General features: G+C 39.4%; 2 protein-coding genes across 2 annotated transcripts; both read left to right on the forward strand.

The window, feature by feature from the left end:
- Nucleotides 1-29222: 29222 nt before the first annotated feature.
- LOC130015814 (olfactory receptor 5A1-like) lies at nucleotides 29223-30185 on the forward strand. Its single transcript, XM_056106603.1, has one exon. The coding sequence runs from the start codon at nucleotides 29223-29225 to the stop codon at nucleotides 30183-30185; it is 963 nt and encodes a 320-aa protein (XP_055962578.1).
- Nucleotides 30186-55106: 24921 nt separating this feature from the next.
- On the forward strand, nucleotides 55107-56069 carry LOC130041506 (olfactory receptor 5A1-like). The gene has a single exon (XM_056133724.1). The coding sequence runs from the start codon at nucleotides 55107-55109 to the stop codon at nucleotides 56067-56069; it is 963 nt and encodes a 320-aa protein (XP_055989699.1).
- The last annotated feature ends 16020 nt before the right edge of the window (nucleotides 56070-72089 follow it).

Below are 72089 nucleotides of genomic sequence, written 5' to 3' on the forward strand. Positions count from 1 at the left end.
CAGAGAAAGAATTTGACAAGATATAGCACCCATTTATGATGAAAACTCTCACCAAAATGTGTTTTGAAGGAACTTTCCTCAAGATAGTCAAATCCATCTACAACAAACCCATGGCAAGCATTATCCTCAATGGGGAAAAATTAAGAGCCTTTACTCTAAGATCTGGGACAAGACAAGGATTCACACTATCATCTATTCTGTTTAAAATAGTACTGAAAGTACTGGCAATAGCTATTAGACAAGAAAAAGACATTAAAGACATCCAGATAGGAAAGGAAGAAATCAAGCTCTCACTATTTGCAGATGATATGATACTATATCTTGAGAACTCCAAATACTCTACCAAGAAACTCCTAGAAACAATAGACTTGTACAGTAAAGTTGCAGGATATAAAATTAATGCCTCCAAATCCATGGCCTTCCTATACGCAAATAATCAGAGAGAGGAAAGTAAAAACATAAAAAAAAAATCCCGTTCACAATCGTGCCCCAGAAAATAAAATGCCTCAGAATCAGCCTAACTAAAGAGGTAAAGGACCTCTACAATGAAAACTACAAAATGCTACTCCATGAAATAAAAGAGGACACGAGGAAATAGAAACATATCCCCTGCTCATGGATAGGAAGAATTAACATTGTCAAAATGGCAATACTCCCCAATGCACTACACCGATTCAACGTGATCCCTATAAGAATACCTATGAAATTCTTCAAAGAAATAGATCAAGCACTCCTGAAATTCCTATGGAAAAACAAATGCCCACGAATAGCTAAAGCAATTCTTGGGCAAAAGACGTGGGGAGGCATTACCCTCCCCAACCTCAAACTCTACTACAAATTGATAATAATTAAAACAGCATGGTACTGGAACAAAGGCAGGTCCATAAACCAATGGAACAAGGTAGAATATTCTTACACACAACCCCAAAATATGAACATTTAATTTTTGATAAAGGAGCAAGAAATGTGAAGTGAAGCAAGGAAACCCTCTTCAACAAATGGTGCTGGCATAACTGGACAACCACATGCAAAAAAAAAATGGGCTTTGAGCTCGACCTAACACCATACACAAAGGCAGATAAAAATGGATAAAGATCTCAACATTAGGCCAAAATTCATAAGATTCATCGAAGTAAAGTTTGGAAAAACCCTCCACGATATTGAGACTAACGGTATCTTCAAAGATGACACTCCACTGACCAACCAAGTGGAAACAGAGATAAACAAATGGGACTATCTTCAATTAAGAAGCATCTGCACCTCAAAAGATATAGTGACCAGAATACAAAGATAATCTACAGAATGGGAAATAATGTTTACCCAATACCCATCTGATAAGGGGTTGATATCAAGGATATACAAAGCACTGGTTGAACTCCACAAGAAGAAAACATCCAATCCCATCAAAAAATAGCATTATGAAATGAACAGAAACTTGCTCAAAGAAGAAATCCAAATGGATAAAAGGCACATGAGAAGATGCTCTACATCAATAATCATCAGGGAGATGCAAATCAAAACAGCAATGAGATATCATCTCACACCACAGAGACTGAACCACATACATAAGAACAAAAGCAACCGGTATTGGTGCAGATCTGGCGAGAAAGGGACTCACCTTCACTGCTGGTGGGAATGCCAACTGGTCCAGCCCTTTTGCAAAACAGTATGGACCATTTTCAAAAAATTAGAAGTTGAGCTCCCATTTGCCCCAGCAATATCACTCCTGGGAATATATCCTGGAGAGGCAAAAAAGTATAGTTGAAGTGACATCTGCACTGCTATGTTCATTGCTGCACTTTTTACAATAGCTAGAATATGGAACAAACCTGAGTGCCCGAGAACAGATGACTGGTTAAAGAAACTTTGGTACATCTATACAACGAAGTACTATGCAGCTGTTAGAAAAAATGAAGTCATGAAATTTACATACAAATGGTACTACATAGAAAGTATCATGCTAAGTGAAATAAGTCAGAAAGAGAGGCACAGACGTAGAAAGATTGAATTCATCTGGGAAATATAAAGTAACAAAATAGGAGACTAACATCTTAGAATAGTCGAGATAAGCTACAGGAGGTTTACTTCATGGCTTGAAGACAAGCCGCACATGCTACGGGAAAGGGCTGCTCTAACAGAGAAGGGAACACCAGGTAAAGGGTGTTCGAAGGATTCTCCCAGGATGGGAGATGCATGCTGAAAGTAGACTATGGACAGAACTTGTTTGCCACTCAATGCCTCTTTTGCAAACCTTGGCAACCTAAAGGAGAGAGAGAACAAAATGGAATGCCCTGCCACAGAGGTGGGATGGGATGAGGGTATGGGAGGGTTGGGAGGGTTACTGGGATCATTGGTGGTTGGAGAATGGGCACTGGTGGAGGGATGGATACTCAATCATTGTATGACTGAAACCCAAATACAAAAACTTGTAAGGTCAACAACTGTACCACATGATGTTTCACTAATAAAAATTAAAAAAAATCATAATGCTGAAAGGGAAAGAGACTGAGAGAGATCGAGGGGAGGAGAGAGAGAGTCTGTGTGTGTTTGTGTGAGAGAGTGAGGAATAGAGACGAGCATGTTACAGAGACAGGTGGAAGGTGGAGGTGGAGAGGGAGGGAAACTGGGGACATTGGTCGTGGGAAATGTACATGGTGAATTGGTGAAGGGATGGGAGTTGTTACACTATTTAAGTGAAACCCAATCATGAAAAATCTTGTAATTGCATATCTACCTAATTTTCTGAGGTACCAAAATGGCCAGAAAAGAAAATGAAAACCAATATCTCTAATGATTGAAGATGTGAAAATTCTTAACAGAGTGCTATTAACGGAATATAATCAGCACATGAAATGAATCTTACACCAAGATTAAGTATGGTTTTCTTGGAGTGAAGTAGAAACTAGAGTACAAAAATAAATAATGTGATACATCACATTGACAGAATAATATAAAACCTATAGATTTTTCTGTAATGGTAACACAAAAAGCATTTAACAATATTTATCATTCTTTCATGTAAAGGTTCAACAAATTATGTGTCAAAGAAATGTATTTTAACACAATAAAGGCTGTGTATAATGTCTAGAGATAACTCTTTTTTTTGCTTTTTGGGTCACACTTGGCGATACACAGGGGTTAGTCCTATCTCATGCATTCAGGAATTATTCCTGGCAGTGCTCAGAGGACCATATGGGATGCTGGGAATCGAACCTGGGTCGGCTGATGCAAGGTAAACGCACTACCTGCTGTACTATCACTCCAACTCTGATAACTCATTATTAATGATGGAGACAGAAAACTTTTAACTTAAAATGAGGAACAAGATAAAGATGAATACTTTCCCTTACATTAAAAAGAATGAAAAGACTTTTTCAATGTAAACAACATTAGACAAAAATACCTTATTACAAAGAAGGTAAGGGAAATGTCTCCCTTGTAGATGACATGATCTTATATGGATCACATCTTAAAGATTCCACAAAAAGACTGTTGGTTCTATCGAAAAATTTTATAAATGTTTAGAATACAAAATTTACATATAAAAATCAGTGACATTTCTATACTTATATGAAAAGTTTGAAAATAAAAATCGTTTTGGGTTAACATCACTCACAAGAAGTTACTTAAGAATAGATTTACCAAAGGAAGTGAAAGACCTTTACAATAAATAATCTAAGTCATTGACAGTGAAACTGATAGACACAAGCAATGAAAATATAGTTCACGTTCATAGATGAAGTAGCAAAGATTGTAAAATTGTTAGATTTAGTGGAACCCAATAAGGCTAATAACATTTTTCATAGAAATACAACAAATGATCTTAAAATTTTTGTGTAACATATAAGACCCTGAATAAATACAGAAATCCTGTGAAAGAAGAACAAAGCTGGATTAACTTTGCATCCTATTTTCACACTATATCACAAATCAGGTAGGGATCTCATACCCTGCACAACAGTGAACATACAATCAAAAGGACTAGGCTTAAACTTTGGGCTGGAGCAATAGCCCAGTGGTAGGGTGTTTACCTTGCACGCAGCCAGCCCGGCCGATCCGGGTTCGATTCCTCCGCCCCTCTAGGAGAGCCCAGCAAGCTGCTGAGAGTATCTCACCCACAAGGCAAAGCCTGGAAAGCTACCTGTGATGTATTCAATATGCCAAAAACAGTAGCAACAAGTCTCACGTAAATATGGCAACTCGAGCTTGATCCCAGTCACTCCATATTGTCACCAGAGCATGCCAGAAATAGCCCTTGAGCCCAAAGCCCAGAGTATCCCCTGACCTCTGCTGGGTATGGTCTCACCCTCCCCCCAAACCTCTAAAGAAATGGAAAGAAGTTATTTAAAATGTGATCTTAACTTTTATATATCACAATGAGATTTTAAAAATGTAATCTCATTGTGACAAATTTTTAAAAATTAAAATATAATTGTTATATACTGTAAGTTTATTCATAATTATAAGTAAATTATATATCAATCAAATTTTAAAAGATAATTTTAGTTTTGATATTATCTTACACTATGAATGTTGTAAATGCACCAGGTATGATTTACTCTTAAAAAGTGGAAACAAGATTCCTTGCAAGCAGATATCTATTAGGCTTATGGAAGGTTACATAGAAAATTCCTGCAAATGTTTCATTCACAATTCTAGACACAGTAATGACATATCAAAAGAATTAATATAAATCTAAGAAATAAATTTAAAATTGCTAAGAATGAATGAAAAAATTGGTATTTTAAATCAAAAAAGAAAGGATGAACTCTACCATAAATGGTCTTTGACCCCTGATTGACTAAGCTCAGGCACTAGTGAAAAATGTAGCTGTGGTAGGAGAAGATTCCTGAAAATTACAACCATCTAACTACAAACTACAAGGAGAAAAAGTATGAAACATAAATTTAAATATTGTTCTGGATAAAATATTCCCTATTTTGTTTGATGTCTAATAACGTATTTGATATCTTTGTTGTTAGAACAAATGACCTTTCTTTTTTCTGATTAAAAGTATTTCCTTTCAATTCTGTACTGCAACTGATTTTTGTTCACTTAATTATTGAGTTTTATGTCTTTTCTAATATATTTTTTAGAAAGATGCTAAAATTGCTAACTTTTAACCTATATTTCCCAGAATTGCAAATATTTCTATATGGGATCAATTCTAAGAAATAAAAATCAGAGCAGAAAGAGAAATTTTGCTGCCTTACATTTGCATTGTTAAACTGCTTGTTCGTGTAAATTGATGCCACCTAGAACTTTTGAAGCCAACTTGCAGGGCTGAAGCGATAATACAGTGAGTGGGGAGCTTGCCTTGCATGGAACTTACCCTGAGTTCAAACACCAATACCCTAATTGCTTCTCTGTGCTCTGCCTCCGTACAGAGTCAGTGGTAAGTTCGGCTAGCTTTGGCTCTCCATCCCTCCAAAATGTCATATATGAAAACCCTCTTAAAGAATATTATGAATAAATAGTATTGAATATTGACAAACCCTTCGTGTTGGATTGCAGCACTTATATTACTAAGCAAGGCAGATGGAGTGTAATCTCAGGATGCCAGTATTTTATTTTGCCACTATCACTAACAGAATTGGTGACATTAAATGTACACAGGAACTAAGGAGATGTTTTAGTACTTAATAGTAATCATCAATAATTTTAATGTTTGTGTAAGGCAACAAAATATGTTGAATATGTTAACGAGTTCTTTTGGACACGAAAATAAAATATCTTAATGTTATTTTATTGAAACATAGTTGTAGAAACTTTGGAATCTTTGTTTACTTTTAGAGAGCTATCACTGTTGTTTGCCAGATATTTTATGCAATATGAGTTAAATTCAAGAAAATGTTTTTAAAACATAAGGCTCTTACACAACATCCTAAAAATATATTATTCACCAATAGAGCTAACAAATTCAGTGTAAAGGAATCAAATATGCTTAAATACTTACAGTAAAATTCATCACTCATTATATTGCTAAATAAAGAAGTCTATTAAAATAAAACTCAAATTCTAAAAAATTAAGTGTTATGTATTTTTGTTTAGCTCAAATTTGTCCTAAAATGTACATTGTAAAGATCTGAAAGAGTAGTAAGAACATTTGAATATACTCACTCTTTTTGATTAAATTTTTTTCATATTCACTGTCTCCCAGGAGAAGAAAAGGTGATTGACAAAAATATTGGTTAGAAATTTTAACAACAGGGATCTAGCTAGTGAAGCCTTTTCCAAATCTGATCTGTTAAGGGTATAGTTATTTGCAAGTTTGTGTGAACTCAAAGTCAGTTTTAGAAAGTCAGGGATGCTACTAAGTACACAATATAAGAATATTAAAAGTGACACACTGACCAGAAACAATTTTGTTCAGAGCAGAGCATTTCTGATATCATCCACACTAGGGTCTTCAGAAATCTACTGTCTCTAAAGATAACAAGGGAGAGCTACCTGAAATCTGTCAAAGTACTAATGAAATTGTCTTCTTTTTACAGATGGATCAATTTATCTTTATCGTCTCAAAAATTTTGTAGCAAGGATTATAAAGCTAATCGTTATATAAAATAAAGCCCACAGGAGAAAAAATTTTTTAAAAAGGGATCTTTGACACGGAAAAAGTGGGTAAGAGACAAACATGTTTTCATTTTAGTTAATTCCCCTGAATTTGAAAACGAGCTTTATCTACATTGTCTAACTAGATTTTAGGTGACCTTACTTTTCTTATGTTACAGGAGAAAACACTAGGGTGTAACAGAGTTCAAAGTTAAATTCTTAACACATTGCAGTACGTGGCATATCCTCTCACCACAAAGCACTAAAATTTTTAGCTGGGTTTCACTGAAAGTTGAGAAGTGGGTAAGGAAAGAATCACAGGGAGATCCCTAATGTAGGGTATAGAAAAGAAATCAAAGAAGAGTAGAAGAATGGGAGAGAAGAGAAGTATAAACCTTGTGCCATACAGGTCCTTCTATTCCAGTTGAATGGCTACAGAGATAACAGAGTCATTGATATCTCTAAGTCTTGCCTTCTTATTTTGATCCAAATTCCCCAAAGAGATGGAGCTTCCAGCCAAAGTCAAGTTGGAGACTTTGAAGGGATTTTCCAGACAGGCCCTATTGTACTACAATATGGTTCTTTTTAGTCATAAAATTGGCTGTCAGCCACAACAAGAAAGATGCCAACATTGAGAGTCCTTTAAGTATGATATTAAGAGAAGAGGTGAAAGTGGAAAAAACAGGAGAGAACTCTCCAGATACTTTTTCGCTGTAGTCACAGTTGTCATAGAAATTTTGGCTAATTTCCCCATCTTCTCCATGTCCCTTCTGATTCAATTCCCAACTTCCCCATGGTCCTATCTAAACTTTTAATTGTGTTTTTTTATTTTAATGAACTTGGTGTCATCAGAGGTGGCAGATCTAGATCATGTGAACTTATAGGCTAATTTTCCACTTGTTGTCAGTACAGCCAAGATATTGCTCAACATTACACAGTAGTTCATAAAATTATTACAATATTTAGATTCCAGAGTTGAAAACATATACATGTATATAAGAATAGTTTTTTAAAATCTTGTTTCAAATGATTTAATTTTCTTATTACATCATTGAAAGTCATATATTAATCACTAACTGACCCTTAGTGATTTATTTTCTGATCATTCTATTTGCTAGTTCTTAAAGTTTTGTTGGAATAATCAATATAAAGTAAATTTATTATGTGCCAAAGGGGGCAGGTTGGGATTGGAAGGGAAATTAAAGCTACTGATGAATGGAAGATCATGCTGCTTGTGCTGGATCAATAAATGCTTGAAGCTATTGTAACAATGAACAACGTTTTAATCAGTGTTTTTAATAAAAGTCAATAATGAAAAATAATTACAATAGATTTTATATATGAATACTTCCCCGTTTACAAAGTGCTATCACATGTACATATGTATATTGACTAAAGTCCATTATCTTAAAAATGATCATAGCTGCCCTCTGAGGTATACATATATTATGTCCTCTTCAGAGGCAAGTAATTTAAGGATATAAGAAATCAGGAGGGGGAGAATACTAAGTACAGCAGCTATTTTTCTTGTCTTGTATGCGGTGAACCTAGGTTGATCCCTGGATTCCTATATCATCTTCTGAGCACTCCCAGATTGGTCCCTGAGCACAGAGCCAGGAGTATGCTCTGAATGCTGCTGGATTGGCTCCAAAACGAGAAAAAAAATGATAGAAACACTAAAGATACATGCACGATTTATCTTGGTTTCAAATACAGGTATTAGTATTTACTAATTTGGCTTGAACTCTGATTTTCCACTTGGCATAAAGATAATTTTTGCAAATGATATTTACAAATATCTATAGTATCATCTACAAAATAGGTATGTTAGTATTAGGTAAATTTAAAATAATTCCACATAGAATCAATTAGATTATAATCTTTTCTATTAATAGTATGCATCATTTTTGTTTTCTGGTTTCGAGTTATTTCCTTTAAAAAATATATTTCCTTCTTCTTTTCTGTTTATGTCGGGTCATACCTAGTGATGCTCAGGAGGTACTCCTGGCTATACATGCAGGAATACTCCTTATGGTGCTTTGGGATCATACAGGATTCAGGGGATCGAACCTAGGTTGGCAGCATGCAAGGCAAGTACCCTACTCACTGTACTTTTGCTAGGACCAGAGAATTTTTCTATTACAACATTCTTTTATTTATATTACAACATTCTTTATTACTATTTTTTAAATTTAAAAATATTCACTTAAGAGAAATCTGAGACACAGTGCAGCACCGGTGTTGGGGGCCTGGCTTGTTCTTCAAGATTGCCATTTTGCCCAGCAGGTCGGGATTATTCCTCTGTAAAGTTAAAAAGTAGCGGAAGTCTGCTAACCACTCCAGGTTTGCTAAACCCAGCCTCAGTCTCACATAGAGGCACAGTGCAGCAGTGATGGCCATGTTTTTTTTTTTTTTTTATCTCTTCATAACTCACTGTGAGTATACAAAGATAACCCGACTAGGTAACTAGCCACACAAAACCATAGCAGAAACAACTGCAGACTGCAAAAGTTGCAATTGGAAAGCAACGCAAACCTCACCAGGCTTAGTGAGTGAAGATGAAAACCTGTAAGACCCAACAAATGTTAATGAGTTATTAATCTCTCTGATAAGGGATTTAGAGAGGAATTGTTGAGCATGTTGTAGGAGGTCAAAGAAACAATGGATTGGACTACCAATAAAACACAAAAGGGTATAGGAACAGAAATGAGAAAACTACAAACAGAAATGACAGAACTAAAACATTTGGTAGGTGAAATGGAAAACTCACTGGAAGACTTCAGCATCAGAGTGACAGTTGTTGAAGACAAAATCAGTGAACTCTCCAATGAGATGCCGAAATTCTCAGACAGCAGCAGAAGGTGGGAAAATGCCTCAGAAATAATGAACAGATAACAAGAGAACTCTGAATTAAATTCAATAGGAACAACTTAAGAATCTTGAGGGTTCCAGAAGGGCAGGAAGGCAACCTTGATGAAGAAATAATGATCAAAGTCATCACTTCTGAGAAGTTCCCAGAGCTGGAGAATGCATGACCCCAGATCCAGGAGGCTTGAAAAATATCAACTAAAAGATATACAAATAAAAATATTTCAAGTCATATCCTTATTAGAATGATGAAAACTGTAGATAGAGATAGAATACTGAAAACAGTGATATCAAAGAAGGAAATTATAAACAAAGGAGGATCCTTACAGTAGATTTATCAGATGAAACCCTCTGGGCCAAAAGGATAGTGTGGAGTATGGTGAAACTCCTCCCTGAGAGGAATGTCAGAAAGAATAGTTGACCCAGCTGGACTCTCATTCAAATTTGAAGGAAAAATACACAAGTTCACAGATAAACAACTCAGGAACATCGTATAGGGGCTGGAGGAAAACTGGGGACCTTGGTGGCGGGAAATGCATCCTGGAGAAGGGATGGGTATGAAGATGGCATAACTGGAAGTGAATCATGAGTAACTTTGTAACTGTGTATCTCATGATTCTGGAAGTCTTCAGCTGCCGGAGCCCTGGTTGGGGTGGGAAGGAAAATTCTACCCACTCGCCTTCAAGGGGCCTGGCGAGGACAGCCAGGCATGGGGGCAGGAGACTCTGCAATGTTCTCTTCTGAGAGCTGGGTTTTATAGTCTCTAAATCTTGGCAGTTGATGGGATTACATGGTGCCAGGGGGCCAGTTGGTGGATGTGACACTCGCCTACTGGATTTGGAGGATCTGGGTGGAGGATGCTCGGCCCAAATCCGAGTAGGCCTGGAGATCTCAGCCCTGGGACCCACGTGCCTTTGTTCCTCTGCTGGTACCTTCATGTGTGCGGAGAGTGGTCTCAGCATGGTGGTGGCTGGTTCTAGAGGGGCTGCCGGAGCCTTGGTCGGGACAAGGATGAAAACTCAACCCGCTCGCCTTCAAGAGGCCCGGCGAGGACAGCCAGGCATGGGGGCAGGAGACTCTGTGATGTTCTCTTCCGGGAGCTGGGTTTTGTAGTCTCTGAGTCTTGGCCGTTGATGGGATTACACGGCGCCAGGGGGCCAGTTGGTGGATGTGACCCCTACCTACTGGAATTTGAAGGATCTGGGTGGAGGATGCTCAGCCCCGATCCGAGTAGGCCTGGAGATCTCAGCTCCGGGACCCGCGTGCCTTTGTTCCTCTGCCGGTATCTTCATTTGTGTGGAGAGTGTTTTGTTGCTCTCGGCTATCACTGTGTTCCCTCACTGTGTGTCTTGAAATCTTACACCTTAGAGAGTTCATTCTGTATCTACACTTTCCTTACAACTTATTTCGTGGAGCATAATATGCTCAAGTTCCATTTATGCCAGACCAAATAGCATAGTTTTGTTCTTTTTTTACATATTAATAGTATTCTTAGTACATGTAGCACTGTGGTCCCGTTGTTCATCTATTTTGCTTGAGTGGGCACCAGTAACGTCTCCGTTGTGAGACTTCTTTTTTTTTTCTTAAATTTTTATTAGTGAAACACCATGAAGTACAGTTGTAGACTTACAAATTTTTGTGCTTGGGTTTCAGTTAATGATCGAATACCCATCCCTCAACCAGTGCCCATTCTCCACCACCACCAGTCCCAGTATCCCTCCCACCCCCTTCCCCCATCCCACCCTACCTCTGTGGCAGGGCATTCCCTTTTGTTCTCTCTCTCCTTTTGAGTGCTGTGGTTTTCAAAAGAGACATTGAGTGGCAATCTTGTTTGAACTATAGTCTACTCTCATCACGCAATTCCCATTCTGAGAGGAACCTCCCAACACCCTTTATTTGGTGCTCCCTTCTCTATCTGAGCTGCCCTTTCCCTGCGTGTGCAGCTGTCCCGTTGTGAGACTTCTTGTTATGGATTTTGGCATATTGAGTATTCCAGAGGGAGCTTGCCAGCCTCTTTCATGTGGGCGAGATACAATCGGTAACTTGAGAGGCTCTCAGAGAGGGACAGAGGAATAGAACCCGGGTTGGCAGTGTGCAAGGCAAAGGCTCTACCAAGACTCCCTCTCACTATGGCTAGGTTCCAGATGGAAAGTCCTGGACCATGGAAATTTTGGAAATGCAGCATGGTTCAACCCATATAAAACAGGATGGAGTGTTCTCAGTAAACTTAAAATTGAACTTCCATATGACCAATTATACTTTTGGGTATCTATGCCCAGGACAGAAAAACATTCAGTCAAACCGATGTATGCACACCACTACTAATTTCAGCACTCTGTAATACCTAAGATTTGGGATCTACATAGAGGTTGGACAACATGTCAGTGGATAATAAAGATGTGATTTTATATATATATATATATACATATATATACATATATATATAATGTAACTGCCAATACGAAGAAAGACAAAAATGATTGTCTGTACTTTTAATGCACTTATGCTAACATCAGATGCATCCATTCATCGAGTACCTAATGGTACAAGTGTGGAAGATCAAGTACGACATCATTGGACTGACAAAAAAAGAAGGCATCAATCACATCATGCCATTTTCGACACTGGAGAATAACTGTTCCTCGGAACATGCGACAAAGAGGTGTTGGAGGCATCGGTGTCCTTGTCGACATGAACTTGGCTTGAGCATTGATTCACTCTAATTCCTAACAACCTGAATTGGATGATTACACTTGAATAGATGTGGTTCACTGCTGGTAGTTTCTATCTTTGTCGTCTACACACCAACACCCAATTATGGTAAAGGTAAAGGCCCTCCCGTTGATCATAGATTTGCTCGAGCGGGCCCAGTAACGTCTCCATTGGAGACTTTGTTGTTACTGTGTTTGTCATATCGAATACGTCACGGGGAGCTTGCCAGGCTCTGCCGTGTGGGCGAGATACTCTCGGTAGCTTGCTGGGCTTTCCGAGAAGGGCGAAGGAATCGAACTCGGATCGGCCATGTTGGCTGCGTGCAAGGCAAATGCCCTACCGCTGTGCTATCGCTCCAACTCAATTATGATGAAGAAGAAATTGAAAAGTTCTACATGGAGATGTAGAAGTTCCATAAAAAAGACCACACCTTCCACAAGATCATTGTTGGTGATTTTAATGCCAAGATATGACCGAGAAGATCAGCCGAAAAACTCCACATCAAGACCAATGGTCTAGAATAGAATGAAGAGGGCGAGAGAATTTCTGAATTCATTATGTCGACCAAGACCATCCATGGTAACTCACAGTTCCAGAAGGCTGAATATAAACGTTGGACATGGGGGTCTCCCAGTGGACAGTTCCACAACGAAAAGACCATATCCTATTCAATTGACAATTTTGCCTGACCGATGTTGCTGTTGTTCCAAAATTCCAAACGGGATAGGACCAATGTCTCTGTCATGCAAAATTCTACTTCACAGAGCTGGGAGAAAGGGTTGCAAAGTTTAAGAAGAGAACTCCCAGAATGACCACCAACTGGGAACTTTTTGGCACTATTGCTGCAACATGGGAAGATGCCGTCGTTGACAACATTGACGAGGAATACAATCGACTAGTTCAGCACCTCCATGATTGTGCAAGGAATGCCAAGAGAGAGATAGCCACAAAAAATGCCTGTCTTCAAAAACTCTTGAGTGTGTTTGCCTACATGGTTTGGAACATGCCTCAAGCAACCACAAGCGAATGTCCAAGCTTGCAAAGCAGTGCAGAGATGCGATAAAAGAAGATCTCAAAGAGAGAAGAGCAGCAGTGCTAGTCGATCCGGCAGAAGCTGGGAAAAGCATTCGTAATGCCCGCCTGTCCTTTGCCAACTACAACTGACGGCCCTCTGACATCCTGATGGATCCCTCACATCTTCCAGAAGGGCAATGGAGAAGATTATCCATGACTTCTACTCATATCTCTTCGATAGCCACGTCCACCTGCCCACATACCAAGTTCCACAGGATGCATATGTCCTTCCCAACGTTCTCCCTTCCAAAATCTGACATGCCATTTCGTCGGTAAAGAAACGAATGGCACCCGGCCCAGACAAGGTCAGACCTGAACACCTGAAGAACCTGCCGTCAGTACTCATCAATACACTGGCTTGGCTCTTCACACGCTACCTGTCTGAATGCAAGGTTCCATCCCAGTGGAAAACCAGCATGACTGTACTACTGTACAAGAAGGGAGACATCTACAATATTGGCAACTATTGCCCGATCTTCCTATTGTGTGTCATCTACAAGCTGTTCACTCGAGTCATCCTAAATAGGATTGGCAGAACACTAGATGGACAACCATGCAAGCAAGCCGGGTTCCGCAAAAGATTCAGCACGATTGACCATACTCTTTGTGGTTTCTCGGAAGTTTAAGATGCCACTCTGTCTAATGTTAATTGATTTAAAGAAGGCCTTTGATTCTGCTGAGATGGAAGCAGTCCTAGCCAATCAGGGCATTCAAATTCAATACATCAGGATCCTCCGTGAACTGTATTACGAATTCACTACCAGGATCTCACCATTCTACAAAGAAGTGATCATCAATGTCAAGAGAGGGGTTCAGCAGGGTGATACCATTTCACCGAAACTCTTCAGTGCCACCCTTCAGAACATCATGCAACGACTGGAATGGGAAGGAATGGGAGTGAAGATAGACGGTCGGCAACTACACCACCTTTGCTTTGCTGATGGCCATTCTAATAACACCAAATATTAGCCACGCCGCACAAATGGTGGCCAACTTTCACTGTGAGTGTGAAATGGTCAGAATCCAGTGAATCTCATGAAGACAATGTTTATGAGAAACAGCCTCATTCCTAACGTTCCATTTGCTCTCAATGGATGACCATCTCTGAATGCATCAGTTATGTGTACCTAGGTCAAGAAGTCAACATGATGAATGACCTGGAACCTGAGTTGTGCAGGAGGAAGAGAGCAGCTTGGAATGTCTTCACGAGAGTTGAAGAAATAGCTAAGAGGATGAAGAACCTCTGGCTCTGGGCACATCTCTTTGACCCCACTGTTCTTCCTGCATTAACATACGCCTCAGAGACCTGGGTCTCTGAAAGCAAAATGAGAATGCTATTTGGGTCTCCCAAAGAGGAATCGAATGAGCTATGCTTGGAGTATCACGCTTCACTCAAATGAGAGAAAGCATCTGGAGCTCTGACCTCTGTCGACCGTCAAGAATCAGGGACGCTGTCTCATTTGTCAAAATGTCAAAAAAGAGATGGGCTGGACACGTAATAAAATTTGGAGATGACCACTGGAATAGAGCCTTTACCGACTGCATTCCACAGGACATCAAAAGATTGCATGGGTGCCCACCTATGAGATGGTCAGGCTTCTTTGTCAAGACCCTGAACTATCAGTTTGAGGCTCTTCATATTCCTAGAATGAGCAGATGCCATTGGGCTGCACTAGCATGCGGCAAGGTCAAATGGAGATGTTTCTGGTGCCTGCTCAAGCAAATGCATGAGTAATGGGATGTCAAGTGATTAAGTTAATTTCGAGTCATTAGAGGTGACCCTAGATCATGTAATGTTATTACTCTAATTTTCCACCTGAAGTCAGTGGACTCAATATTTCTGACCACGAATGGATTTCTTATATGGACATTTCTGTGTTTACAAAGTGTTATCATTTATACTTTGTATGCATATTACCTTATCTCATTAGCCTTAAAAATTGTCACATGATCTCATACATTGTGTCCTTTGTATAGGTAAGTAAATGAAAGCAATGAGGATATAGGAACACTAGTGACTAATATATTTGTTATCTTGATTTCAACCATGAGTAGTACTATTGGTCAATCTAAGTTGAATTCTGACTGTCCAGATGCTATTTGATGTTAAGGTAATTTCACTGTCACTGTCACTATTCTACCGTTGCTCATAGATTTTCTCAAGCGGGCCCAATAACGTCTTCATTGTGAGACTTTGTTGTTACTGTGTTTGGCACATAGAATACGTCACGGGGAACTTGCCAGGCTTTGCAGTGCAGGCAAAATACTCTCGGTAGCTTTCCGGGCTCTCCAAGAGGGGTGGAGGAATAAAACTCAGGTTGGCCATGTTGGCTACGTGCAAGGCAAACGCCCTACCTGCTGTGCTATCGCTCCAGCCATTACCCATAAAAATAGGACTGATAGTAATAGGTAAATTTAATACAGCTCTTCGTTGAATCAATTAGATATTGCTACTTTGTATTAATAGTATCATTAGTGTTTTCTGATTAAGAATTATTTCCAATATGATATACTCTATCACTGTTTTTTTCCATTTCTTAAAATTAATTTTACTGAATCACCGTGAGATAGTTACAGGCTGTCATGTTTGGGTTACAATCACACAATGATCAAACACCCATCCTTCCACCAGTGCACATTCCCCACCACCAATATCCCTGGTATAAGCCCCCTTTCCCACCATCCCTCTGTCTACATTGCAGATATGATTCCCTATAATCTCTCTCTACTTTTGGGCATTATGGTTTGCAATACAGACCCTGAGAGGTTATCATGTTTGGTCCTGTATCTACTTTCTGCACACATCTTCCATCCCGACCTATTCCTCCAGCCATCTTTTTCTTAGTGATCCCTTTTCTATTCCAGCTGCCTTCTCCCCTTTGCTCATGAGGCAGGCTTTCAGCTATGGAGCAATCTATCTGTGCCATGTATCTACTGTCCTTAGGAGTCAGCTTCATGTTATGTTTATACTCCACAAATGAGTGCAGTCCTTCTATGTCTGTCCCTCTCTTTCTGACTCATTTCACTTAGCAGGATACTCTCCATGTCTATCCACTTATAAGCAAAGTTCATGATTTCATCTCCCCTGATAACTGCATAGTATTCCATTGTGTAGATGTACCAAAGCTTCTTTAACCAGTCATCTGTTCTAGGGCAGTTGGGTTGTTTCCAGATTTTGGCTATTGTGAACAGTGCTGCAGTGAACATATAGGTACAGCCTATCACTGTTTTTAATTAAAATTGTCTTCTTAGTATCAGTTCCACCTTTTATTTTTTTGTTTCTTGATTTAAAAAAATAATGAACCTCAATTACCCTGCCCCATACTAAGAATATACAGATACTTTAATTGAGGCCCCATTCTGGTATGATCAACTTCTCCAATGTTGAAACAATGAGTTAATTAATAATGACTTAAAACATGCTAGTAGTTAAAACATGCTTCAAGAATTCTTTGGCGAGAACTTCAAGAATTTGGGGGCCGGAGCGACAGTACAGTGGGTAGGGCCGTTTGCCTTGCATGAGGCTGACTCAGGTTCAATCCTCAGCATCCCATATCGTCCCCCAGGCACTACCAGGAGTAATTCCTCAGTGTAGAGCCAGGAGTAACCTCTGACCCTTGAGCAATCGGTGGGTGTGACCCAAGAAGCCAAAAAAAAAAAACTGCAAGAATTTATTTAACCTATAAATTTTTGTTTGTTATTGGTCCATTTTGTCCACGTTCAACTGTGCTATTGGCTTACTACTGATTCTATGTTCAGGGATCACTCCTGGTAGTGCTAGGGGGATAAAATAGGGTATTAGGGATTAAACCCAGTTTGGTAGCACAAAAAGCAAGAAACTTACTATTGTAATATCTCTTTGCTCCCTACACTACAGATATGTATGATTGTTTTAGAAATAAAACACATAAGTATAAAATTGGGTATTTTAAAAAATCAATAATTATTTTTTAAAAAATATATCACTTTGAGGTACAGTTACAGACTTACAGTGCTTACGTTTCAATCATACAATGCTCAAGTACCCATCCCTCCACCAGTGCACATTTTCCACCACCATTGTTCCCAGTATTCCCCGCACCCCATCCCAACCTTCCCCCTGCTTCTGTGGCAGAGAATATCCCCATACTCTCTCTCTACTTTTGGGCATTATGGTTTGCAATACAGATACTGAGAGGCTATCATGGTTGGTCCTTTATCTACTTTCAGCCCATAACTCCCATCCCGATTGATCTCTCCAACCATCATTTTCTAAGTTATCCCTTCTCTATTCCAGCTGCCTTCTTCCGCAGCTTATAAAGTAGCCTTCTAACTATGGAGCAATCTTCCTGGCCCTTGTGTCTTCTGCTCTTGGGTGTCAGTCTCATGTTATGTTATCTTATATTACACAAATGAGTTCAGTGCTTCTATGTCTGTCTCTTTCTGACTCATTTCACTTAGCATGATACTCTCCATGCCTATCCACTCATAAGCAGATTTCATGACTTCATCTCTCATAACAGCTGCATAGTATTCCATTGTGTAGATGTACCAAAGTTTCTTTAACCAGTCATCTATTCTCCAGTACTTGAGTTGTTTCCAGATTCTAGCTATTATGAACAGTTCTACAATGAACATATAGGTGCAGATGTCATTTCTACTGTACTTTTTGCACCCTCGGGGTATATTCCCAGAAGTGGTATTGCAGGGTCGTATGGAAGCTCAATTTCTAGTTTTTGAAGGAATGTACATAGTGTTTTCCAGAAAATCTTGACCAATTGGTGTTCCCACCAACAGTAAAAGAGTGTTCCCTTTTCCCCACATCCGTGCCAGCACTGATTGCTTTTGTTCTTTTGAATGTTTGCCAGTCTCTGTCGTGTGAGAAGATATCTCACTGTTGTTTAGCAATGTAGAACATTTTTTCATGTGCCTTTTGGCCATTTTTACTTCTTTTTTCTGAGAAAGCTTCTGTTCATTTCTTCTCCCATTTTTTGATGGGGTTGGAGGTTTTTTCTTGTACAGTTCTACTAGTGTTTTGTATATCCTGGATATTAACCTCTTATCAGGTGGGTATTGGGAAAATATTCCTTCCCATTTCATGGGCTCTCTCTGTATTTTGGCACTGTTTCTTTTGAGGTGCAGAAGCTTCTTAGTTTAATATAGTTCCATTTGTTTATGTTTGTTTCCACTAGCTTGGTGAGTGGTGTTTCATCCTTAAAGATGCTTTTAGCTTCAGTGTAATGGAGGGTTCTGCCTATATTTTCCTGCATGTACCCTATGGATTCATGTTTGATATTGAGTTCTTTATTCCACTTTGATCTGATTTTTGTACCTGGAATTAGACAGAGGTCTTATGCATTTTTTTTTTTTGCAGGTAGCTGTCCAGTTTTCCCAGCACCATTTGTTGAAGAGGCTTTCCTTGTTCCACTTTGCATTTCTTGCTCCTTTATCAAAGATTAAATGATCATATATTTGAGAGTCTGTGACAGAATATTCAACTCTGTTCCATTGGTCTGTGGGTCTGTTTCTAGTCCATTACCATGCTGTTTTAATTAATACTAATTTAGCTATTCTTATACTACCAAATTATCAGCCACAAAATCTTAACCGTCTTCCTTATAATGGAAAAATAGCTGCCCAATTTCCTTAATGAGGTTAATGTGCTGCTTTCTTCACTGCTTCCTTTGTTCCTCAGACTATAGGTAAGAGGGTTTAAAGTGGGAATGAGGTTAACATAGAACACTGGCAGTACTTTATCTTGTTTTTTGAAGTGATTAAGAATAAGTTGCATGTGCACAAAGAGAGATGTATCATATGCCACACTGCTAGGTGGGAGGTACAAATATTGAAGTCCTTAGCACTACCTTTGCTTGAAGATGTTTTCAGGATTGATGTTACAATAAAACCATAGGACAACAGGATAATGAGCAAAGAGCCAACCTCAACAATCAGAGCTACCAAAAAAATAATTGTTTGGGGTAATAGGGGATATGAAAGAAGGTAAAAGAGATCCTCTGTGTGCATTTAAGAGGAGATTGACTATCATCTTTTCAACATCTTCTACACATTTTTCACAGTTTGCTTTCTTCCATTTAATCTCTGTCTTTACACATTATTTTCTCCTTCACTTTTCCTCTCCTACTCTTCTGCGTCTTTAAATCTAGCAGTTAAAGTCATAGGACAGGAGAGTTATTTTTATTTCCATTTCATTGATCATAACATCTGTAAGTGAATCTTCTAGATCCCTGACTGAGAAGACTGAGCAGTCCCCGACCACACCCAACATCTTCTGGCAGAGAAATGGCTCAGCACCAGAACTAATCTCATAAAGAACATGATGCTGTTGAATCATCTTATGTAAGCTGGTATGGGCTGAGAACTCTGGAACCTTCTTGGAATGAGGGTGGGAATAGTTTCCTTTCAGGCTGAAGGTCCATGCCTACATCCTCTGGAATAGATGTGGCCCAGTTCCACAACTGAACCTCATCAAGCCACCAAGCCATGGAATTGTTTCATCTCCACAGCTCCTGGATTGTGTGACCACATATGTGGCCATGTGACAGCCTCCAATTTTTGTAGCACTGACAGTCCAGTAGGAGTACAGCAAATTTGATGGGAAAGTTGCTCAATAAACCAAAAAATTATACAGAAGGCTCAACTATCACCAACCAGTTCAGTAAATATTTGATGATGTTAGTAACACCATTGTGAAAATAATTATCACAAATTGACTTTTGTTGATATATCGTTTGATAATTACATTTCCCTTTTTGTTTTAACAAGCACCATGAAGTAATTTTTTTATTTTACACCTTCTAGTGGCAGACTTGATATACTGGCGACATTGGTAGAGTGAAAATCACACCAGTGATGGGGTTGTTCTTGGAACATTAAATGCCAAAAACAACTGTTTTATAGACAGTTTTGTAAATCATGGTGATGATAAAAAAAACTAAATTAAAATCTTTGTAAATGTTTCTAAACATGATCCACCTATATAGTCTCACTCAAAAGCAAAACAAATGGTCCAAATAAGAATGAAGAGCTGTGAGTTCTCTACTGAGGAAATAATCTTCATTGTTGGAGGTTCATAGAAATTGTTTCCAAAGAAAGATATTTTATGATTGTTTCATACTTTGGTGACATTATTCATCTATTTATTGGTTTTGAGGCCACATCCAGTGGTGATCATCATTTATTGGATCTGTGCTTAGTATCCACTTCTTGTGCTGCTTGGGAGATCATAACAGTCCTAGGAACTGATCCAGGGGTTAGCCACATGCTAGAAAAATGTCTTAATTGGTGTACTATCTATATGGTCCTGACATAATTTATTTTATGGTTAACTGCATTTGAAATGGTAGTTATGTACCAGACCCATAATTCTACAAGGGTGAAAAAGGAGGATTTCTTGATATAATAATGTCTCAAAAGATTAGTACTATGAAAATAGATCAAGTAGGGACCAATTAGCTTAGCTTACTTCTTCTGCCTCTGTACCCAGGAGAGGTGATTTACACTGTTAATTGGTCTCTCTTTGTTCAAATTTGTCCTCTTATTTTCTCTCTTCAGTATGACAGAGCATGTTCATGAATATTTAAGTTTCCTTTCTTCTACTTTTGGACCATTTCTGGAGTTTCAGCGAGTCAAACTTTGCCAATGAAAGATTGTGTGCTTATCTTAGAATACTGATGAGGATATAGTCCAAAGCAGAAAGTCAAATATCTGTTGGCCATTTTGGAACTCTGGGTACACTTTAAAGTTAAAGAAGTTGGATCTGTGAGAGCAGAAATTTTTCTGCATTCTTAGGTGAGTTACTAGAGGCCCTTCTCTATGGAGTGTCATGAACCTAGGATACAGGAAGAATTTTAAATGTTTACACAGTTTGGTATCATTGCACTTAAAATTCAAGTTTTATAAGGTTCTCTTCCATGATATTTCAACTGAGTAAAATCTGTTGAAAGACAATTTAATAGCATAAAGTGGGTCTGTATTACTCTAATTTGATTTATGTTTAAAACAAAGGAAATTAAATTCAAAGAAGAGTGTGGATTATTTTTGAAGCCATACACTATCTCATGACTTCTATTCAAAAGTCTAATTTAAGCCTCATAAGATCCTATGGGAAAAGAATTCTAAAACAAGTTGATCCATGCATCGTGGTTAATATGCAAGAATTTAGATTAAGAAAGAGACTACTGGTCAAGAGAAAATAAAACAGTTTTCTGAGAGAAATCTCATCTGTACAGTTGTGTTCAACTAAGCTCTTTAAATTGTTTTTTCATCTAAAACTTATCCAAATTTAATTCATTAAATAGTAGTAATGGATACTGATAAAATAGCTTAAAGAGACCACTTTTTTAATGTTCTCTTCCCATTTCCTTCTTCTTTATCCTCCATTCCTCACTTTTAAGTATTTGCTATGCAGGGTCCAAATGAGGTAAGTATGGAGAGATAAATGGATGATGTAACAACAAGTCAAGAATGATGTGAGGGAAAAAAGTGAAGGAACAGAATCAAGAGCAATTTTATTTAAAAATCAAAGAAAGATTCTTAAGAATGTAAGCAAAAAGTCAACTGAAAATAAGCTTTAATGAGAAACGATAAAATTTGCAGTGATAGAGAAAAATGGATATGGTTTCATTACATTGTGTGAGATTAACAACAAGATTTATACTAATAAGACCTGAACTTACATAGCACACCCTGCTTCACACAGTGAGGTTGTGGGTACCAGGAGAAAATCGACTGGGGATTCTGATGTATTGACTGAAAGTAGAGTCGAAGGATTCTTGGACTGATGATTAATCAAACAGTATTTGTAAAACAAACCATCTAACTCTTCATCAAATTGTGTGACTAGACATTTGTTCATTCAAACTGGCCTTCTTGCAAGTCTCAAGTACAGAGCTTAATTCTCTTCATCAAATTGTGTGACTAGACATTTGTTCATTCAAACTGGCCTTCTTGCAAGTCTCAAGTACAGAGCTTAATTCAGACACTTGCATTGCAAGAAAGGGAAATCACCCCCTTAGTCTACACTGCATCCTTTAAGTAATAATATGCACAATTTCATTGTCTGGTTATGAGTTATGTCTCTGAAATGATCTCTGTCATTCCAGAGGTCTCTTGTGAGAAATTTCTGCTAAGAATTTTTAGGATCTTTCCTGGGATTATCTTCTTGTATTCAGAAAGTCATAAAATTTTATTTCTGTTTTTTTAATTGAGCACATCATATTTTGCCTTGGCTTATACTTTGTGAGTCCATTACTCATTTTTATCCCAGGATCAAGGTATTTATATGAATGATCCAAAACACTAATGATATTACTTTGTACTAAATAGTTGCTTTGAAAGTAAGATTGATGTAGCCATTAATGCATTTTGGTGAGTAGTTCAGTACAGAATTTTATATTTAATATGTGTCTCTACATGCTGAAAGTAGACTATAGACCAAACACGATTGCCACTCAATGCCTCTTTTGCAAACCACAACACCCCAAAGGAGAGAGAGAACAAAAGAGAATGCCATGCCACAGAGGCAGGGTGGGATCGGGGGGTTAGGGGGTGGGAGGGAAATGGGCACTGGTGGAGGGATGGGTATTTGATCATTGTATAATTGAAACCCAAGCACCAAAATTTGTAAGTCTACAACTGTACCTCATGGTGTCACTAATAAAAATTTTTAAAAAATTTAAAAAAAGAATAAAGCAAACAAAGTTCTAACTTAAAAAAAAAAGATGTGGCTCTAGAGTTATAGAATCTGAATTCTAAATCCCAGTTCTACTTTAGGTTGTGCGACCTTGAGCTATTGATTGCACTGATTCACCATCTCCTGTTATGTAAATTGAGAATAATAAGAACAGACATCTCGAAAACCATGATATATGGTATCATATATCATGAAAAACTAAAATGACTATTCAGGGTCTTTGGTTTCTGACAAAGTTAGAAAGTTTCCCCCCAAATTTGAAGCCATCAGAAAAACTTTCACTGTATTCATAACTATTTTAAGGTAATTAAGATACATAGTATCTTTAGTATATTAATTTTGAAATGAGATATGTTTGTCTGATGGGTGGAAAAATTACTGATTTCATTTTATTGTAGTCCTTAATCACTTTAATTTCTAAATCAGGTACTCAATGTGGTCTCACACTGGCAACATCAGAGTTGGATTTTTCATGCTAATGAGACATGATAAACAGAACACAAAGGTCAAACAAGTAAAGGGAAAATGATGCTATAATGAGACAGAGTAAACACAGAAGAATGTGACTGTTGCCAATAGAAAATGTAATAATTATTTAAGGATTATAATATCACTAGTTTTCCTGGAGGTGAGCATGGAAAACCACAGAGCAAGGAGGTTGCTATAATCTATTGAATACTACTACCCTCCTGCTTTTTGGTCTATCACTATCCTGACCTTGACGTTGCTGGTAAAATATTAGGAGAGGTCAGAAATCAAAAAGAGTCTACAAAAGTTCCTCCAAGACATGAGTTTTAAATCCTGAACTCCACCAAGGTTTCCTTATTTCACTGTCAATTCTCACATTAAAAAAAATTTCCGGTCAAGTATTTTGCTTCAGAAATATTAGAGAGAGATAGAGAAAGAAAGAAAAAAAGCACATTAGAGAAAGAATATGGACTTCTCCAAAGAGATGAGACAGTGCTTTTCAGTAAAGGAGTTATACATCCCACGCAGCCAGCTGGGCTGAGCCAGGTTTGATTCCTCCGCCCCTCTCAGAGAGCCCGGCAAGCTACCAAGAGTATCTCTCCTGCATGGCAAAGCTGGAAAGCTACCCATGATGTATTCAATATGCCAAACACAGTAACAACAAGTCTCAAAATGGAGACGTTACTGGGCCCACTCAAGCAAATTGATAAACAACGGGAGGACAGTGCTACAGCACTACAGTGCTACATCCCAAGATGTCCATGTGAGTGACCGCCGAAGTGTTCACAATGCAGTTATTTCAGGCATTAGATTTTCCAACACAAATCATACTACCAGTGAGACCTTCCCTCCTCCTATGCTCCCGGTTTTCCCACCACCTTAGCCTTCCCCCTTGCAGGCACAAACAAATTTACTTCAGAATGTTTTGATACAACATAAAGGCAAATGGAATTAGCAAAAGATAGATCAATAAAATTCAGTTAGAGATAGATAATTGCTCTATCTCTCAATGGTGTTACTAAAGTCATTGTCTGAGGGCTTACTGGGCTACTTTGTGCTGGTTGAACATTCTGTGTTATTGTTCAGGCTCGTTGAACTTGACGGTCTTTGATGCAACATTCCCATCAGATTTGCTGTGATCCTACTGGGCTAACAGCATTAAAAGTTGGAGGTGCTGCATATGTGGCTGCATGATCCAGGAGCTGTAGTGGTAGCTTGGGAATTTGATGAGATTGTGTAGCTGGGCATTTCTATGTCAGGGGATAGTGGGTGCCGCTGCAGGTCGATGCGCTTTTAGGCACAAAGGGGAATCTATTCACCCCATTCTGGGAAGGCCCAGAGTTGTCAGCCCAGACCAGCCTACCTGGCAAGATTCAGTGGCATCATGTTGTCTTTGCAATTAATTGTAGAGTGGGCCATTTCTCTCTTAATTATTATTTTTAATACTCTTTACAGTACCATTTGGTTGAAGATGATCCTATGAGTAAATTATAGTTTTAAACTACTGACTCTATCTGGATCACTGGTATTACTTTGATCCCTTCATGTTTTCATAACACTGATCTGTGTCTTTTCATTGTATTGAAAACCCAAAGTATTTCTTGCAAGACGTATAGTGTAATGAACAAATCATATTTGTGCTTATAGAAAATCCTTAATTTTTTTCTGCATATCTAAGGTCAAGCTTTTCTGGATAGTATATTCTCTCCTATTCTTTCAACACTAAATATGTCATTTTAATCTTTCCTTTTTCATTAGGTAGGTAAGAAATGTTCTCAACTGAGAAAATTGCTGAAAGTTTAATGAGACTTTCTATGTAAGATGAAATAGCTTTATTTCTGCATTCTTTCAGTATTTTATCCTTTTTCATCTTTGCTTTATTTGTGTGTATTAGAGGAGGGTATGCAGACATTGGAGACAATGGAGACATTGCTGGGCCTGCTCAAGCAAATCGATGAACAACGGGGGGACAGTGACAGTGACATATTTTTTTTAAATATTTAAAAAAATTTTCATAGTTGTTCAAAATTTATTGCATTTAATATTCCAATACCAATCCATCACCATTATACTTTCGCACCACCTTTCTTAAATAATGTAGGAATATTGCTATTTGTTCAGTCATTGATAAGCTGATTGAATTGGGCATGAACTCCACATTACTTTTTTTTATTTTATGACCATGAGATAGAGTTACAAAGCTTTCATGTTTGAGATTCAGCCATATAATGATGGAACACCCATCCCTCCACCACCAATATCTGCCCCCCCCATCCCAGTCCTCACCCTGCCTCTATGGTAGACAATTTCCCCAATACTTTCTTGCTAATTTTTGGCATTATGTTTTGCTAGAATTTTTCCACCACCATTAAAGCCTACCTGCCAGGGGCTAAAGCTAGATAATTGTTTTTCCATTGATCATTTTGAATATCATGAGAGCTTGCGCAGTTGTGGTTGTAAATGTAAATTTCTAGGTTGTAAATTGTTGGGTTCCAGAGATATCTCTGTAAGGCACTAATCCATTTTGGGATTCAACCTGAAGTCTCTGGGCCAGGGCTGTGGTGTGCTAAGATGGCACTCAAGGCAAATTGTGGGCATGGCAGTCAGTCTGCTGGGCGGTCAGGGACCTGGAGAGGGACATCCTGGGTCCTTTGCTACCATGTGGCCTCGAGATTTAGTCCTGAAACCCATACACCAGGGGTCCTTGCTTGTGGAAGCTCTTGGTCACCGGGATTCCATCTGGAGTAGGTGGAGAGACTGCACCCGCTCCATCTGGGGTGCTGCAGTGAAATTGGCTCAGTATGGGGCCCAGAGAGATCTGCCATGCTGTGGTGTCTTCAGGGACTTGCTGCTATGTCTCTAGGTCAGGGCCACTGCTATGCTAAGATGGTGCCTGAAGGGAAATAGTCCTGGAACCCGCATACCTGGGCCTTGTTTGTGGAAGCTCTTGGTCACCGGGATTCCATCTGGAGTAGGTGGAGAGACTGCACCTGCTCCATCTGGGGTGCTGCAGTGAAATTGGCTCAGTATGGGGCCCAGAGAGATCTGCCATGCTGTGGTGTCTTCAGGGACTTGCTGCTATGTCTCTAGGTCAGGGCCACTGCTATGCTAAGATGGTGCCTGAAGGGAAATAGTCCTGGAACCCGCATACCTGGGCCTTGTTTGTGGAAGCTCTTGGTCACTGGGATTCCATCTGAAGCAAGCAGGGAGACTGCACCTGCTCCATTTTGGGTGCCCCGGTGAAACTGGCTCAGTATGGGGCCCAGAGAGATCTCTGGCACTGCTCATCACCATTATTTCGAATTTTACTACCATCAGACAGATCCTAAATTATTTATTTTGTATTCCTTGTTATGAATAATCTGCTAAAACTGATTAAAAAAAGTTTCCTTAGAGGACAGTGTGTGATTGTTGTATCTCACCCTGGAGGCATTAAGCTCTTGTACAAGAGGTTACTAATATGTTGTTACAGGTTAAGCATTGTGTGCTAAATATTTATATATGTATATGTGTGTGTTTATGTGTGTGTGTGTATTTGATCGAGATTAGTTGCCTTTCACTTTGTCTGTAGCACTGTAGCACTATCCTCCCATTGTTCATCGATTTGCTCGAGGGGACCTAGTAATGTCTCCATTGTGAGACTTGTTGTTACTATTTTTGGCATCTTGAATGTGTCATGGGTAGTAGCTTGCTAGGTTTTGCCGTGCAGGCGAGATACTCTCGGTAGCTTGCTGGGCTCTCCGAGAGGGACAGAGGAATTGAACTCAGGTTGGCCGGGTCAGTGGCACGCAAGGCAAACACCCTACCTGCTATGCTATCACTCCAGTTCAGAAATTTACTGCCAGTACATGAAAAAATTATTGCAACATAAATAAAATGCTCATTTTATGAGTTTTAAAAATACACAAAAACTATTTTAAAATTTAAACTTTTCCTTAAAAGTTCATAATATATTTCTATTTTCACAAGTCTGCAGAGTAAACACATTGAAAACAATAGCCTAACCATTCCACTTAAATCTTTTTATGCAGACTTAATTTTTATTTCCGTTTTAATCATAATAGATCCAAGTTCTGTTTGTCTTTCACTTAGCCTCTGTCAAACACAGGAATGTTTCCAAGTCCCCAGTTTCATTATTTTTCACAGTTGCTTGTTCCAAAACCAAATAAATCATCTTTTCATGCTTAAACCAATTATCATTTTATTAAAAATTTAGATTGCTCTATTTTTCCTCTACTAGAAATATTACTTTAACTAGTATCTTCATGCATTTAATTTTCTTCTCTTCTCAAATTATTTCCTTAGAATTATCTGTTCTGCGATTACTAGGTCAAAGATGACAAACAATTTATGGCTTTGGTGCCATTATTAACATGTGAAAAGTTTTAGGAAAAGCCCTCCATGATTATAAATTCAATGAAACCTGGGCTGTAATGTGTTTGTTTAGATTATGGCCTTACCAACTCTTACAATAAAATGTCATGTGAATTAAAGTCAATTTAAAATAAACTGTGATAAAAATTCAGAAAAGTATTCTGGAAAAATGTAGTTTAAAATCTCACTCTCTCCCTACCACCATATATATAATACATATATATATATATATATATATATATATAATTGTTCATCAAATGTAGTTTGCTACTCTTGGGTCATCAGTGGCATTGAATATGAGATGCACGCTCCAGGAATTCTAAAATTTTTAATAGGGTGATACAACTGGAGTTAAATTTTTAAATTTTTAAGTGGATGGTGACTTTGGGGTATAGAGGCATCTCTGCAGCTTGTCGCTCTTTTTTGAGATTTATTTGTGAGTTTCTGCATCATCAACCTGTTAATGATCTTATATGGTGCCAGAGTCACTTCATGGGTGTGACTGCCAGGCTCTAGAAGTACAGAGAAATGAGGGGAGGTTGTCCATTCATGACTTTTGTGTCAACTTTTATTCTTCAGTCTTCTCAATTTTACTGCATATTGTCACTATTGAGTTTTTAAATTTTATTGTGTGCTTCATGTCTACAATTTCTTTTTTATTGCCAAACCTGATGGTGTTCAGGATTTACTCCTGACTCTGTGTTCAGGGATCACTTCTGGTGGGCTCAGGGGACCCTATGGAATGCCAGAAATTGAACCCAGTTTGGCTGCATCCAAAGTAATTTTGTTATCTCTATCAAAGGAGTCAAACCAATGAAGACACCTCTTCACACTGAGTTAATATAAATTCCATAAAGGTAAAGGTAAAGGTAAAGGCCCTCCCGTTGATCGTCGATTTGCTCGAGCGGGCCCAGTAACGTCTCCATTGGAGACTTTGTTGTTACTGTGTTTGGCATATCGAGTACTCTCGGTAGCTTGCCAGGCTCTCCGAGAGGGGCAGAGGAATCGAACTCGGGTCGGCCATGTTGGCCGCTTGTAAGGCGAACGCCCTACCGCTATGCTATCGCTCCAACCCGTAAATTCCATGTCTGAGTTAAATAAATAAATTCCATGTCTGAGTTAAATAAATTTGCTTCACCACATGGGGAGGTGACAGGTTTTTATCAATTTGTTATGTTTTCATTCATTATGTGTTTGTAAAATATGGAATAGAAAACATGAAATTAAGACTTTTCATTGCAATAACATATTGATGCCCATATGCATTCTTTTGTCTCTAAATAGAAGATGACACTATTTATCTCTAGATATTTCAGTTAACAGTGAAGATAATGCATGGAAGGCATAGATGAACTGAACATTGATTTTTCTATGCTGATTTTTCAAGGTGGTATATTTGTCCATTGTTAGACCAGAAAAGATATTTTTTAAAATTTTTCCTATAATAAATATATTTTATTCTCTCTTTTTTTTTTCTCAGTAGATGGAACCAAGCAGGTCATTGAAAGGATCTGAAAACCACACCTTTGTGGTCAACTTTGTTCTCCTGGGACTCACAGATGACAAAGAGCTGCAACTTATCCTTTTCCCGTTATTCTTGGGCATCTACCTTGTGACCTTAATCTGGAACCTGGGTCTTATCATTCTGATAAGAATTGACTCCCACTTACATACACCGATGTATTTTTTTCTCAGTTTCCTATCATTTATAGATATCTGCTATACTACTTCCATTAGCCCCAGGATGCTTTCAGATTTCTTCAAAGATGAAAAAGTGATTCCCTTCATTTCCTGTGCCACTCAGTTTTTTGTTTTGTGCTGGATGGGTCTCTCTGAGTGCTGCCTTTTAGCCACCATGGCCTATGATAGATATGTCGCAATTGGTAACCCTCTGCAGTACTCCGTTATCATGGCGCCTGGGCTTTGTCAGAAGTTGGTTGCTGCGGCCCTCGGAACTGGATTTTTTAGTAGTTTGGTTCAAACAGCTCCTTCTTTTGCTCTCTACTACTGTGGGCCAAATATCATTCAGCATTTCTTCTGTGACATAGCCCAGATTGTTACCTTGTCTTGCTCGAGTCCCTTTATCACTCAAATCATTATTTTTCTAGTAGCTACATTGGTTGGGTTTGGGTCTTTGCTTCTTACCCTTTTATCCTATGGTTTCATAGCAGCTGCCATCCTGAAGTTATCCTCAGTAAAAGGTAGTATCAAGGCTTTCAATACCTGTGCCTCCCACCTGGCAGTTGTGACTCTCTTCTATGGTACATCTCTCTCTGTGTACATGCGCCCTAGTTCTAACCATCCCAAGAAACAGGACAAAGTGTTGTCAGTATTCTATGTTATTGTTATCCCCATGTTAAACCCTCTTATATACAGTCTCAGGAACAAGGAAATCAAAGACGCCCTCAGGAGGGTGATGAAAAGGACAAGACATTTACCTCAGTAGAAATATTTGATTAAGTTTTATTTTTCCTGTATGAAGCACAGGTAACTGTGTAAATGACCTTTCTAGCTTCTAAGAATAGATGGGCGAGAATGAAAAATCACGTTTTCTTGATTTTTGGTGTGATTATATTAACCATCACTATTGGGCAAGGTATCTTAGGCAGCAGAACAACAATAAAGTCAATTCAAAGGTGTGCTTCCCTGATTTAACTCCTGTAGATAAATCTCGTTTTGAGAGCAGTGATACTTTTACAAATTATATATAAAGAAATGATGAGGACCTAAGAAGAAATAAAAGATTTTCCTTTCTTTATAGTTTTTTAAATTAAATTGAATATAGCCAGAGTGATAGTATAGTAGGTACTAGATAGCCTTGCACACTGATGACCCTGGTTCCATTCCCAGCATTCCATATGATACCCTGAGCATCACCAGGAGTAATTCCTGAGTGCAGAACCAGTAGTAACTTCCACCAGATAAGGGCCCCAAATAAAAAAATGGTAAGCACTTATTTATATATAAAAATAGTGAATAAAAATCACTCCTATGAAAGCATAAAACAATAAAAAAGAGCTCTATGAATTTAATCTGAAACTGTAGTTGTGTGTGCAAGAGAAAGAGGTAGAAAAGGAGAGGAGAGGAAGAAAAAAAGGTTAAAAAGGTAGATAAAAGAAATGGCTGAGAGGAAAGGGGAGGGAAGGAGAAGAGAGGAATAGAGAGGAAAGGAGAGGAGAGAAGAGGAGAGGAGAGGAGAGGAGAGGAGAGGAGAGGAGAAAAGGAGAACAGAGTAGAGAAAAGGGGAGGGGAGGAGAGGGAAGAGGAGGGGAGGAGAGAGAAAGAGGGAAGAGGAGAACAGGAAAAGGAGAAGGGGGCAAGAGGGTTTAATCCCAAGGAACCTTGTATTTCTCACCTTATACCTTGAGTCTCTTTGTTAATTGTGAAATTGTAATAAGAGACCTGAATGGAAGAAAAGAGAACTAAAAGGATTGGAGACATTATGAAACACTGGGAAGAAATTTAAGTCATTAATTTCTTGCCATAGGTCCTGGAGTAAGCTTCTTGTTTCTTCTTATCAACTATGTAGAATCCCAGATAAGGTGACTTTGTGTGTTTACGGAAACAGGACCCTTCTCTCAGAGATTTGAAGATTTCAGTAATGCCAGGATCTTCAGTTAGATCAGAAAGAAAGAGTCAGAGAATTAGAGTCCAAAAAATAAAAAATCAATTTAAAGCAAAAATTTTAAAAAATTCAGACAAAGGTTCATAAATTAGTCCCTCGCATACATTGGAATTTATGTACTACTACACACTTCATGTAGATTTGATTTTTTCCATTACAATGGGAAGATTGTAGGGAAGAAATTTTCTCCATAAAAGCGGGCCCAGTAACGTCTTTATTTTGAGACTTGTTGTTACTGTGTTTGGTGTATTGAATGCGTCACAGGTAGCTTTGCCGCGCGGGCAAGATAGTCTCAGTAGCTTGCCAGGCTTTCCGAGAGGGGTGAAAGAATCGAACCCGGTTCGGCAGGGCTGGCAGCATGCAAGGCAAACACCCTACTGCTGTGCTATCACTCCAGCCCATACTATTGACAGAAATTTTGTGTATACTGTCTCCTATCATGTTCTACCCACATATCAAGGCATACTTCCCCCAACATCCATCGCCCAGAGCAGAAATCCTATTTGTAAGACAAATGCTTTTTACTAACAATAATGCTTCACTAACAAGAAATGTTCTCTATTGTTTTTCCTTATTCCTCTATTCTACATTATATATATGTATATATATATATATTTAAATTTTATTGAATCCCTGTGAGATAGTTAGAAGCTTTCATGTTTGGGTTACAATCACACAATGATCAAACACCCATCCCTCCACCAGTGCACATTCCCCACCACCAATATCCTCAGTATACCGCCCCCCCTTTTCCACCCTCCCCCTGCATCCATGGCAGACGTAATCTCTCTCTACTTTGGGGCATTGTGGTTTGCAATACAGACCATGATAGCACAGCGGTAGGGCCTTTGCCTTGCAAGCAGCCAACATGGCCGACCTGAGTTTGATTCCTCTGCCCCTCTCGGAGAGCCCGGCAAGCTACCCGTGATGTATTCGATATGCCAAACACAGTAACAACGAAGTCTCCAATGGAGACATTACTGGGCCCGCTCGAGCAAATCGATGAACAACGGGAGGACAGTGACAGTGACAGTGGCAGGTCCTTTATCTACTTCTGCACACATCTCCCATCCTGACCGATTCCTCCAGCCATCTTTTTCTTAGTGATGCCTTCTCTATTCCAGCTGCCTTCTCTCCTTTGCTCATGAGGTAGGCTTTCAGCTATGGAGCAATTTTCTGTCCTGTGTATCTACTATCCTTAGGAGTCAGCTTCATGTTGTGTTGTTTTATACTCCACAAATGAGTGCAGTCCTTCTATGTCTGTCCCTCTCTTTCTGACTCATTTCACTTAGCAGGATACTCTCCATGTCTATCCATTTATAAGCAAAGTTCATGACTTCATTTTTCCTGATAGCTGCATAGTATTCCATTGTGTAGATGTACCAAAGTTTCTTTAAGTAGTCATCTGTTCTAGGGCAGTAGGATTGTTTCCAGATTTTGACTATTGTGAACAGTGCTGCAATGAACATATAGGAACAGATGTCATTTCTACGGTGCTTTTTTGCATCCATGGGATATATTCCCAGAAGTGGTATTGTGGGGTCATATGGAAGCTAAATTTCTAGTATTTGAAGAACTGTCCATATTGTTTTCCAGAAAGACTGGACTAATGGGCATTCCCACCAACAGTTAAATACTATACTTATAAAACCCTAAAGATTCTACAGAAAAACTCCTAGAAACAATATGTCGGTTTAGTAAAGTGGCAGGTTTCAAAATCAACACCCAAAAGTCCATGGTTTTCTTATATTCAAATAGCGAAAGAGAAGAAATAGACATTAAAAAAATTCAGTTCACAATAGTACCTCAGAAAAAGCAAGTACCTTGGAATCAGCTTAACCAAAGAGGTGAAGGGCCTATATAAGGAAAATTACAAAACATTGCTTCAAGAAATGAAAGAGGACACTAGGAAATGGAGACATATCCCCTGCTCATGGATAGGGAGGATTAACATTGTCGAAATGGCAATACTGCCCAAAGCACTATATGAATTCAATGCGGTCCCTATCAAGATACCCATGACATTTTTCAAAGAAATAGACAAAGAACTCCTGAAATTCATACGGACAATAAATCCTCACGAATAGCTAAAACAATCCTTGGGAAAAAGAAGATGAGTGACATCACCCTCCCCAACTTCAAACTGCACTACAAAGCAGTAGTAATTAAGACAGCATGGTACTAGGCTAGAAACAGACCTGCAGACCAATGGAACAGAGGCGAATATTCTGTTCCAGACCCCCAAATATATGACCACTTAATATTTAACAAAGGAGCAAGACATGTGAAGTGGAACAAGGAAAGCCTCTTCAACAAGCGGTGCTTGGAAAACTGGATAGCTACCTGCAAAAAAATGAACAATGACCTCTGTCTAATGCCAGGCACAAAAGTCAGATCAAAGTGGATTAAAGACCTCAATATCAGACATAAATTCATAAGGTACATAGAGGAAAATGTAGGCAGAACTCTCCATGACATTGAAGCTAAAAACATCTTTAAGGATGAATCAGCACTGACCATGCAAGTGCAAGCAAACATAAACAAATGGGACTACATCAAACTAAGAAACTTTCGCACTTCAAAAGAAACAGTGACCAAAATACAGAAAGAGCCCACAGAATGGGAAATAATATTTACCCGATACCCATCTGATAAGGGATTAATATCCAGGATATACAATACATTAGTAGAATTGAACAAGAAAAAAAAAACCTCCAACCCCATCAAAAAATGGGGAGAAGAAATGAAGTTTCCTCAAGAAAGAAATACAAATGTCCAAAAGGCACATGAAAAAATGCTCCACATCACTAGCCATCAGGGAGATGCAAATCAAAACAACATTGAGATATCATCTCACACCACAGAGACTGCCACACATTCAAAAGAACAAAAGCAACCAGTGCTGGTGTGGATGTGGGGAAAATGGGACACTCTACATTATATCTTAAAATCTGTGTGATCTTAAAAACTATACTAATAAACTTTCACTTAAAGGTCTAAATTATTAAAATTCTCATCATGGGTATTTTTTCAAGTGCTAACCTTTTAGCAGATATTAAAAGAAGTAATAAACTGATTGTCCCACTACCAATTTTTTTATGGGCAGCACTTGAAAATGCTTAGAGCTTAGTCCTGGCTCTGAGCTCAGGGACGCTTCCAGGTAGGGCTTGGAGGGCCATCTGCTTGCTGGGCAATGGGTTGCCTTGTGTAGGGAAAATTCTTATCATCTAGAGCAACACCTCCAATGTCTTGTATCTCTGTAGACATAAAACTTGTTGGGGGCTGGAGCGATAGTACAGTGGCTAATGTTGGATGTTAACCGTAGGTGTTCTGGGCTTCATCGATGAATTGCCCCTTTTCTTCCTTCCAGAGAAGTTTACCATGCCCTTGCTAGCATCCCTAATCTGGTTAAAGTCTATTTTTGACTTTTTCTTTGTGTTGGATATTAACCCTAAGTTCTTTAGGCTTCATCAGTGAACTGCCCTCTTTCTTCCTCCCAGAGAAGTTTACCATGCTCTTGCTAGTATCCCTAATTTAGTTAAAGCTTATCTGTAACCTTTCCTTTGTATTTTGACTCTAATTGTCACAGTTCCCCAAGTCAGTCTTGATTACTTATAAGCCAAAACTTTCCTGTAATTCTGAACTTTGTATTTGTATTGTTTTGTATTTTAAGTGGGCTGGAGTGATAGCACAGCGGGTAGGGCGTTTGCCTTGCAAGTGGCCAACGTGGCAGACCTGAGTTCGATTCCTCCGTCCCTCTCGGAGAGCCTGGCAAGCTACCGAGAGTATCTTGCCCGCATGGCAAAGCTTGGAAAGCTTCCCGTGATGTATTCGATATGCCAAACACAGTAACAATTGTCACAATGGAGACGTTACTGGGCCCGCTCGAGCAAATTGATGAACAATGGGAGGACAATGACAGTGACAGTGTACTTTAAGTGCTGTGTGTTTGTACCTGCTTTTTAATTTTCTCTGTAACCTTTTTACATTTTGCTATAGAGCAATGTTCTTTGATTGAACACAGAAGGACTACTAATGCTATGCTTGTAATGTTTGGGAACTGATTGACTGAAATATATCTATTCCTGGGCTAATGACTTGGTCATAGTTACTTTATTCAGGTTTCAGTTGCTGTAGTTCCTGGTGTCCTAAAAGGGAGGTCCCTTCGTGGAACTGGGATGAACACAGGGCGAGTGACAAAGCTGCCATGGCATTGAAATGGGACATTCTAGAAAGTATAAATGCATGATCTTGATGCAAGCTGTTGTGACTTGGGAGACGGGACCCTCATGGGGAAGGACTGACCTGGTGACTTAGTCTGGGATTTACAGTGGAAGTCTTGCTTGTTTTCAGAGCCCAGAGAGCTGAGTGTTAGGATCTTTGTCTCTTACTGTGTTTAGCCAGACAACTGCAAGAGTTGATAACTTACACAACTGGAGGGAAGGATAGTGGCAGTGTGGATGTCCCTGAGAGACAGAGTGTCTCCTTGGGTGGTCTCCCCAAGAGAATTTCCTCCACCAGGTGTTTATCTATGTGAATGATCGATCACATGTATGCCCTTGCCTCAGGCCCCCTCAGATGTTCTATAGGTGTGCTGGCAGCTCTGCAGTGGACGGGCCATTTTCACCATCAAGCCGTGGTCCCCCATCTCCCTGTATCTCTCTCTTCTGGGAAGACCTGGAGGTGGCTCTGTGTCACCGAACATACGTGGTGCCGCAGTGATTACATTGTGAGCTCATAGCTAAGGTGCTTGTCTTGTACACAACTGATCCAAGTTCAATCCCTAGCATCCCATTTGGTCTCCTTAGCCTCATGGAGTGATCTCTGGTCACAGAGCTCAGGAGTAATCTCCGAGAAAAGCTGAGTGTTTTCCCCAAACACAAAATCAAAGAAAGACTTGTTGAGTGGAAAGAACCAAGATTGGGACCTTGGCTAAAACACTTTGCATCTTTAACAGTTATATGTAGATAAGCTACATATTGAAAGGTAGGAATAGTTGCCTGTCTATTAAAAGGCTGTTCACAGAAATAATTTTAAGATGTTTTTAATGCAGAATTACTAATGCTGCATGAAATGTTGGCTAAAATTTTCTAAGCACTAGGAAATGAGACCCACTTTTAAGAAAAGATATGTTTGCTTCCACATTGCTCTTCAAACAATACCTAATTTACTATTCTCCATAGAAAATTACTCTATTAAAAAGTTACACCATAAAAAGTTACTTTAATGAATTAAAAATTATATACAATAATTACTATAAGTCCGTTTTTAGTGTGATATTATTTTATTCTAGGTCATAGAACTATAGAACGAAAGAGCCAGAATTCAACCCAGAGACACATATACAATGTTAATGGCTGTTACTATAACTCATAAATTAGTCATAAAAATTTATGTTTTAAAACATAAAACTATGTTTTAAAACATAAAACTATGTTTTAAATTAGTTGTATTGTATTCCTTATTGCCTTGATTTCTTTTCTTTTCTTTTTTTTTTTTTTTTTTGCTTTTTGGATCACATCTGGTGATGCACAGGGGTTACTTCTGGTTCATGCACTCAGGAATTAGTCCTGGTGGTGCTCAGGATACCATATGGGAGGATGGGAATTGAACCCGGGTTGGTTTCATGCAAGGTAAATGCCCCATCCACTGTGCTATCGCTTTAGTCCCTGCCTTGATATTCTTAATAATGCAGAGAATAAAGTCTTTTATTTTATTACTTCCATCTTACTTCTTGAGCCTTCTTGAAAAGTTATTTGAAAAATAGAATTAATAAATCAATAGAAGGATCAAAAGGTGCTTAAAAGGTGAGGTTGGTGAAATTCTCAAATGCTTGAAAGAAACTGGAGCCATCAATTTCAGGGGCATAGGTGGGTGTGGAACATGACTTATAAAAAGATTCCAGAGATTGTTTAAAACCTCAGAAACAATGATGTGATGATGATGACTATTTTATCTTATCTCAGGAAGATGGAAACTCCCTGGCATTTCAGGCTATTATGGTTTTTGTTTGCTTATTGTTTTGGAGGGGATGAAAGTTTTGGACACATTGTGATAAGGGCTTACTCCTGAATTCAGGCATTATACTTAGTGGTGTCTAGGGGATCATATGTGATGCTAGGGATTGAATCAGGGTCAGCACATGCAAAGCAAGCCTTACCTGCTGTATTAAACTTCTGATCCAAGGGTTTTAACATTGAACAATCAGATTTGGGTCTACCATTAAGACTGAAAATACAACTAGGAGAATGCATAGAATGTTTAAAAAAGTGATATTTTATTGATAATTGTTTTTGGGCTACTATGCATGCTACATGGGAATTTTAATATATTTAACATATTTAAATCAATCGATTTGAATCAAATAAATATATATTGTTTCTAAATATAGGGCTGGAGCGATAGCACAGCAGGTAGGGTGTTTGCCTTTCACGCAGCCAACATGGCCGGCCCGAGTTCAATTCCTTTGCCCCTCTCAGAGAGCCCGGCAAGCTACCGAGAGTATTTCGCCCGCATGGCAAGCTACCCATGATGTATTCGATATGCCAAACACAGTAACAACAAAGTCTCCAATGGAGACGTTACTGGGCCCACTTGAGCAAATCGATGAACAATGGGAGGACAGTGACAGTGACAGTTTCTAAATATATAAAATTATAGGTAAAAAATCATTCACATATTACATATAGAATGTTTGAGAATGCTGAGGCCTGTTACATTCTTTTCAATGTAGCAACAATCCACCATGAATCTCACAAAACTTCACTTATGGAATATAAATGTTTTTTGCTGACCAGAAAAAAGTCCTATATTGCTAGCTGGACAACCCTACATCTAACCTTTTGTATATATCTGTGAGACAAACTAAATAATATGCTCTATGAAAAGATTATTCTGTTTCTTATCAGAGCAATATATAAACTAACCCACTCCAGATAGTAAAGCACATAATTTACTTTTGGGGGGGGCACACCTGGCAGTGCTCAGGGCATAGTCCTGGTTCTGCACTCAGGGATCACTTTTGGCAGGATGCAGGGTACCACATGGGTGTTGGGATCAAACCTGGGTCAGTTGAGAGTGCAGGCAAGTGATTTACCCACTGTACTAACACTCTGGCTTCATAATTGACTAGATATTCCACCCATAACTTTATTACTGGAAGTAAAATTGGTTGAAGTAGATCAGAGAGAGAAGATGGGTGTCTAAACTAACCTATATCCTCTAGTTATGGGCAGAGTAGCAATAGTGTAAAGAAGATATTTAATGAGGAATTAAGAACAATTCAGCATAATGTTAGAAAGAACTACAAATTGCACCACCTACTGTTACACTTATTATTTATGGCAGGCATGATGTGTTCTAAACACTGATGAGAACTTATAAAAATTTGATGCTGGTATCCCAAGTAGTCACTACCATCAGACCGTCGTTTCATTTATTATTTATATTTTTGGCTTCCTAAGCAGTGATTGAGTCTAGTGGTGATGGGGACCACAAGGGCAACCCCTGTGCTCTTTGGAGGGTCATCAGAGATACAATCAGGGATCCATTCGGTATGAAACTCAGAATCTACAACAGTCTTTTGAGCTATCTCCCCATCCCATAATTTTGGGTTCACAAAACAGCATGCAGGTGCTTCAATGATGTGTGTGCTTTTGGTGGCCAAGAACCACCTCCCATCCTCCCCAGGCCTCCCCAGCATAGAGACAGAGAGATGGGAACCACAGCCCGATTGATGGTGAATATGGTCTATATAATGCAAAGCTTCTAGCATCCTTATAGAACATCTGAAGGGGTCAGAGGTGTAGGACGGCATGTGTGTGTGTGACTTACAGAGGTAAAACATTCACGCAGAGGCAATTCTTTGAAGGAGAAAACCTTTAGGAGACACTCTGTCTCCTAGGGATATCTATATTGCTTTTCCCTTTCCTTCTAGTCATGTGTATCAAATAATTAGCCTCACAATTAATTCTACTTCTTACCGATACTAGCACAGCAGTAAGGCGTTTGCCTTGCACGCAGCCAACATGGCCGACCAGAGTTCTATTCCTCTGCCCCTCTCGGAAAGCCCGGCAAGCTATCGAGAGTATCTCGCCCGCACCGCAGAGCCTGGCAAGCTACCCGTGACATATTCGATATGCCAAACACAGTAACAACAAAATCTCCAATGGAGACGTTACTGGGCCCGCTCGAGCAAATCAATGAACAACGGGAGGGCCTTTACCTTTATCAATACTTGAAGTTGTTTGGATAAACACAGTAAGAGATCACTTGATCACTTGATCACTTGACATCCCATTATTCATCGATTTGCTCGAGTGGGCACCGGTAATGTCTCCATTCATCCCTGTTGCGTGCTAGTGTAGCCCAATGGCATCTGCTCTTTCTAGGAACATGAAGAGCCTCAAACTGATTGTTCAGGGTCCTGACAAAGAAGTCTGACCATCTCGTAGGTGGGTGGTCACGTGATCTTTTGTCCTGTGGAATCCAGTCAGTAATGGCTCTAGTCCAGGAGTGGTTTCTAAATCTCATTACGTGTCCAGCCCACCTGATTTTCGAGACCTTGGCAAATGAGACAGCGTTCCTGATTCTTGATTGCTGACAGAGGTCAGAACTCCGGATTCTTCCTCTCACTTGAGTGAAGTGTGATACTCCAAACATAAAGTAAGTAAAGTAAAGGCCCTCCCTTTGATCATCGATTTGCTCGAGCGGGCCCAGTAACGTCTCCATTGGAGACTTTGTTGTTACTGTGTCTGGCATATCGAATACGTCATGGGGAGCTTGCCAGGCTTTGCCGTGCGGGCGAGATACTCTCGGTAGCTTGCCGGGCTCTCCGAGAGGGGCGGAGGAATCGAACTTGGGTCGGCCATGTTGGCTCCGTGCAAGGCAAACACCCTACCGCTGTGCTATAGCTCCAGCCCAAGCATAGCTCTTTCGATTTCTCTTTGGGATACCCGAATAGTGTTCTCATCCTGTTTTTTGTAAGGCCCAGGTCTCTGAGGCATCTATTAATGCAGTAAGAACAGTGGAATCGAAGAGATGTGCCCAGAGCCGGAGGTTCTTCTTCCTCTTAGCTATTTCTTCGAAGCTCTTGAAGGCATTCCAAGCTGCTCTCTTTCTCCTGTGCAACTCAGATGCCAGGTCATTCATCATGTTGACTTCTCAACCTAGGAACACATAACTGTTGCATTCAGAGATGTCTGTTCCATTGAGAGCGAATGGAACATCAGGAACAAGACTGTTTCTCATAGACATTGTCTTCGTGAGACTCAGCTGGAGTCTGACCTTTCCACACTCACGGTCAAAGTCGGCCAGCATTTGTGCTGCTTGGCTAATGTTTGGTGTTATGAGAACAATATCATCAGTGAAGCAGAGGCAGTGTAGTTGCCAACTGTCTATCTTCACTCCCATTCCTTCCCATTCCAGTCGTCGCATGACGTTCTTCAGAGTGGCACTGAAGAGTTTCGGTGAAATGGTATCACCCTGCCGAACCCCTCTCTTGACATGGATGATCACTTCCTTGTAGAATGGTGAGATCCTTGTAGCGAATCCGCAATACAGCTCCTGATGTACTGAGTTTGATGCCCTGTTTGTCTAGGGCTTTAATGACTGCTTCAGTCTCTGTCTGACTGCTTCAGTTAGACAGAGCGAAATCTTGAGCTCCCAAGAAACCTCAAATAACTTGGTTATCATTTGCATATGGTCTTGGTGCTAAATCCTTTTCAGAACCCAGCTTGCTCGCATGGTTGTCCTTCATCTACTGTTCTGCCAATCCTATTCAGGATGACTGAGTGCACAGTTTATAGATGACAGACAACAGGCAGATCAGGAAATAGTTGCCAATGTCGTGGATGTCTCCCTTCTTGTACCAGTCCTGCTGGTTTTCCATTGGGATGGAACTTTGCATTCAGACAGGTAGCTTGTGAAGAGATGAGCCAGTGTGTTGATGAGTACTGATGGCAGATTCTTCAGGTGTTTGGGTCTGACCTTGTCTGGGCTGGGTGCTGTTCGCTTCTTTATTGACAAAATGGCATGTCGGATTTCAGAAGGGAGAATGTTGGGAACAACATATCCATCCTGCAGAATTTGGTATGTGGGCAGGTGGACGTGGTCATCAAAGAGATCTTAGTAGAAGTCATGAATAGCAGAAGTCTTCTCCATTGCCCTTCTGGAAGATGTGATAGATCCATCAGGACGTTGGAGGGCAGTCATCTTGGTCTTGTAGTTGGTGAAAGACAGGCTGGAGTTGCGAATGCTTTTCCTGGCTTCTGCTGCATCTGCCAGCGCTGCTGCTTTTCTCTCTTTGAGGTCTTCCTTGATTGTTTCTCTGCACTGCTTTGCAAGCTCGGACATATGCTTGCAGTTTCCTGAGGCTTGAGCCAAGCCATGTTGGCAAATGAGCTCAACAGTTTTCGAAGACAGGCATCTTTTTGTCTCTCTCTCTCTCTCTCTCTCTCTCTCTCTCTCTCTCTCTGTGTTCCTCACACAATCATGGAGGTGCTAAACCAGTCGATCATATTCCTTGTCAATGTTGTCAAGGACGGCATCTTCTCATGTTGCTATAATAGTGCCAAAGAGCTCCCAGTTGGTGGTCATTCTGGGAGATAAGAGATAGAGATCTGAAAACTTAGTTCTCTGATCTCTGAGTATAAATGAGGCTTTTACCCAGACTAAGTCTTCAGGTCAGTTCAGCTAGTCCTTTCCCATGTGTGTTCTCTCTCTTAAGTCATAACAGCTTGCATCAAGACCATGCACTCATGCTTTGTAGACTGCCCCCTTTCAATGCCTGTGTAGCTTTGTCATTTGCCCCAGATCCATTCCAGTTCCACAGCAGGATCTCCCATTTGGGGAACTACAGAAAACTACAGAAAATGGAGCCTGAGTCAAGTAATTATGATAGATGCCCAGGACTAGATATATTTCAGAGTCAATCAACTCCTAAATATCAGGAGCATAGCATTTAGGTCTTTCTGTGTTTAAGCAAAGAACATCTCTATAGTAAAATATGGAAAGGCTATAGAGAAAACAGAAAGACAAATTAACTACGAATACAAAATCCAGAATTACCGGAAAGTTTTGACTTACAAGTAACCAAGATTGACTTGGTGAACTGTGACAATGAGGTGTAAAACATAAAGGAAAGGTTAAAGATAAACTCAAGGGATTAGGGATGCTCACAAGAGAGCACTATAAGCTTCGCTGGGAGGAGGAAAAGGGGCAATTCACTGATGAGGCCTAAAACACTTAGCGTTAATATCCAACACTTAATGCCATTTTTATAGAGGATATGCTGAGGCTTAAAGAGGATAATTTGCTCTGGTCACACCATCAGGAAGTAGAAGGGCCAGAATTCAACCCAAATTGGTTAATACTATTATATGATTGTTACCCTGATATTATTTTGGAGTTGAGTGTGTGTGTGTGTGTGTGTGTGTGTGTGTGTGTGTGTGTGAGGGAGGTGGGAGGAAGGGACTCTAAGTGGTGCTTAAGAACCCCAGGAAGTTACCCATGTTCTTGTCCAGCTGGACAAGTGATTCAACATTAAGGCCTGAGAATGTGCTGTGAACAGTTACCTGGGCCATCTGAGGGGTACTTAGAGGGCTGTAGGGAAACATAAAATGACGTTGGATGTGTAAATTCAAAAAAGCCAGCAGCAACAGCAGCGGCTGCGGTCTATCTCTCCCGCTGCCCTTGTTTAGTAGTTTCACGCCAGTTCCCCCACACCGGGGAGGTCGATGGCGATGGGCAGGCGAAGGAAGGAACGAGGGCCAGGCTGGTTGATGTCAGTTGCAGTTTATTCCAATTCTTTCTCCATCCACTCCTGTCTCTCTCCTCTGCCTCTCCCTCCCCTATGCTACTTCATTCTCCTTCTCGATCCCCCTTCATCCTCCTTCTGACTCTGAAATCTGGATACTTATCCTGATTCCCTTTCTCCTCTTGCTCTGGAGTCTGGATTCTGATCCCCCAACCCACTCTTACAGTACAGTTAAATCCCAAAGCATGAGGGATTGGGGTAACAATTACACATAGGTGTGGTCACAATTAATAGTGGTAGAATTCTTTCCTTCAAGGAAAGCTGCTTCTAGGACAGATACTCACTCTCTCAGCAGGACGACCCACACTAGAGGGGAATCCCCTGGGTGTGTTTCTCCTCTCCTTGTCCAACAAACATATAAGCATACAGAATATAAATCATTTTGTATGGATACAGTAAGAAATACTTTAAACTTATAGAATTGCTCTCCTAGGGCCATCTCAATCTCAGACTACAGTGCTCAGGCCAGATAGTCTTTCCTATTCCCAGCAGGGTCCTAGTCTCATCGTTACTTTTGGATCATGACAGCATTTGTCTATGATCAAACTCTTAACTTATAGTTAAGAATCTTGGCACTTTGGCCTGGCCCGTTTCGATGCCAGAGTAGCTCACTGCTTTCCCTGGATCCATTCAGTCCCTTGTCGGGACCCTGCTTTTGGGGTGTTAGGAACTAAGGGCAACTGAGGCTTAAGTTGAGAAAGCAGATGTTCGGGAGTGAATAATATTCAGAGCCAATTAAATCCTATGTTACAAAGCATAATATTAACAGTCTTCCTGTATCTATACAAAAAGGGCATTGCTTTAAAGTAAACTATTCAAAAGACATAAGGAGAGGAGAAAGGCAATATAACTTACAATACAATTTCAGTGTTCTAGAAGGATCTGACCATACAAATAGTTAACAGATTCTGATTAGGGGAATAGCTGATTTTCTGGTTTGGGAAGAGAGCATAGAGAAGTGGTTACAGATAAATGAAGGAATGGGAGTGACACGGGAGCACTGTGATGGGTGTAACCTGATAAACCTAAGCTCCTTGTGGCAAGGGAGGAAGGACAAAAAGCAATGTCATCCTACAGTTGGAAGATTTAAAGGCTGTGCCTGGAACTGTTCTGAGGGAACCATATGATTTGGGGGTTTGCACTTTGATCCTTGTACTTCAGCCCTGAAGTTAGTTTTATCGTATCCATTCTTGTCTTATTCCTTACTATGAATATAGAATATGCCCATGTCTGTCTCAAGGAATTGTTGTTATTATTACTTCAGGTCAGGAAATTCAGAAAATGTATGTTTGTATATGTTTACTATCAAAATACATGGTAAACAGGAAGTTTACTCATAATTAAATTGTTATGAAGCTATTTGACAGCTCTGTCTTCTTGTTTGAAACCCTTAGCTTGTATGCCTCAAGTTCCTAAGTTGGAAATTAGGTATATTGGACTGGGCTATTCATATGTATTTTTATGCTTCAATAAATATAAAGTTTTCAAAAGGGCATCTGTAATCACAAGATTATGATTGTACTATGGGGAAGTGAAGGATGGACCCAGAAGAGAGGCCAAATGGCATAGATTAGTAGTGACCAAAGTTCCCTGGCAATCATCACTCCAGAGAGCAAGTATCTAGAGAATTTTCTGGATCTAATTGTCTTTTCTCCTCACACCACTGCCCCAAGCAACACATTTAAGAGGATTTCCCATTTGTGGATATCTCTCTGTGATTGAACAGCCTGATTCATAGTCAATAGTCCTCATTTGGAATCAGGAGGACAAGTCTTTAGAAATTTGTGTGCGTGACAGAGAGAGAGCGAGAGCGAGAGTGAGAGAGAGAGAGAGACATAAAATTTGAACTATTGTCAGAGACTACTTCTTCCTGGAAGATCTTGGTAAAGGTAAGAGAGCAAGATTTAGAGAAAAGTTATATTCTGTGCCATTCTAAAATCTGTACAATTCTCTCAGTAAATAATATCAAAGTGAAACAATGTTTATGGCTTTCAGTCAGTCCCACTTTTCAAGTCTTCATTTCTCCATGTTAAAACCCTCCTTGAAAGTCTTTCTATGATTCTCTTGCTCCTTTTACAGCTTCTTTGCCAAATAGATAAAAAATTGACTTGTCACCTAAAATGTCAAGTATCATCCTTACACAGTGAGTCCAGTTTTGCAATTTCTTAAAGATGTGATCTTGAAATCCTTTGCCTTCTGTTTTTATACCTATGAAAAAAATGCTAATGTGATAGCCTAGAATCAAATGTGATAATGTCTATTACACAGAAAGTTATAAAAGTTTAAAAATGTTAATAATTGAATGTTGAATCAAAACCAACAATTTACTGTATTTCTGTAAAATTTTCTAAGATCAAAACTGTGTGTCTTAGTATATCTATTCCAGCATATTTGTGACTTTTTCTTTGAGAATTCTGCTGTAAATTAGTAATTTTATTTTTATTTATATATTTAACATTGATTATGAGTAGCAAGACACAAGCTAATTACTATATGAAGAAATATTAAAACCCACTGAATTATACTATATGAAGAAATATTAAAATTATACTATATGAAGAAATATTAAAACCCACAGTAAAATCTATTTCATGCTCTATTTTGCTGTAGCACTGGAATACTGCTGCAAAGAATAAAACGTTTGGAAGTTTAAATCTCATCTAACTATAGCCTCCTTAGGTTATACTGTATTGTATGGTACAATTCAAAACTTTTTCAAGATTTGTTCCCCCACCCAACAGATCTTGCATAGAAAGAGGAAAAACCATTCAGAGTTTCTACCTTTGAGAATTTACTTTCTATAAAGGGGTTATAATTATGGAGAACTTAAACTTCTTAAACTATTGACTGGGACTTGACAACTTTTCTTTTACTACATCTTTTGTTTACTCAGTATAACCTTTCTATACTGGTTCAGGGTCCAGTCCATTATCAACAAAAGGATTTAGCTTATATTTTTGCAGCAAGACATCAGTTTAGGCCCTCCCGTTAATCATTGATTTGCTCGAGCGGGCCCAGTAACGTCTCCATTGGAGACTTTGTTGTTACTGTATTTGGCATATTGAATACGTCACGGGGAGCTTGCCAGGATCTGCAGTGCGGGAGAGATTCTCTCGGTAGCTTGCCGGGCTCTCCGAGAGGGGCAGAGAAATCGAACTCAGATCGGCCATGTTGGCTGCGTGCAAGGCAAACGCCCTACCGCTGTGCTATCGCTCCAGCAAGACATCAGTTTAACATCTGAAATATAAAATAATGAATGTAACTTTTTTGTTTGTTTTTGGGTCACACCGTGTGATGCTCAGGGGTTACTTCTGACTCTGTACTCAGATATTACTCCTGGTGGTGCTCAGGGGACCATATGGGATGCCGAAGATTGAATCTCGATTGGTTGTGAGCAAGGCAAACTCCCTACCCACTATAATATCACTTCCGCCACAATGAACGTAACTTTTATCAAGAGTACTTGTCATACATTTTTTTCCAAAAGAATATGTCAACTCTCTATACAGACAACATTCCTATTTAATGATTAATATTGTAGTTCTGTATCACTGTATCACTGTCGTTCCCTTGTTCATTGATTTGCTTGAGTGGGCCCAGTAATGTCTCCATTGTGAGACTTGTTGTTACTGTGTTTGGCATATCGAATATGTCACAGGGAGTTTGCCAGGCTTTGTCATGCGGGCGAGATACTCTCAGTAGCTTGCTGGGCTCTCTGAGAGGGACAGAGGAGTTGAACCCGGCTCGGCCGGGCTGGCTGTATGCAAGGCAAATGCCCTACCGTTGTTCTATTGCTCCAGTAGTACATTAAAAACATTTAATTAACTTTGAGTCAATTATTAAACTTACTTATTTTTTACTGAGGCAATATTGCCTTACAAGACAATTTAAGTTTTAGGGGTAAAATTTTATAACTTTTCAAAAATATTTGTTACTATTCCACACTCGATTACCAAAGTAACAGTATCTCTGCAACACAGTCCTTTGTACCCAACCCTTCTGATCTCTTAATCCCTCTCTCTCTGGTATCCTAAATCCTGCTGTCAGAATTCAAAGATTTGTTTCCATTTGGTTTTGTTTCCTTGCTTTGTTAACATATGTCTCAAATATGAGTGAGATTACCTGGTAGCTGCCTATATGCTTAGTTGGTTAGTGGGACCCCCTCAGTTCCGTCCATTTCTTTCAAAATACTTAAAGTATATCTCCAGAGTCATCTTCAGAGAACTGGAGACTCTAGCTTGGATGTCACACACCCTTGTCCTTGTACAGGTGGTTTCCTTTGAAGCTTTTTTCATATGATATTTGTTCTTTATTCAACAACACACCATCTTTTTAAAAACTGACTTTGTACTTTGCACTAAATAAAAAGTCGCCATGCAGCTTATGTAAGAATTGAAAAAGGTTTTGATTAGTCAAATCCACATACTGAAATTTCCAACAAATATTTACACCAGTCACTTTTCCTTCTTCAGCTTCCTTAGGAGATGGTGAACACATGCAAAAATGAATCAAATAGAGTAAAATTATTTAGATTTTTCTTTTCCTATGACTTCCTAAATTTTAATAAGATAAAATATGCTATGGATAAATAAAAACAATTCATGACTTATTACTCTGAAATGGTAGTGATGAGTTGTTGGATTATAGTTCTAAGCATTTTAGGTTTAACATTGGTTTGTCCTTTCTCCCCCTGCAGGGACCTTAGGTTTATTGAGTAACACCATCACAGTGCTCCTGAGGCAACTCAATTCCACCAGGCACTCCCAATCCTCTGTGTTTATCTTTAACCTCCTGTTGTGCTATCCTTCCCCTATCTATTAATCACTTTTATCTCCAAATTAGACCCTGTACTTGTAAAGTCAAATTCTCCTGAAGAACACTGAACTTTGTATATGTAAGTGAAATGTTGCTTTTCTTTTTCCTTTATGCCCTTTGCATAGTTTATTTTAGAGCTATGTCCTTTTTTGTATAGACACAAAATAATATTTAGTCCTGGGTGTCTATCATATTTACTTGTTTTAAGTCTCAGTTTCCCTTCATTCCTAACATCCCAAAAGAAGGCTCCCATGGAGGGATTTGGATGGATCCAGGGCAAGCCATGAGATACCCTGAAATTGAAAAAGGACAGGCTAAGAGCCATAAAACATATAAGTTAAGAGCATGGTCATGGAATAAACTCTATCATGACCCCAAAAGAAGTAACTTAATAAGGACCCTGCTGAGGTTAGGAAAGACTAAATTGGCCTGAGGACTGTGGTTTGGGATATATAGCAAGATATCTCCAGGAAGGGCCATCTTTTAAGCTTAATATATCTCTTTCTGTGTCCACACAATATTACTAGAAATACGATTAAGAAATATTAAGAAATAAATTTAAGATGACTGTTTAAACCGATATGGGCTAAGGAAAAGAGAAAGTAATACATCCTTAGATGGAATTCCACCCTTGGCTGAATCTCCTGGCAGGATGAGATTTTGTCCTTGAGTATCTCCTAGAAGAACTTCCCCCGAAGGAAGGGGGTTACATCTGTTCATTGTTTATAGTAATGTTCCTACGTTCCTATGTGTAATTGCTACCTCCAACCCATCCTGATTTCTCTATAACTAACCTGTGAGGCTTGATAAGCAGCCACTGATTACTGACCAGCTTGGTGGCCCCTGTTCCCTCCTTCATTCATTGGCAGGGTTGGGCGATGACGTTTGGCCCCAAATGCATCTAGGGGACACTTTGGTCACTGATGGTGGGACTGTGATTAACCCCACACCACCCTAGATCAGCAGCAATGAATTATATAGAAAAATTCTAATCTTGGCTGTCTATGTTACCAGGATGTTATAAGAAAAGAAAAAAAATTTTGATGCAATTTATAGAGTAAAAGTTAGACTTGCATTAGTCGATCAATGTACATTTCTTCTAAAAAATGAAGCCAACACAGTAAAGAGATAATATAGCATAAATTTTAAAGACTTTCAAGAAATGGAGAAGCCCATTGGATAAACTGTTATTTAAAAATTTTTTAATTTATTTTTTAAATTGAATCACAGTGGGACACACAGTTATAAAGTTGTTCATGATTGGTTTAAGTCATATAATGTTCTAACCCGTTTCTTCACTAGTGTACATTTCCCACCACCAATGTCTCCAGTTATGCTCCTGTATCCTCTCTCCCCTGCACCTGCCTCTATTGCAGGCAATTTTCTTCTCTCTCTCTCTCTCTCTCTTTCTCTTTCTCTCTCGCTCGTTCACTCTCTCTCCGTTCTCTCTCTCTCTCTCTCTCTTTCTCTCTTGCTCGTTCACTCTCTCTCTGTTCTCTTTCTCTCTCTCTCTTTTTCTCTCTCTCCCCCTTTGGGGCATTATGATTTGCAATACAGATGCTGAAAGTTTATCATATATATCTATTTACTTACCTTCAACACCCAGTTCTTGCCCAGAATAATCAATTTGTTGTGTTTCCTGTTTCCTGGCATTAGAAAAGTAGCTTCAATGAGACTTATGTAGTATATTGGAACCCAAGTGAAAGAAACTATAGAATACAAACGGATTGCTTCTTCATAGCCCAGGTGGTTTGTCTGTCTTGTACACCAGGCCTGAATCTGCCCTGGATGACTCCTGGTGATGGTGTCTTAGGAATTCACGAAAGAAAATCTGTAATACTCTAGCACTCTTGATGTTTCTAAACACAGGTCTGCTGTCATTGACAGCTATCAGTAAGCAATCAATGGTGGCAATAGCCAAATTTACTTAACAATTGTTGTGTACAGAATTATGTGCTGAGCATCCCTATGAAATTGTTTATAGAGTCCTCTCATTCTCTTTATAGTTCAAATGCTTTTCATTTTTACAAGTTCCTATATCTTTAAATCAATTTATTATTGCTTTATATTTTTATGAAATTTCAGGAGTTTAGCATCACTTCTTTGTTATTCATAATTATATATAAAATTTTTGGCATATAATTATATGCAAAAAAGTATCACCTATCCTACCTTCAAATTTCCAGTATCGTTTCACCACTACAAGGAAACCTCTAAGCATTCCTCTCTCTTCTTCTTTCTCTCCAGTAATCACTATGCTTTTAACTGAGTCTTGGAGTTAGTTTTGTTACCTTTTTTTTTGTCAATTCATTTGCTTTAGTAATTTACATTCCAATTGAGAGTAAAGTTAAGTGATCATTATATTGACTTTGCTTACTTGTTTCACTTAGCACAGTCACCTCAAGATTCAGCCTTTTTTCTATTTTTAAGATTCAGCCTTTTTGTCATCAAATATTTAACTTCAAATTTTGTATGGTATAGTAGAATTATATAGAGTATATATACCACAGCTTCTTTCTGGGGAGATGGTGGTGGTCTTGGGATCACTCCTGGTGATTTTTGGGGCACCGTATGAGATGTTAAGGATTCAGTAAGTGTTGGTCACATGCAAGCAAGGGCCTTACCTGTTCTACTATGTCTCAGTCCCTATGTTTTTTTTAATTAAGGCTCCATTGTCTGTAAAGTTATTCGTTATGAAACTTCAGGCATACTATGTTCCAACTCCAGTACTTTCACTAGTGTGAGCTTCCCTCAACCAATGTACCCAGTTTCCCTCTTGGTCACTCCCAATGTCTCACTATGACAGACACTTTTATAAAAATTGTTATTTTAGATAATGTGGTTTATAATACTGTCATTGACAGGATTTCATACATGATGCATTCCAGCTCTACACCTTCCCCAGGGTGACACCTCCCTTAACATTGCTTCTTTAGTTATTTGTTAATGGGAAAATCAGTTGATTCTGCATATTGACATCATTGTGAATTTGCTACTATGAACAGGCACTGTAGCACTTGTAGCACCGTCCTCCCATTGTTCATTAATTTGCTTGAGCGGGCACCAGTAACGTCTCCGTTGTGAGACTTGTTATTGTTTTTGGCATATCGAATCCGCCACTGGGAGCTTGACAGGCTCTGTCGTGCAGGCGGGATACTCTCGGTAGCTTGCCCAGCTCTCCAAGAGGGACGAAGAACTCAAACTCAGGTCGGCCATGTGCAAGGCAAATGCCCTACCCTCTGTGCTATCGCTCCAGCTCGTAAATAGTGAGTGGTCACAAGGTCAACCCATCAGATTTGAGTTCAAGAAGGAACAAAATATAAGCACAATATCCTTTTGAATTAGAGTTTCCATATCTTTAAAATAGATGCTTAGTCGTTACTTGTCTTGCATGTGATCTACCATGGTTTAATCCCTGGCATGGTATATGGTCACCTGAGCACTGCAAGAAGTGATTTCTGAGCATAGAGCAAGGACTAAGTCCTGAGCACTGCCAGGTGTGGCCCATAAACTCAACAAGTAAATAATTGACTGGAGATTGTACTTCTGGATTATATGGAATTCATATTTATATGTTTTAAATAATTTCAATATCAACTATTTTTGTCCCCAATTCATTAAAAGTAAATCAAAAGTAAGACACTGACTTAGCCACTAGGAAAAATTTGGAGAGGCACAAGATACCAGAACTAAAACTCTTATTCTCAGTGAACTGAGATTAATTGACAGTAACTTTAATTAAGATGTATCAAACAATGATTTCAAACAAAGGGTTTATAAAGTATACCTGCATATCTTTATATCGAAAAATATAGTTTAGTGTAAAAGTATATAAGTTAATTTTATAACATTTAAGACACATATAGAGGTTTATACTTATAGCTTTTCTTCAGATAAAAACTTTAGATCAAGTTGGAAAGACAGTATAGCTGGTAGGTCACTTGCCTTACACATGACCAACCTGGGTTCAAACCCTCAAACCCCATATGGTCCTTTGAGCCCTGCCAGAAGTAATTCCCGATCATAGAGTCAGGAGTAAGCACTGATGGGTGTACCTCCCCACTACCCCCCTAAAAGAATTTTAGATCTGTTCATTTAACAACTTTCAAGGGTACAGTAAGGCATTCTTAAATACATTAATCATTTATCATATTCTCAATTTTTTTCTTATATTGGAACTTGTGTCTTTTGATTGCTTTCACCTAATTTTCCTACCTCCTACAGCCTGTACCTGGAAAACAAAAAAACCTATATTTATTTTTTTAAAAATTTTTATTAGTGAAACACCATGAGATACAGTTGTAAACATACAAATTTTTGTGCTTGGGTTTCAGTTTTACAATGATTGAGTACCCATCCCTCCACCAGTGCCTATTCCCCACCTCCAATGCTCCCAGTATCCCTCCCACCTCCCATCCCCCCATCCCCCCCACCCCTGTGTCAGGGCATTCCCTTTTGCATAAAAGCTATATTTCTAAAACTGATTTTTTAAAAAAAACTCATGCACAATTCAGATCATAATCCATTTTTCTATCAGTTATCTTACTTTGCACAATGCCTCAATGTCCATTAATGTTTTAGCATAAGCAGGACTTTCTCTTTTGAATGCATAGTAACATTTCATAACCATAGTTAGATACTGATATATACACACATTCGCTGGTAAAATTTTTATTTCCTTCTCTAGTTCAGACCTCTTTTTAAGTCACTTATTTTTTTTACTTATGCTGATTGCAATTGCTAAACTTCTTTCCGATATTTAACCTATTATAATGCATGTCAAAAGTATCAGGTGGGGTTCAGGGGTAGAGCACTTGCCTTGAATGTGGGAAGTGCTGGATTCAAATACTGACATCACAAAAATATGCACAAAAAATACACGAAATATAAACAAAAAATATACACAAAAAAACTCAACAATCATATTCTTTTAAGTAGAGGATATTTCTGTTTTACTTACTTTTAGACTAAGGATTTCTAACGTAGTCATCATGAAACATTAAGTCTTTTAAAAATACTTATTCCTAAGAAAGATTTTCAAAATCAGGAAATCGATATTTCAAAAATTCAGAATTTTAGATTTCAGATATCTAAAGGGTACTTTTAAAAAATGAGTAACCTCATGGTGTCTCACTAATAAAAATTTAAAAAAATGAGTACTAAGTATACATAAGAGTACCTAAGTTACCTAAGAGCACCTAAAAGTACTGAAGAATGAGTACCGAAAGAGTGAGCTTTGACCAGAATATTGTTCTGATCAGAGTTTTGGAGAAGGGAATAATTGACTCATCCACATGACACATCCATATCCTGGCTGTGTAGGGAGCAGCAACACCCAGCATATTAAAGATTCAGTGAACACTTTTGATCACCATTAAAATGAATCACAAGAAAAAGTCACTTAGAAAGGAATGACAGCTATGGTCACAGCACTAGAGAAAATGTTAATGCTATTTATGAACATTTCTTGCAACATTGCTACTTTTCAGAAAGTGTGCAACGGTCTTTTAGCTAGCATTTAATTTTATTGTGCAACTACTTTTTGTAGGTAGATGTTAATATTATGCCAACTTAGTAACTTGGAGGAAGTTGATATGTAGAATTTTAAAATCTCTGCCATATTACTTATTTTTTTAACTGTGGATGGAATGTCAATATTTAAGAGGTACCATGAACAAGAATTTAGAAGTCATAAGACATATGCAAATTTGGAAAATGGGTGTAGATTTATGAACAAACTTGCCAAAGTATACTGAACCAAAGATCTAGACCACTGTCCCAGTCAATTTAAGTCAGAAATATCTCTGATTTGAATAAAAAAGTCTGCATCAGCTCAGAAGGAGCATGCTGTCTTTTCTAACTTTTCAAGGAAGTTGATTTAAATTGCATCCATTCCCAAGTCTGCTTGTTTTTTCCCATGTTTATTATATTATTATTCTAACTATCCTGCCTTCATGAACACACAAAGGTAGATAATAAAATTGTAAAATTATCTACTGTTCTTGATTTTTGGTTAATTACATTTAGTTTCCTATAGGTGGTGGACATCGTGAGATAACATTGCATTCGTAAGTCATAAAAGGATTTAAACTACGAAGACCGATACATTACTGCAAAAAATGAATTAAAAATTAAATAACACCTCTCCAAATAGTGATTTCAGATGACATAATTTGTTTTACCCTAATTTGTTATATTTTGGTTCTCACATAATTTTCATATTCCCTTTATCTGACACTGTAGTAATTGTTTGCAAGTATTGTCTTTGTCCTCAAATAGAATGACAATATTGATCCAAGAGAATTTTTTAATTGAAGTTGGTGACTTCAATATAGAAATTCAGTGTTGGGGCTGAAGTGATAGCACAGAGGGAAGGGCATTGGCCTTGCACGCGGCCAACTTGGGTTCAATGCCTGGCATCCCATATGGTCACCCAACCACTTCCAGGAGTGATCCCTGAATGTGAAACCAGGAGTAACTCCTGAGCACAGCCAGGTGTGACCCAAAAAGTAAAAAAAAAAAAGAAAAAGAAAAAAAAAGAAAGTCATTGTTAACTCAGGACTGGAGTGATAGCACAGCGGGTAGGGCGTTCGCCTTACAAGCGGCCAACATGGCCGACCCGAGTTCGATTCCTCCGCCCCTCTCGGAGAGCCCAGCAAGCTACCGAGAGTATTCGATATGCCAGACACAGTAACAACAAAGTCTCCAATGGAGACGTTACTGGGCCCCGCTCGAGCAAATTGTTAACTCAACGTTTATGAATGGAGGGGATATATATATGGAAATATATGCATATGTATATATGCACATATATGTATATGTATATATGTATATATGTGTATATTTGCTCGAGCAGGCCCAGTAACATCTCCATTGGAGACTTTGTTGTTACTGTGCCTGGCATATCGAATACGTCACAGGGAGCTTGCCAGGCTCTGCCGTGTGGGCGAGATACTCTCGGTAGCTTGCCGGGCTCTCCGAGAGGGAGATGTATATATCTCTATATATCTCTCTATATACCTGAACATATATATAGACAGCAGCATTACTGGAAAATAGGAATTTTTTGCATTTTTTGAGAATGAAACAACTTCCTATCTTTCATTCTGTAGATGGTGCCAAGCAGATCCATGGAAGAGGAGAGGAACCACACCTCTATTGTCATGTTTGTTCTCCTAGGAATTACAGATGACAAAGAACTTCAGCTTGTTCTCTTTCCGGTCTTCCTAGGGATCTACCTGATGACTTTACTGTGGAACCTGAGTCTTATTATCCTAATCAGGATGGACTCCCAGCTGCACACACCCATGTACTTTTTTCTCAGCTTCCTTGCATTTATAGACGTCTGTTACACTACTTCCATTAGCCCAAGGATGCTCTCAGACTTCTTTAAAGATGAAAAAAGGATTTCCTTTATTGCCTGTGCTACTCAGTACTTGGTTGCCTCCTGGATGGGTCAGGCTGAGTTCTGCCTCTTGGCCGCTATGGCCTATGACAGATACGTGGCCATTGGTAACCCCCTGCAGTACTCAACCATCATGGCACCTGGGCTCTGTCAGAAGATGGTGACTGGGGCTCTTGGAAGTGGCCTCATTTGTAGTTTACTTGAAACAGTTCCTTGTTTTAGTCTTGACTATTGTGGGCCAAATATCGTTCAACACTTCTTCTGTAACATATCCGAGGTCCTCATTTTGTCTTGCTCCAGTCCTCTCGTCACCCAAATGATTCTGTTTTTGGTAGTTTTGTTTGTTGGGTTTGGTTCTATGCTCTTTATTCTTTTATCCTATGGTTTTATTGCAGCTTCCATCCTGAAAATATCCTCTGCTAAAGGCAGTCTTAAGGCCTTCAATACCTGTGCCTCCCACCTGGCCGTTGTGACCCTCTTCTACGGCACAGCCCTCTCTGTGTATATGCACCCTCGCTCAAGACACTCTGAGAAGCAGGACAAGGTGCTGTCAGTGTTCTACGTTATCATTATCCCCATGTTAAACCCTCTCATCTATAGTCTGAGGAACAAAGATATCAAAGAGGCCCTCAAGAGGATGATAAAAAGGAATACACATTTTCCTCAGTGAGAATAAGACTTGTTAATATGTTCCCTGAATAAAAAAAAGAAAAGCAAAAGACAAACCATCGGATTAAAAAAAATAAATATTTAGTTAACAGTATTTGATCAGGTACCAATAACCATATCCTTAAATTTTTCTTTGAAGTTTCTGCTTTAAATTGTACTTTTTCTGCTATAAAAGCCACTATTCACAATTTCTGAGCAGCAAATATGACCTTGTCGCTACATAAATTTATAACAAATTTGTCACATAAAAATTTTGTCCATTTGAAATACTTAACAAAACTCTCTAACGTTAGTGATACAGTTTCAGAGATGACCAATTTTGTTCTGATTTTGGTCTTACTGTTTCCTTAAAAACTTGACATTTTTTCTTCAATAATAATAAGTTATGGTTCTCTTAGCTGTATCTGTGTTCTGAAAATATTTAAAACTGACCATATTTAGAATTGAAAATTATTTTTCTCTGAGATTTCCACATATTTATCACCTTTGTCTCTATACAATGTTTCTTAGAAGACTTCATGTTTGTGTGTGACTATATGAAACAATTTATCCCCTATGAAAGGTGAAACCTTATTGCAAGACAATTAGCAATATATGTATGCCCTTTTCTTATTATATTTTATATTAAAACATTAGGACATTACCCTTTTTTGTATTTTGATGGCTTATTTCCCAGTTTATTGATTTTATTTCCAAAAGCTTTTATAAATGTATTTTTGGAGGCTATAATTAAGTTTTAAACAATTATGCTGTGCTTTCTCCTATAATTTTCAATTTGGTGTTTTATTGCAAACATTTTCTCATATAAGATTATGTAAATAGACATCTATACAGACTTTTTAGTTTTGCTTTATTTTGTTCGTGTGTATGTGTGTGTGTGTGTGTGTGTGTGTGTGTGTGTGTGTGTGTATGTGTGTTACACCAAGGGGTATTTGGAGACTACTCCTGGCTCTGTGCTCAGGTGTGACTCCTGGCATGCTCAGGTACTGATTGTGGTGTGGGAACCAAATGGATAGCTTGTAAACAAGGCAAGTGCCATACCTTCTGTACTATCTCTATGACACCATATAATTGTTTCCATATGCTGCCTATCTATAGTAAACTATCACTCACGTTATCAGTATGAATTATTAGTATTACTATATATTGAATTTTTAGTTTTGATTGTTTATTATGGAAGTCAGCAATGCTAACTAATGCACAGCGGTAGGGCATTTGCTTTGCATGCTGCCAGCCTGGCTAAGCTGGGTTCAATTCCTCCGCCCCTCTTGGAGAGCCTGGCAAGTTACGGAGAGTATCTCGCCTGCATGGCAAAGTCTGGCAAGCTACCCGTGATGTACTCAATATGCCAAACACAGTAACAAGTCTCACAATGGAGATGTTACTGGGCCCACTTGAGCAAATCAATGAACAATGGGAGAACAGTGCTACAGTGCTACAGATTGTTTCTTAAATTTCTATTTAGTTTTTAGAGCCATGTCTATTTTTATGCAAATATAAACTTTTTACATTTTCAAGATCTGAGCTTAGTCCTTTTTAATTTTCTTTTGTTGTTTGTTTGTTTTGTAAGCTATATCCAGCAGTTCTCAGTCCTACTTCTGACTCTGTGCTCAGGGATTGAGACTGAAGAGGACTGGGAGTCCATATGTGGTACTGGGAATTGAACCTGGGTCAGGAGCAGGCAAGGAAAGCACCTTACCTACTGTACTTTGGCCCCATTTTATATGTTTTTTTTTAAAAAAAACATTATTTTGTTACGTGTTGCATGAACGTTCAGTCGGAGGTGCTGAGACAAGGAACACGAGAGAAATTATATTTTATGGAGAGCCCAGATTCACTCAGATCCTGTGACAAAAGGCAGCGCATTCTGAGGTCTTCTTTTATTAACATTGTACCACGAAAGGGCACAATACAGTGACGTCATCAAAAGAAGTTACAGAAAGATAAAGTGATAAAGGCAGCAAGGCAGGTAGTTTCCTTGGGTCTGCAGGCCTCTGGGAAGAAATACAAAACTGAAACTGAAACCGAAATCTTTCCTGGGCTACAAGCATCTGGATTTGCATCCCAAAGTTAAACTGGGAAAGCATCTGGAAACTAGATCTCAAAGACTAGGGTGGGCTAGTGCCTGTAATACATGTCAAAGAACAGCCAGGCTTCTGTGAGAAAAGGAAAATTTACCCTTTGGATCAACTGAAATTTATGACACTATTTATTGAAGGCAGCTTAAAGGAAAAGATGTTCAGTTTCATCCAAACCACTCAGGACACACCAGAAACCTTGCCCATTTTCATGGGTCCCTGTGTTCCTGCCCATGTGTGGTATAGTCCACATGGGCTCATCCTTACAGCTCAGTCCAGCCCCAACAGTTATGATTGATTTTGTCTTCTTGAATGGACAGTTTGGACATATGGCATAAGCAGTAGTGCTATCATTATGAATCTATGAGTTAGAACTAACAGAATGCCTGCATCAACAGAAATATGTATAAATTTTGAACTTGAGCACTGAAATATTTAGTTTTACTCCTAGCATCAAGGTGCCAACTAGCTTAGTGCTGCTGGTCAGTTTACCCAAGTGCATTTCACTAATTATTTTTTCAAAATTTAATTTTTTTAAAGCACCATGATTTACAAGGCAATTCATAATTGGGTTTTTGACATACATGTGCTGTTATCAATTCTGCCACAAATATCAACTTCCCTCCACCAGTGTTCCTAGATTCCTTCTCCTCCCCTTTCCTCTCCCATAGCCCCAGCTCCAGCCTGTCATCTTTGCAGATAACTTTTCAATTTATTTATTAAAGTTTGGGTCTCATGATTTTATTGTTGATTTGGTAGTTTGAATATTTAGCTTTATCATTCCTTAACTCCACCCATGTTCCTGGGTCCTTTTGATCCCTACCCTCTTTACTTCTCATTTATCTCCTCTCCCCTTCCTCTTCACTCTATTTTTTCTCCTCCCTTTACTCTGGAGCAAGTGTGATTTATGCATTCCCTGCTTTAAACCATTGAATTTCCTCAAGTTACTCTAAATACCATATATAGTAATAGTAATATCATGTGTTTATCCTTCTTCTGGCTTCCTTCACTTAACATGGTATCTTCCAGTTCCATTCATGTTGCAGAAAATTGCATGATTTAATTATTTCTTACAGCTGCATAATATTCCATTGAGTATATATATACCAAGGCTGGAATGATAGCACAGCGGTAGGGCGTTTGCCTTGCATGAGGCCGGCCCAGCTGATGCAGGTTCGATTGATTCCTCTGCCCCTCTTGGAGAGCCTGGCAAGCTACCGAGAGTATCTCACCCACACGGCAAAGCCTAGCAAGCTACCTGTGACAAATTCAATATGCCAAAATCAGTAACAACAAGCCTTACAATGGAGACATTACTGGACCCACTAGAGAAAATCAATGAGCAATGGAGGACAGTGATGCAGTGCTTGATATATACTACATCTTCATGATTCACTGACTTATTGTTGAACATCTAGGTTAATTCCAAATCTTAGCTATTATGATTTGCTGCAATGAATATTAGTATGCATATGTCCTTTTGAATGAATGTCTTTCTGTCCTGAAGGGTAGATATCTGGAAGTAGAATTGCTGGGCAATATGGTAGCTCAATTTTAAGTTTACTGAAAACTCTTTTCCACTGAAAACTGTTTTCCACTGAGAACTCTCCACACTGTTTTCTACTGAGGTTGAGTCAGGCTATACTATCAACAGAAATGAATGAAAGTTCCTTTTTTTTATATCACATTCCCACCAATAGAGATTGTTCCCATTATTTTTGATATGTGCCATTCTTACTGGTGTGAGATTGTATGTCACTGCTATCTTCATTTGGATTTCCTGTTCAAAAGTGACGGTGAAAATTTTTTCATGTGCCTGTTGGCCATCTATTGGTCTTCCTCAGAAAAGGCCCGTTCATTTCTTATTCCCATTTTTCGATAGAATTTTTGTTTTGTTTTCTGTTGCTGGTCTTTGTGAACACTTTATATATGTTGGATACCAAACCTTTGTCTTCTATGTTGATTGCTAATATTTTCTCCCATTCAGTTAGCTATCTTTTAGTGTTATCTCATGTTTCTTTTGCCATGCAGAAACTGCTTAATTTTATGTAGTTCCATTTGTTTATTTTTGCTTCTGTTGCCTTTGCCAATCTTATTGTATCATTGAACACTCCAAATCTTGGAGTGTTCTGCCTGTATTTCCCTCAATGTATTTTATAGATTCTGGTCTAATTTTAAGGCCTTTGATCCACTTTGAGTCTACTTTCATGTAAGGTGTGAGATATGGATCCAGTTTTAGTTTTTTGTACCTGGTTATCCAGTTCTGCCAGGACCACTTGTTGAAGAGGCTATCTTTCCTCTATTTCATGCTCTAAGCAGCTTTGTCAAAAATTTAATGACCATGTATGCGTGTGTGCAGGGGAGGTCACTAAATATTTTATTAGAATTTAGCTTATTTGTTTGCAATAAGTGTTAACATTTATGATGCATATGTATACGGTAACCTCACCCCATCATATCGTGGCAATATGCCCAGGTATTCACCACCACCCATGCTATGTCACATCCAGTCCACCTTTTTTTCCCCTAATCTCTTATTTTCAATTCATACTACAGTACTCAGGTTTCTTATCAAATAACATGGTCTATATTCTTGTTTTGTTTTCATCTACACCACAGATGAGTGAGATCTTCTGGTTCTTGCTATTCTGCTGCTTATTTTGCATAGTATGATAATGAAGAGGAGGCCTCAGTTTACCCTTTCCAACTGCTGTGAGCAGTCCCACTTTTGGCTGGCCCATCCTACATTTTTTTACTCCTTGAAAATTCCTGGGATTTTCTGATAAAAAGGAAATTAACTATTGTTCATCATAAAATTCTGCCCCAGTGCTTAGGCTAGCAGTGAGGCTAAGATAATATACAATACTTGGGGAAGATAGCCAGAAAGACTCAACCCAGCCAAATCACCCTGTAGATTCCCTGTATTCTCTGTAACACAAAGACCTGGTTTCTTATAAAAATCTTACAAAAAGAGCCATAGTTAACTTAGTTGTATACTAAATTCCTCCCTACTTGGGGAGCTCTTTCTCTTTCTCTTCTACTTCCAATATACTTTTATGAATTTGAGTTTTGAGTTTTGGACAGTTGACCTATGACAAAGAAGCTGTCACTGTCACTGTCACTGTCCTTCTGTTGTTCATCAATTTGCTCGAGTGGGCCCAGTAGCATCTCTGTTGTTAGATTTGTTGTTTCTGTGTTTGGCATATCGAATACGCCATGGGGAGCTTGCCAAGCTTTGCCGTGTGGGCGAGATACTCTCAGTAGTTTGCTGGGCTCTCCGGGAGGGGCTGAGAAATTGAACCTGGCTTGGCTAGGCTGGCAGCGCGCAAGGCAAACGCCCTACCACTGTGCTATCGCTCCAGCTTTCCAAATATGAGTCTGAACATCTTTATTTTTCAATGTTTTATCTCTTGAAAATATTGAAGAGCCTGGGATTCGTGAACAGAGACCCGCAGCCACCGCTTCTGCCTCACCTGCATCAATGCCCTCCAAACCCTCCGAGTTTTTGCAAACTGCACTGATTTCATGTTTCATGGGAATTCATCCCCCTAACAAAAACAACAACAACAACAACAACAACAACAACAACAACGAGCCAATAATGGGATTTGCCCCTTGGTAAAATAGTTTAGGTCTTAGAATGCAAAACTGCACTCAGGGAAGAATGGAGTAATTTTGTTGGCTGCAAAGATGTCCCAGGTTAGCAGAGAATAAAACTATTTAGGCTCTTTTAGATGTTGGGGCAGCATAGGCAAAAATAGAACAGGAAATTGTCAAGACTTTAGGTTTTAAGGATGCCTTTTGGTAGTTATGTAAAATACCCCAACTTCTAATCTACCTATTGAATGTTGATGTGCTCCTTAACTGTCCTTAATATCTCTGTCAACAATGGCTCACCTTTGGGGGCCCCCTATACAAATTGTATGCTAAACCTTTGTATAAACCCACTATTTCATTTACATCTACTGCCTCTGGCAACCACAAATCCAATCTTTGACTTTTTGAATTTGTTTATATTTAGGTTTTGCTTAAAATGTTGTATCATGAAATATTTTTCACAGATTGATTTCACTTAGCACATTTCTCTGCTTGTCACTAGCTCAGCATTTTCATTTTATCTAAAAAATATTCATATAAATGTGAACCCCTTTATTTAGTCACATAGTTTTATTACATAATTACAAAATCAGTCCATATTATTGTTTTGCTATCTAATTATATAATGTGATTCTATATACACATATGTAAATATATACATACAATGATTCCATCATTCATCTATCATTTGGACACTTCAATTGCCAAGGGAGAATGGACAAATGTTTGGATAATGTTTGCCAATAGTACACAAAGGGGTGCGAATACTTAAGTCAGTGTTTTATCTTGCCTTTGGATATATACAAATGAACTTGGTAGAATATACGCAGTATGATTTTATTTGGAGGTGCTACCCTGAGTACTAATGAAAGAATCTTGGTCATTCCTATGTCCTCTGCTCAGTGGTGTGGATCTGCAAATTAGTTCTGATCTGGTGGTGATTGGAAGACACCAGAGTCATCCCAGAGATTGTCCGGGGCCACGAGACCATATATGGTGCCAGGGACATATGATGTTAGTGATCAAATTTGAGCTTTTCTTTTATAACAAGTTATGTCTCCAGCTCTGTGCTTTGAACTTTCAGAGGATCTTTTCACTATTTTGTGCTGTGCTTGTAGCAAGTTACATTACCAAATTCATGCACAAAGCTTCTCATTATATGCATCTTACCATTTGATAGCTCTTGTAGTTTTGGTAATAAGAGATTACCAAATCCCAAGAGATGTTTATTGATATCTCACTATAGTTTTTAATTTATATTTCCCTGATGACCAGTAAAAGTGATTACCTTTTCATGTTCTGCTGGCCATTTGAATGTCTTCTTTGGAAAAATGTCTATTTAGGATGGATGCCAAATTTTTAATTGAATTGCTTTATTATATTAAGTTGTAGAGTCCTTTAGCTATTTTGAATATTAGTCTAACCTCTTATCACAGACATGGTTGTAAATATCTTTCTATTATATATTAAAATATTATTCTACACATAATGAGAATAATATTAATTATACAAGAGGTTCCTTAAAATAAGTTAAATGAGTTGGTATATATATATAAAAGCATTAGAATAATGTCTTGTATATACTACATGCTCACTGTGTGGTATAATTTCATTATTACTATTCTACTTTAATGGCTTATCACCACTGGTTATAAAAATAACTTTAACACTGTTCTCCCATTGTTCATCAATTTGCTCAAGTGGGCCCAGTAACGTCTCAATTGTAAGACTTGTTGTTACTGTGTTTGGCATATTGAATATGTCATGCGGAGCTTGCCAGTCTTTGCTGTGCGGGCGAGATACTCTCAGTAGCTTGCCGAGCTCCCTGAGAGGGGCAGAGGAATTAAACTTGGGTCGGTTGGGTTGGCCGTGTGCAAGGCAAATGCCCTACCCACTGGGCTATAGCTCCAGCCCTATAAAAAATATTTTATTAGTTTGGTAGAAAAATAATCTTTGCAATGGCTTTTCAGCATTGCAAAGTGAGTCCAAGTGTAGACTTCAAAATGATTAAGAGCATCTTCATTACTCATCAAGTTGGTGATAGTTTTTTTGGGGGATGGTATACCAGTTAGTTCTCATGGTTTACTCCTGGCTCTGTGCTCAGGGATCACTCCTGGTGGGGCATGGGGTATGAAACATAGTACTAGAATTGAACCTGGACACTCTGTTGCCTAACCCACTATAGTGTCTCTCTGGCCCAGATTTGTGATTTTTAAATCTCATTTCTTTTTTTTTTCTTTTTTTTTCCCATTCTATCACCATTTACTCAAATACAAATAATACTAAAGAAAATATCTTAAAACATATACTTTTAGTCAGAGTGTTTTGCAAAATGGGAATTTTTCATAATTACATATGAGTATCATTCTATTTCCACTCTCTCAGACATTATAGATATATCTTGAAAATACTTTTCTATTTGATACAAAGATTTTATTTGCATTTTTGATAATTTGAGAACGTTAGTGTATCTATCTATATTTGTTGACTGATTATTGGTCACCTTATAATTTATTTTGTAAATCTTCTGATTGTCCAATTTGCCTTTTAAAGTTTATTTGTAATAGTTACCAGTATGATGCCAAAGAGATAGTACAGTGGGTAGGGCACTTGCCTTGTACTTGCTGACCTGGGCCAACCCCCAGCAGCACATCTGTCACCCTGAGTGAGCCTCATCAGGAGTGCTTCCTGAGAGCAGAGGCAGGAGTAAACCCTGAGTACAGCTGGGTATGGCAGAAAATCTCATTTCTACCATTTTGTATGTAGATGGTGTTAAATAGAAGCTTAAAAAGAGCTGCTGTTCTTATAAGCTCTACAAGCTCTTAAATAGGTTATATGTTAATTAAGGTCATCATTGCTTTTCAGTCATGAAAGGAGACAACAATTAAGTAGCACTGTAGCACTAGTGAGTGGTCGCAAGGTCACCCTAAAGTCAACCTGCAGCAAACTATAAACAACTAAGTGAGAATATAAAATGCATATAAAAAGCTTCTCTGTCGCTGTTGTCCCAAAATTCCGAACGGGATCGGAACACCGTCTCCTTCGTGCAAAATTCTACTTCACAGAGTGGGAAAAAGGGCTGCAAAGTTTAAAAAGAGAACTCCCAGAACAACCACCAACTGGGAGCTCTTTGGCACTATTGCGGCAACATGGGAAGATACCATTGTTGACAACATTGACAAGGAATACGATCGACTGGTACAGCACCTCCATGAATGTGCGAGGAACGCCGAGAAAGAGATAGCCACAAAAAAACGCCTGTCTTCGAAAACTGTCCAGCTTATTCACCAGCGTGGTTTGGCGCATGCCTCAGGCAACCGCAAGCTAACGTCCGAGCTCTCAAAGCAGTGCAGAGATGCGATCAAAGAAGACCTCAAAGAGAGAAGAGCAGAAGTGCTGCTAGATGTGGCAGAAGCCGGGAAAAGTATTCATAACGCCCGCCTGTCCTTTGCCAACTACAAGAGCAAGATGACTACCCTCTGATGTCCTGATGGATCCATCACATCCTCCAGAAAGGCAATGGAGAAGATTATCCATGACTTCTACTCAAATCTCTTCGTTAGCCTTGTCCACTTGCCGATATACCAAATTCCACAGGATGGATATGTTGTTCCCAACGTTCTCCCTTCTGTAATCCGACATGTCATTTTGTCAGTAAAGAACCGAACAGCACCCAGCCCAGACAAGGTCAGATCTGAACACCTGAAGAACCTGCTGTCAGTACTCATCAATACACTGGCTCAGCTCTTCACACACTACCTGTATGAATGCAAGGTTCCGTCCCAATGGAAAACCAGCAGGACCGTACTACTGTTCAAGAAGGGAGACATCCATGACATTGGCAACTATCGCCCGATCTGCCTATTGTCTGTCATCTACAAGTTGTTCACTCGAGTCATCCTAAATAGGATTGGCAGAACACTAGATGAAGGACAACCATGCAAGCAAGCCGGGTTCCGTAAAGGATTCAGCACCATCGACCATATCCACACAATAACCAAGCTCATTGAGGTTTCTTGGTAGTTCAAGATGCCGCTCTGTTTAACGTTCATTGATTTAAAGAAGGCCTTTGATTCTGTTGAGACGGAAGCGGTCATTGAAGCCCTAGCCAATCAGGGCATTCGAGCCCAATACATCAGGATCCTCCGTGAGCTGTATTGCGGATTCACTACCAGGATCTCACCATTCTACAAAGAAGTGATCGTTGATGTCAAGAGAGGGCTGCGGCAGGGTGATACCATTTCACCGAAACTCTTCAGTACCAGTGCCACCCTCGAGAACATCATGCAACTACTGGAATGGGAAGGAATGGGAGTGAAGATAGATGGTCGGCAACTACACCACCTCTGCCTTGCTGATGACATTGTTTTAATAACACCAAACATCAGCCTAGCGGCACAAATGCTGGCCGACTTTGACCGTGAGTGTGGAAAGGTAGGACTACAGCTGAATCTTACGAAGACAATGTTTATGAGAAACAGCCTCGTTCCTGACGCCCCATTCACTCTCAATGGAACGACCATCTTTGAATGCAACAGCTATGTGTACCTAGGTCGAGAAGTCAACATGACAAATGACCTGGCACCCGAGCTGCACAGGAGGAAGAAAGCGGCTTGGAACGCCTTCAAGAATGTCGAAGAAATAACTAAGAGGAAGAACCTCCGGCTCCGGGCACATCTCTTTGATTCCACTGTTCTTCCTGCATTAACATATGCCTCAGAGACCTGGGCCCTACGCAAACAGGATGAGAATGCTATTCAGGTCTCCCAAAGAAGAATTGAAAGAGCTATGCTTGGAATATCACGTTTCACTCAAATGAGAGAAAGAAACCGGAGTTCTGACATCCGTCGACGATCAAGAATCAGGGAAGCTGTCTCATTTGCCAAGGTGTCGAAAATCAGATGGGCTGGTCACGTAATGAGATGTAAAGACGACCGCTGGACTAGAGCTGTTACCGACTGGATTCCACGGGATGTCAAAAGACCGCTTGGCCGCCCACCTTCCAGATGGTCAGACTTCTTCATCAAGATCATGAATGATTGGTTTGAGGCTCTTCATGTTCCCAGAGCGAACAGATGCCATTGGGCTACACAAGCACGCGACAGGGACAAATGGAGACATTACTGGCGCCCGCTCGAGCAAATCGAAGACTAACGGGAAGTTAAGTGATTTAAGTGATTAAGTGATTAAAAAGCTTCTCTTAGTACAGAGTTTCTGGTAATATTATTAACCTCTAGCTCATATTATTTAACCAATATTGTTATTCAATTTTGTATGTATCTAAAGAAACACAGGTTAAAGGGACAAATAGCTCTGAAATGTCCACTCAAATGTGGACACTTTAGTTAAGTAGAAAAGCTTGTCTGAACTTCTCACTACTACTGCTTTTTGTATATAGAAAGTAGCACTGTAGCACTGTCCTCCCGTTGTTCATCGATTTGCTCAAGCAGGTACCAGTAACGTCTCCATTGTGAGACTTGTTACTGTTTTTGGCACGGGGAGCGTGCCAGGCTCTGCCATGCGGGCAGGATACTTTCAGTAGCTTGCCGGGCTCTCTGAGAGGGATGGAGGAATCAAACCCAGGTCGGCCGCGTGCAAGGCAAACGCCCTACCCACTGTACTTTGACTCCAGACCTAGAAAGTAATACCTAGAAAGTACCTAGGAACTAATCTAGGTATTTAGGAAGAATTCATGTTCATGGATTAACCACACGTAAAAATGTTTCTGAAGCAGTCAGGCAATAGGGAAAAGGTCCCCTTCCACGCATCCCCTCCCTCGCCCCCCAAATACATACACACAAGGCTTCCCTGCTCCACACACACACACCCATGGCACTAGTCCTTGGAAGTAATAAAATTAATTAGCCCTAAGACTGACAAGATCTATTTTGTGGGCACAGTAACTCAGGCCTCATAAGACCTTTAACCCCAGCACAGACCCAAAGAAGGTGAGAACCTCCCCACTCCCACATCCTAGAGAAGTTCCAGCAGGGACAAAGTCCAAGAAAGAGATATCAAAGAAGACCATCGACTATTCCCAACTCTACCCCTTCACAACCAGCCTAGCGACAGACTCTTACTAGCTAGAAAGCCCCACATGGAGCTGCTTGGGAGAAACCCTACAAAAGCCAACTTGGAACAAAAGAAGCATTCTCATATGCTGCCTAAGTGTCATCTCACCTTCCCTTTTGAGACCTGAACTTTGGTACTTTAATGCTGTGGTGTGTACTGGAGCTCTCTCTCTACTCTGGAGGAGACTGTGTTCTCTCTTGAGTATATATATTTCTCTCTCTCTCTCTCTCTCTCTCTCTCTCTCTCTCTCTCTCTCCCTCTCTGTGTGAATCTCTCTCCACCCACTTCTTCAGAACTTCCCAATAAAATCTGTTTTTACTTTACAGCTTGGCTCTTGAAATTTTTCTGCAAGGGAAAGGGGACGGCCCGAAAAGTTTGAGTAAGGTCTTGGACTGACTTTTCCTGCAAGAAGCAAGGCTCAAAGCAGACTTATTAGTCCAAGGTTTCCCCAGCTATTCCCCTGGTGAGAGAAGTGGATAGAGAGGAAGCGGCAAATACCCTTCTCCAGAACACCACCTTTAGAGCTCCCAACTTCACATAGGTCACCTGGAGACCCCTACCCCAACCCCAACCAGCCAAAAGGCATCATTTCCGTTGTATAAACTGTCAGCAACCTGAACATCCATCTCTTCTTTCCATTATGACTTTTGTTTGGGGGGGCGGGGCCTACCCCTAGCAGTGCTCAGGGCTTACAACTGGCTTTATGCTCAGGTATCATTCCTGACAGGGCTCAGGAATATGAGGTGCAGAGGATCATATGAGGTGATCAATAGATCCTCTGCACCAGAGAGCCGCTTGTGGGGGGCAACTCGTGACCTCGGTAGGGCTGAAGGACAAGCAGGTACCGCCCCCCTTTCCATGAGACTGCAGTTGCCCTGTCACCGCACACTGCCGGCTCATATCTGGCTTTCATATAAGCTCTGAGGCGGCGGCCACCTCGCTGCTGGGGGTGGGGGAGGCAGAAGGGAGCAACACCCTTTCCCTCCCAGGGAGACATGGCATCGTAGTTTAATGCAAAACATTATCTTTTCAATTGAGTCATAGTGAGATACACAGTTACAAAGCTATTCATGATCAAGTTTCAGTCATACTATGATACAAGATCCATTTCTCCGCCAGTGTCCATTTCCCACCACTAATGACCCCATTTTCCCTCCTGCATCGCCAGTTCCCCCTTCTCCCAAGCCTGCCTCTATGGCTCTATGGCAGGCACTTTTCTTTTCTCCCTCCCGCCACCCTTTCCTTCTGGGCACTATGATCTGCAACACAGATACTGAGAGGTTATCATGTTTGTTCCTTAACCTAATTCAGGCGGTTCCAATCCAGAATGATCATTTGCATTGACATGTTTTGAGGAGCCTCCAAATCAGTGTTCAGGGGACCCAGGGACTACAGCCTTAACTCAAATGGTTGTGTGGACCTTGTAAATTAAGTGTTCTGGTTTGGCTATGGAGAACTGCTCAAGCCAAGTACTTCTGGATTCACCCCCTCTGCCAACCGTCAGGGGAGAACACAGTACCAAGGATGGAACTTGGCACCTGGTATGTGCAAGTCATGCACGCCCATCCTTTAAGGCATCTACCCAGCTCCTTGAGAGACCCTTTCTTTGCTCTTCTTTGTGTAGTCTTCAGTTCACAGTGACACTACTCTTAAAACTTATTTTTTTATAGCTAGTCTTAGCTATATAAAGGAAGCATGCCTCATGCTTTGGCTTTAATGGGGCTATGGTGACTGCAAGAGTCTGGTTCCAAAAAAGGCACATGAAAAAATGCTCCAGATCTCTAATCAGTAGGGAGAAGCAAATCAAAACAATGAGATATCATCTCACACCATAGAGACTAGCACACATTCAAAAAAAAGCAACCAGTGCTGGCGTGGATGTGGGAAAAAAGGACGCTCTTTCTCTGTTGGTGGGAATGCGCACTGGTCCAGCCTTTCTGGAAAACAATATGGACAGTCCTTCAAAAACTAGAAATTGAGCTCCCATATGACCCCAAAATAGCACTTCTGGGAATATATCCTGAGGGTGCAAAAAGAGCAGAGTACAAATGACATCTGCACCTATATGTTCATTGCAGCACTGTTAACAATAGCCAGAATTTGGAAACAACCTGAGTTCCCAAGAACAAATGACTGCTTAAAGAAACGTTGGTACGTCTACACAATGGAATACTATGCAGCTATTAGGAGACATGAAGTCATGAAATTTTTCTTATGAGTGGATGGACATGGAGAGTATCATGCTAAGTGAATTGAGTCAGAAAGAGAGGGACAGATATAGAAGGACTGCAATCATTTGTAAAATATAAAATAACATAATATAAGATGGACACCCAAGGACAGTAGACACAAGGGCCAGGAATATTGCCCATTGTTAAAAGCCTATCTCATTAGCTGGGGGATAGGGCAGCTGGGATATTGAAGGGATCACTAAGTCAATGATGGTTGGAGGAATCGTTCAGGATGGGAGATGTGTACTGAATGTAGATAAAGGACCAAACATTATAAACTCTCAGTATCTGTATTGCAGGCCATAAATACCAAAAGCAGAGAAAGAGTCTGGGGGGAAATTGACTGCCATAGAGGCAGGGGGAGGGTTGGAAAGGGGGCGCATATTGGGGACATTGGTGGTGGGGAATGTGCACTGGTGGAGGGATGTGTGTTTGATCATTTTATGATTGAAACTCAAACATGAAAGCTTGTTAACTGTATATAATGGTGATTCAATAATAAAAAAAAGAAAGAGAGAAAAAGAGTCTGGTTCCCTGTGGTTAGAGAGTCAGTTGAGTAAGAGCTTTGTGGGCAACAGATAGATGGTTGGGTGATGCTGGGCTTCTGTCCTCCAAGTAACCATCTGCCTTGCAGGGGCACAAGAAGTGTTCTTATAGAGAAAGAGGACAAATTTTAGAAAGGGTGTTTTTTGTGTCAATGGGTGCCAGCACGAACAATAAATTTCCCTGCAGGCAGACTGTCTCATTCAGCACACTGTCTTATCTACGAAACTAAGCAAATCAAAAAGTTAGTCTTTAGGAGGAAGGTAAGAAAGAACAGTTTTTCTTTGTCTGCACAACTCTTATGGGTTCTTATACTGAATTTAGTTAATGATTTCTTTGTGCCAGTTTCACTATCATCATCTTTAAATACATTTCATGGGAATACAGAGTCAGAACATGTCTATATATATATATATATATATACATATCTTTGTTTGGTCACATGTGTATTTGACAGTAGTGAAACTTTGTATTATTTTTTTTTTGAGTGGAGCACACATAGAACATCTCAGGAACTACTGCTGACTCAGAATTTGGAGTTTACAGCGGACCATAAGGTCAGGGATTAAAGTAGAGACTTCTACGCGCAAAGTATGTTCTCCCATTCTTTGAATTATCTTCCTCCCTTCACCCCCTTTTTAATTTTAATTTTTTTGAGAAGACAGACAGTGTTTTTGCCAGTTGCATAACTACCAAGGAAAAGTGACATTCTTCATAAATCAATAATTCTAGTGCATAAGATGTGATTGGCTTGTATGAATAAAAGGCAACATACAGATTACAGAAATACACATATTAAATTTCCTACATAAGTGGGTTTATGTGAATTTGGTACACCCTTATGCTAAAGAGAAATTCTTTTGGTTACTAACAGAATCAGAAATCTCACAGGGAGTTGAAACAGGACAAATTGTACTGACTTCAGTGAGGGTTTAGTAAGTAGGTGGAGATCCAATCACTACCCAAATCTAGTTTTGAATATTCTGTTTCAATGGCAGAAAAAAATAGATCTCAACTTGGTCAAAAACAATCAAGTGGATCTATTGGTTCATAAAACTGAAGTGACCGGGGGTGGGGAAAGTGAGGGTGTGTGTATTTGGACGATACCTAGCTGTGCTCAAGGTTAACTCCTATCTTTGTACTCAGAGATCACTTTTTCTGGGATATGGGGAACTATTTGTGATAACAGAATTGAACTTGGGTTTACCATGTGAAAGGCAAAGACTTTATTGTCTGTACTACCTCTCCGACGGCCAGTCAGAGAAAATTTTATCCAGCGGCTTAGGCAATAATACAATGTCCTGAGTCCTCTCTTATGTTAAATATGACTCATGCAGTAATTATTGCATCCTATATATACTTTCCCTCATAGTAGAAAAAATGTGTAAAGCCAGAGCAATAGTACGGCAGGTAGAACATTTGCCTTGCATGCAGCTTATCCAGATTCAATCTCTAGCACCCAAAAAAGGTCCCCAAGTCCACCAGGAGTGATCTCTGGGT

The sequence above is a fragment of the Sorex fumeus genome, unplaced genomic scaffold (assembly GCF_029834395.1).
Source record: "Sorex fumeus unplaced genomic scaffold, SorFum_2.1 ptg000007l, whole genome shotgun sequence".
Lineage (NCBI taxonomy): Eukaryota > Metazoa > Chordata > Mammalia > Eulipotyphla > Soricidae > Sorex > Sorex fumeus.

Coding starts and splice junctions, on each gene's coding strand:
- LOC130041506 (XM_056133724.1), top strand. CDS start 55,107: ATGGTGCCAAGCAGATCCATGGAAGAGGAGAGGAACCACACCTCTATT.
- LOC130015814 (XM_056106603.1), top strand. CDS start 29,223: ATGGAACCAAGCAGGTCATTGAAAGGATCTGAAAACCACACCTTTGTG.